At 38.1% G+C, this 71132-nt stretch overlaps 5 protein-coding genes across 11 annotated transcripts in view; 3 read left to right on the top strand and 2 right to left on the bottom strand.

Annotated features, from left to right (window-relative positions):
- Window positions 1-17459, top strand: part of LOC113117355 (grainyhead-like protein 1 homolog) — a 17638-nt gene extending 179 nt beyond the window's left edge. The window contains exons 1-15 of one of the 2 annotated variants that reach the window (XM_026285975.1): window positions 46-465; window positions 1891-2077; window positions 2651-2724; window positions 3476-3812; window positions 4247-4329; window positions 4596-4752; window positions 5314-5425; window positions 6241-6335; window positions 8450-8696; window positions 8828-8958; window positions 11146-11174; window positions 11468-11553; window positions 13697-13782; window positions 15452-15516; window positions 16037-17459. In XM_026285975.1, coding sequence (XP_026141760.1) covers window positions 2012-2077; window positions 2651-2724; window positions 3476-3812; window positions 4247-4329; window positions 4596-4752; window positions 5314-5425; window positions 6241-6335; window positions 8450-8696; window positions 8828-8958; window positions 11146-11174; window positions 11468-11553; window positions 13697-13782; window positions 15452-15516; window positions 16037-16151 — 1683 coding nt within the window. In that variant the 5' untranslated portion in view covers window positions 46-465; window positions 1891-2011 and the 3' untranslated portion in view covers window positions 16152-17459. Of the gene's footprint in view, window positions 1-45; window positions 466-1890; window positions 2078-2650; window positions 2725-3475; window positions 3813-4246; window positions 4330-4595; window positions 4753-5313; window positions 5426-6240; window positions 6336-8449; window positions 8697-8827; window positions 8959-11145; window positions 11175-11467; window positions 11554-13696; window positions 13783-15451; window positions 15517-16036 lie in introns of those variants that run through there. The other variant, XM_026285974.1, reaches the window with a different exon arrangement.
- A 6796-nt stretch (window positions 17460-24255) lies between these two features.
- Window positions 24256-29630, top strand: LOC113117358 (Krueppel-like factor 11). 3 transcript variants are annotated; one of them, XM_026285979.1, is made up of 4 exons: window positions 24256-24379; window positions 26881-27135; window positions 28032-28830; window positions 28922-29630. In XM_026285979.1, the coding sequence occupies exons 2-4, from the start codon at window positions 26890-26892 to the stop codon at window positions 29215-29217; spliced, it is 1341 nt and encodes a 446-aa protein (XP_026141764.1). In that variant the 5' UTR covers window positions 24256-24379; window positions 26881-26889; the 3' UTR covers window positions 29218-29630. The 3 variants fall into 3 exon arrangements, with proteins under 3 accessions (XP_026141764.1, XP_026141763.1, XP_026141765.1); XM_026285978.1 differs by lacking the exon at window positions 24256-24379 and adding an exon at window positions 25578-25758; XM_026285980.1 differs by lacking the exon at window positions 24256-24379 and adding an exon at window positions 26266-26795.
- Window positions 29631-33102: 3472 nt separating this feature from the next.
- LOC113117353 (putative pre-mRNA-splicing factor ATP-dependent RNA helicase DHX32) lies at window positions 33103-41628 on the bottom strand. Of its 2 annotated transcripts, XM_026285972.1 has the most exons (12): window positions 41503-41628; window positions 41115-41412; window positions 40595-40788; window positions 39734-40112; window positions 38804-39034; window positions 38587-38680; window positions 37524-37673; window positions 36010-36201; window positions 35620-35760; window positions 35122-35312; window positions 34609-34799; window positions 33103-34251 (listed from the first exon to the last, which is right to left on the bottom strand). In XM_026285972.1, exons 2-12 carry the CDS (start codon window positions 41388-41390, stop codon window positions 34071-34073), a joined length of 2220 nt encoding a protein of 739 aa, XP_026141757.1. In that variant the 5' UTR covers window positions 41391-41412; window positions 41503-41628; the 3' UTR covers window positions 33103-34070. The 2 variants fall into 2 exon arrangements, with proteins under 2 accessions (XP_026141757.1, XP_026141756.1); XM_026285971.1 differs by having other exon boundaries at window positions 41115-41628.
- Window positions 41629-42437: 809 nt separating this feature from the next.
- Window positions 42438-47048, top strand: LOC113117364 (fibronectin type 3 and ankyrin repeat domains protein 1-like). Of its 2 annotated transcripts, XM_026285986.1 has the most exons (11): window positions 42438-42577; window positions 43510-43678; window positions 43802-43926; window positions 44544-44625; window positions 44794-44868; window positions 45046-45111; window positions 45204-45369; window positions 46270-46413; window positions 46496-46573; window positions 46706-46750; window positions 46823-47048. In XM_026285986.1, the coding sequence occupies exons 1-11, from the start codon at window positions 42568-42570 to the stop codon at window positions 46910-46912; spliced, it is 1050 nt and encodes a 349-aa protein (XP_026141771.1). In that variant the 5' UTR covers window positions 42438-42567; the 3' UTR covers window positions 46913-47048. The 2 variants fall into 2 exon arrangements, with proteins under 2 accessions (XP_026141771.1, XP_026141772.1); XM_026285987.1 differs by lacking the exons at window positions 46706-46750; window positions 46823-47048 and adding an exon at window positions 46658-46681 and having other exon boundaries at window positions 42440-42577.
- Window positions 47049-50670: 3622 nt separating this feature from the next.
- Window positions 50671-67524, bottom strand: LOC113117370 (disintegrin and metalloproteinase domain-containing protein 12-like). Of its 2 annotated transcripts, none has more exons than XM_026285994.1 (9): window positions 67078-67524; window positions 66739-66937; window positions 65884-65961; window positions 60892-61000; window positions 59454-59640; window positions 58502-58610; window positions 57325-57546; window positions 51105-51274; window positions 50671-51027 (listed from the first exon to the last, which is right to left on the bottom strand). In XM_026285994.1, the coding sequence occupies exons 2-9, from the start codon at window positions 66787-66789 to the stop codon at window positions 50988-50990; spliced, it is 966 nt and encodes a 321-aa protein (XP_026141779.1). In that variant the 5' UTR covers window positions 66790-66937; window positions 67078-67524; the 3' UTR covers window positions 50671-50987. The 2 variants fall into 2 exon arrangements, with proteins under 2 accessions (XP_026141779.1, XP_026141781.1); XM_026285996.1 differs by having other exon boundaries at window positions 59454-59592; window positions 67078-67523.
- Window positions 67525-71132: the final 3608 nt, after the last annotated feature.

Genomic DNA, 71132 nt, shown 5'->3' with positions numbered 1-71132 from the left:
ACCACTGTAGGTCCATAGTCTACCGAGAGATGATCAACAGAAAAGGATCCAGTGATTGTTAAATAGAGCACTATTTACTGCTTAATCTAGGTTAATTTGCTGGAACTGACACAGATTAGCTCCTTGAGTCTGACTCGTCTCAGTAATTCCGGAAACTGTGTCTTACCAAGAGAAGTCGGACTGACAGCCGAGAGCCGATTCCGCTACACACTAGTGCTGTCTGGGCTCTTCAGTTCACCTGTCATGTTCAGACCTGCGTCGGTCACAGGTGTATCTGCACCTGCCGCGGGAGTTACGAGCGACGCACTCTATTTGTCAGACTTGCGTGTTATTTAGTTGGTTCGTTTGTATTTTTTGTGTGCACATCTTCCTTGTTTGGAGTGAAATCACATTGGAGCTTAAAGGCTCAATAAGTAAAGGCTTCTTGTAGGTACAGCTGGAAACAACATCTGTGTTTCTGGAAAGGTAATATTTGGTGAAACGTACTGGCTGAAGGTTTTTAGATAGTAAAACCATTTTTAATGGCAGTGTATGAATATTTTATGGATTAGTATGATTTATCAAGTTAAATATTGTTAATGTTTTGAAAGAAGAGTTGACTGAAACAGCACACCTGCTTTCTAGGCGTTGGCAATTCCTTCTCAAGAGCAGTGTTTAAGCCTTTTGTAGATTGTTTCAAGCATGCTTATCTAAACTGAATCTGCTGCAACCTTTTTGGAAAAGTTTGGGTTTTGTGTTCTTCTCCGAATTGGTTCGCCTGTACTTAAGAACATCAAGAACCAAAGTATACACCCAAAATATTTCCCCCGTTGGTGAGCTTTGCCCCATGCAAACAGAACTTTGTTGATGGCCATCACCATAGCGTAAGCAACATGAGATCTCGCGTCTGTGAATCCTGAAGAGAAAACCAAAACTCTCCTCTGTTAGTGTTTGGAGTTCGGCGGATGAGGCCACAAACACATCATTAGTAATTTTGCGCTTGGTCGCCTCTTTTGTTTTAGAAGTGGGATTGCGTGTCCACAAAGTTTTATTGTCCCAGGATAACGGCTCTATCAGGTTGCAAAGCTAAAATCAAATAGGGAGAAAGAATGGCACAATTAGTTATCAAATTACTCCTAATCCGTTTGCGTTAACCAACTTGGATGCAAAGTTTTGTCATAGCAACTCTTTATGGATTCATTCCATTATTAAAGGCTAGAGTGTTGTGTGACAAGAGACTGAAGAGACTAACCATCATCAGGATGAAGACTGTCACACATTAATTCGAAAAGGCATGTTCGAAGTTTACACTTTAAAATTTGATCGTAGACACAAGATTTTTTTCCCTACCTGACTTAACCTGGCCACTCCAGTTAACAGGTTTAAAAGTTGAAAAATAAACTCTACCTTGTCCGTATTTCATTGTCAGATATTTACACATAAATACATCTAATGAGCACTGAATCAGAGTATATTCAATCTCTGTAAGCCACCTTTTTCTAAATAATAGATGATGGTACTCAAGAATGAGGCCATAACCGGTTTTCTTAATGAACTTTGTCACAGTCTGTGAAAAGTCACTAGATCTCCTTCTGACACTTTACTGGCCGTCTTACTGGAAGAGCCAGTGAAACATGCTGTCAAACGGGAAGCTGCGGTCTGTGCAGAGATTTGTTGTTTGGGCCGGTTTTGTCAAAGATCCTGAGATAAAGAAGGCCTTTCACAACTTTTTTCAACTTTGACACTAGCAATAATGCCAAAATATCTTCAGATTGTTAATGCTCAACAGCCATCATATTGTTCCTTTTGACTCTATGCGTTTACAAATCACACAGCCCGCCTACCACTGCCTGATGATTCATTTAGCTGTTGCTCTAGTACTGACGGCTCTTTCTGAACTGTTCCTCACAGTAAGCGGGCAGTGCTCGTGCTACAGAATGACCCGGCTTACAACCAGCGGCGGCCTTACACAAGTGAGGATGAGGCCTGGAAGTCATTCCTGGAGAACCCCCTCACAGCCGCCACTAAGGCAATGATGAGCATCAATGGAGATGAGGACAGTGCCGCAGCTCTGGGTTTTCTGTACGAATACTACAAGGTATGACTAGTAGAGATTAACATTAATAATAATCATCATCATAATTTGAAATTAACTTTTCACAAACCCAAAATCCTGTTATAGCAATAATACACCAAACACAATAAAAATGTAATTATTAAAATTAAATATTAAATATGTGAAAGTAAAAAATTGTGACCATAGACTGTATAAAAACTGGTCGTGACATTTGTCAAGGACCCTACTCGGAATTGGTGCTCTGCATTTAACCCATTCAAGTACACACAGCAGTGAATAGGGAACACACACACACACACACACATAGCCAGTGAACATGTAATAAGTTATATCTTAAAATAGACGCATGGAAACTTCATAGAATTATCATTTTAAAGGGGATGAAAGGAGGAACTATACACAACAACAACACAACCTTATTTAACACCTATGATAATGCGTGCAAAATACGTATTATTTTAATGATATCTGACTTCCTGTTGCTTCATAAAATGTCACCTAGTATGTTAAATATGTTCATTGACAGATATAATGGGTAAAGCTGATGCTATTGGATGTGGTCAGACTTACATAGAGTTTGTTTACTTTCCCCAGGTGCCGCGGGAAAAGAGAACAATATCCCAGCAGAAGGCTGACGTCCTGGGCTCTGATGTGGATCCCAACAAAAGGTGAAGCTCTCATCAAAGATGCAATAGTGAATGCCGCTTTTCCCATGCTGAGAAGATGAGACACAACTTTATGTTATTCTTTGCTAGGGCTTCAATTAGCTTACTATCCAACAGAAATCATTAAAGAAAACTGTCAGCAACGATTTATTTGATTCATTTGTTAGGTCTGTTCGCTGAGCACGCTGAAACTACGTCATTGACAGCGATGTAAAAATTACTAAAAGTTCACCTGCACAGATATATTTTTCATAAAAAAAAATCAAGCATGCTATCGGTAATATTATACTTGCGTAGGGATGCGCGTGCGCGTCAAACAGAAGCGAAACAACAGAAAGCGAAGGGAGGCTAGGCTATAATTCATTTTTAATCACCAAACATTTATTACTATGCGTTTCATTTAGGTTACAAATTTCTACATATAGAGTAAGTAATTTGTAAACCAATATCTGTAAAAGGTGTTTACCTTTTAACATTTAGCAGCTTAATTTTTTAAAAATATGACGTATTGTTTATATTCATTTTTGTCAGTGGGTAATATGACTTGGTTTATCTTAGATATATGTTTTATACATGATAGGTTTTTAACAGCCATGCATTTATGTGTGTGTGTGTGTGAAGAAGAACAGTGTTTGTTGCAGTTAAATGTGTACCTCTTAAATTTATCAGTTGTTTGTAAGTCATGGAAAATATTTTTGAAACATTTTATACTGTATATTTTGGTTTTTACATATTCATCTACATTTTCCAACAGAATCTTGATGACCACTCTCCAAGAGCCATCGCCGGAGAACCGAAACCAGGTTCTGAAAGGAGTAAATCTCGTTCTTCCAGGGAACCAGCACACCCAGGACAAGAGAGGACTTTTCCCCTCACCCGATACTACAGTGACAGTATCCATTGCGCCTGGGCCAAACTACCCAGTGAAGACTGAGGGTCCATCACATGGATTCTCCGTCACAGTCCCCAATCCACACTGCTCAGAAACAGACAGTCACACGGTGGTATTCGACCCTCAGCTCCCCCACAACCAGTTCAGTCCGAACACACAGCCACGCACCCCAGACTCGACCTTCCCAGAGAGCTCAGATGTGAGTTCTCTCTCACACACACATGCACATATCTCCTGTCTCCCACCCTCAGACAATACTTCATTTACCTGGTGACTCTAAAGACATTGTTGTATTGAGCCCCCTCCCTATTTTTATTTGAACATGCCAAAATAGCAGCTAGCATGTCATTATGCCATTGTCTCTCTTACACAATAAAGTGCTGTATTTTCCTCTCACATAATAGCCAGGGCCTTTTCTCTCGCTCTCTCTTTTGCCCGCTCTCATTCCTGCTCCCTCTCTCTATTTTAACCTGGAGGGAGGATTTCCTTAGAAATGATAGTTCCACAAAACCTTGCACACACAGGGAGAGCCGTTTGTTTTTTCTATCAGCTTTCTCCCACTGACTGAATGAGTGGTGATGTGGTGTTTGCACTAATGCCAGGCCCTCTTGCCCCCTCTTTTGTGCGCTACAGGTGTTCGCGTTCCCAAGGGATCTCCAGTTAAGTATGGGTCCCATCCCGCAAGAGGACTACGCCACTTTTGACACAGTGTCAGGGTATGTCAAACATAACCTTATGAAAAAAAAAAAAAAAAAACTTGATTCCAATTAAGAGATACTTTCAGCTGAGTGTGTGCAAAAAGCATGGTGCATCGCTCTGACAGGTGCTCATGGCCCATGTGTAAATGACTGTCAGCCTACAACAAATATAACAAGCTGCCTCCTCTGTGTAATAGCAAACATGGAAATTGTCATGGGTGTATTTGGTCTGATGGTGCAAATATGTATTAAGTGGTGACCCCTTTTTTGTGTTTGGTCAACAGTAATAATTTTGAATACACATTAGAAGCCTCCAAGTCTCTCAGACAGAAATCTGGAGATGGCACAATGACATACCTCAACAAGGGACAGTTCTATCCCATCACCCTCAGGGAAACCGACAATGGCAAACTGCTGCATGGCCCCATCTGTAAAGTTAGGGTAAGAAGAGTATATATATATTTATTTTATTTGACCCTCTAACTCTTGCACTCTCTATTCTTATTCTATTTGAACTGTTTTCTTTTTTTATTAAAACCCTTTAAGACTTGCACTCTTTTTTTTATAACTGCTTGTTTTCTATATAAAAAAGACCTCTAACACAAGCTTTCTCAATTATTTTTCTATCTGTTTTTCTTTTTAGCTATTTTATAATAATAATAAAAAATAAAAAAACTTGAGACTGAGACTTGTCATACCAATTGCTCTTTTGTTGATTCTGTTTGCTTCCGTTTTCCTCATGTGTGTAAGTCGCTTTGGATAAAAGCATCTGCTAAATCACTAAATATATATAATCCACGGTTCCAAAACAGGACCGTCTTCCACATCCACTAATAAATACTTTTTTGCCAGTTGGTTAAAAATACTTGCAGATACTTTCCAGTGAAATTCGTATGTATTTAAGTGTGTAAATACTTCCTGTACCACTGAATAGATGAGTATTTGTTTGAGAGTGCTGGTACATTATTAGAAAACAGTACCAAACCCTGTGGTGTGTTTCAGAGTGTTGTGATGGTAGTGTTCGGAGAAGAGAAATCCAGAGATGACCAACTCAAGCACTGGAAATACTGGCACTCAAGACAGCACACAGCCAAGCAGAGATGCATTGATATCGGTGAGAAGTCTTTGTCTATCGATATCAGTAAACCATCAGTAGTACACTCACAGATATCACTCGTACTTTCATGTCTCTTTGAGTCTCTTGGTCCAGTCTAGTTCAGGGTGGAGTAACAAGTACAGATAGCAAACAGATAGCATACAGACAAAGTGGGGGGGATGTAGGTGGGGACAAGATAATAGGTCAAGGGGAGAGCCATCAATGACCTCCACAATGAACACAACAAATAAAAGATGAGCACTGTAAAACATGAAAGGGTACACAACATGATCTTGCTTTGAATGGAAGTCAACTTCTGAGGGGAAAATACCCTTTGTGACTTAAAGGGATAGTTCACCCAAAAATGAAAATTCTGTCAACATTTACTCACCTTTTAATGTTGATCCAAACCTGTAAGGGTTTCTTTCTTCTGTTGAACACAAAATAATATATTTTGAAGAATGTTTATAACTAAAGCCATTCATTTCCATGGTATGGAAAATAATAATAACAATGTGGAAGTCAGTGGCTGCCATCAACTGAGTAAATGATAACAGACATTTTTATTTTGGGGTGAACTATCTCTTTAATGTCATGATATTATATTAGTAAAGTACAACATAAGTAACAAGCCTCGATTAACTAGTTATGTTTAACTGTCTTGATTTTGACTAAAAAGCTCATTAACACTTAGTTATAGTCTATGATAGACACTTCTGCCTGTGTTATTGGTTTCAAATTATGATACTAACAAAATATTCCATTTCCCCATTTATCATTACTCCACTTTGTCCATCTATACTAATTAATCAAGCCTCTCTTTTCTCCCACAGCGGACTACAAAGAAAGTTTCAACACCATCAGCAATATTGAGGAGATTTCATATAATGCCATTTCATTCACATGGGACATCAGCGAGGAAGCAAAGGTAAAGACATTTTAGGGCATTTCTAATGAAAGCCTGTAATTATTAAACAACATTATTGCACTTTTATTTGATTTGCCTCTGGACATCTGTTAAAAAATAAGTGGCTTTCTGTTGAAAAGCTTTAGAGTGTAAAAAAAATAAAAATAGCAAACATCTTTTTTCAAATTTGTTTCCATGTGTTACATTTCTAGGTATGTATTTTTGGTATGCGGATAAAGGATCTTAAAAAAGACATGACCTTTAGGAAAAGTATGACTAACATGAAGATTTACACTCAAAATATGCATAACACTTTCTAGAGTACGTTGAAAAATGCAACAAAAACAAAGTGGGCTGTATATGCCGGAACATATTAAGAAATATCTTAAGAAAATGTGAAGAAGGGACTTTCCAAGATTAGTTTAGTTACTTGAGCTGGGCATTAGGGGTTTCTAACATTGGCCAATACCTTGACTTAATTTTTAGGTGTATGTCAGTGCTGAAATGATTAGTTCTCAGATCGTTGGGCCTGACAACCCTATTTTGTGCTGAACTGATGGGTTTACGGGGGAGACGCGCCCATCAGTGGCATTAAGAATGAGGAAACTCTGATGGGGGAGCAAGTGAGCACCGACAGCTAATGGAATCCTGTTTGGCGAGTGTGTCGAGACTAGTCGGGTAAAACCCGTCGCAAAGTGACAAACAAATTTTGGTAGACAAATCCTCTTGCCTCAGTCTGATTAGTTTTGATTTTTCTAAGTTGAAGCAGATCTATCTGAGAAATAGTCCTTGTTATGTATTCATGTAATTATAGTTCTAATTAGTCATATTAAAGTAAATAATCCAAAGTTTAAAAATTGAAATGGGGTATTTTTGCAGTGAGCAGTGTTGTCCTATAACCAGGATGCAGATCATAAGATAAGCCCGGTGCTGTAGGATACTCATCCGTGTGCACAGTCTCCCGTGTACTGACTGTTTGCAGTGTTACATGTGGGAGTGGTTTGGATTCTGTGTGCTTTGGAAAGACAGAAAGTGGAAAGAGAAAGGGCAAGACCCTGAGGACGCTTGGAATGGATTTGTGGCGCTCCCTAGCGGACTTTTGGAGAAATGACAAGCGTTGAGCGAATGCTTGAGCAAATATTTGATGATTAGTTGAAAGACCATTTGTTTCTAATTCTTATTTTGTCTCAGGCCTTTTGTTAATAATCTATTATTACATAAGATGCTGTATTGTCGTTGAATAAAGTTAAAGTATATTTTGCTTTGGTAGGAATAAACAGATGCGGTTTAAGAGTTGTACATATTCACAACCGTTCAGAAGTTTAGGGTCAGTAAGATGTTTTGAAAGAAAATAATGCTTTTGTTCAGTGAGGATGCATTAAATTTATCAAAATCTACAGTAAAGACTTTCACATTGTTTACTTTATATCCATCAAAGAATCCTGAAAAAAAAAGATCACTACTAGCTATAACAGTTTTATTTATTTTATTTTTAAAGTGTAAATTACCTATAAACATGTTGCACACTTTATATGGAGTATTTACAGAAACATTCATTTAAACGAAACAGTAAAAACTTATATTTTTTTTAATTTCACCTTTTTTATTAAATTATTTCATTATATAATATAGTAAGGTTGTTTTATAGACCATGATGGAGCAGTAATTCCATAATGCTGGATATTAACCCAAAGTCTAAAATCAATATGTGTTGTGATTCTATTCTGTTTTCAAAAGGGGGCGACAAACAACAACAGATAATGGCAACACAGTCTAGTGTTCCCAGTTCCACCTCATGCATTTACAGAATAACAGTATTCATTAGTTCAAGACAAGCAAAGCTGCCCACACAGTGAATGAAGTTTAAGACTAAAAAAGCTCTTTAAGGTTTACTCTTGCTTGTTTTTTTCTGTTCACTGCACTTTAACACTTTGCTATTTTTATTTTTTGAAACAATTCTGAAAGAAAAAATAATTTTTTTTGGACTTGTAAGAATTGATATTCAGTATGAACTTAGTTATTTTTTTTATTTTTTACTTCACACAATTGAAGAAATTTAAGTTAAGCATAACATTACTCTTTATTTCCGAGGATCAGTTTGTGGCATTTCAGTGTTCCTTCTCTTCCCTTGTTAGATCTTCATCTCAGTGAACTGTCTGAGCACAGACTTCTCCTCTCAGAAGGGAGTGAAGGGCCTACCGCTCAACATACAGATTGACACCTACAGCTACAACAACCGCAGCAATAAGCCTATCCACCGCGCTTACTGCCAGATTAAGGTCTTCTGTGACAAGGGTGCAGAGCGCAAGATCCGTGATGAGGAGAGGAAACAGTCCCGTAGGAAGGGCAAATGCCCTGATGTCAACCCTCCTTTGGGAAACTGTAAGCACAGCTTCAGGTTTTTACTTTGACATGTAGATTTAACTAACATGATGGTACTTCGTAGTAAAAACATGTGACTAGAGCTCCAGAAAGAGGTGTTTTTCACTCTGTCCATGCCCCATTTTTCCCAGTTGGGCAAGATGTCAAGGTCCCCCTTCTGCACAAGCGCAGTGACATCACCATCTTCAAGACAATGACGGACTTCGAGACGCAGCCTGTTCTTTTCATCCCCGACATCCATTTCTCCACCTTCCAGCGTCATGTGAGTACACTGTCTGCAAAACTTTAAATATTTTTTTTTATTAAAAATATCAGATATACAGTAAAAGTTTGTACATTTCAAATGACCTCTTTGAAACAGTTGGGGCCCAATAAGTGAATATCAGCTTAAAATACCCGTCCCATAAACATATCTAAAAAGATTGATATTTGCTGCTTTTTAACATTTCCATCATTGTCTTATGACTTATGAAACTCAAACGCACCGTGCTCCACAAGTATACAGCTGCTAGACATGTAGATTATGCAGTGTGTGTATGACACACTGCATGTGAGCACTGGTGATAAGATACGAGAATACACGATAATGTATTTTTGCACAATCATATAGTTTAGATAGATTTTGACCTTGGAAACTTTCCAGTTTTTGGGTTACTTCTGCATGGCAATAAACTTGCAGCTTTTGCATTAGCAATCCAGAATCTTATCTGTAAAACTTAGCCGGAGATGGTTCAGTCTGAGAGAAATTTTCTCAGAAAATGCTGGTGCAAGATTGGGTTAATGGAAAAAAAAAAAAAAGATAGAGCAACATGACTTTTATTTGTCCAGTTTATCACCTTTTCCCATTTAAATTTATTTAATTATAATTTATGAACAAATTAATGTATAAGTTATACATTTTATGAAATAAAAATATATTGTATATCTGCATTCAACTTTTATTATTCCCTTGCATATTTTTTAAATAATTTTGTCTGAATTAGTCAAAGCTCAATGAAGTTTACCTTATTTAATTAAGTATTAAGTATAAGAATATGTAATGAAGTATATTGTATTAAAACCCATTAAACATATCTAATGCTATTGGGAGTGTTAAAAAAAATTCTGTTTAAGAATATGATTTGTAGTCTCTTGAAAAAGTACAAGTACACCCCCTACAAGTGCCTCTACGTTGAAGCCTCCGAGCAGAAATGTTCCATATGATCATTAACATATAAGTGTCTGTAGGTAAAAGCATATTGACATCATCATTTCAGTGCTCTTTATTGCTTGTGTGAGTGCAGACTGCTGAAACATTTCACGGAAACAGCAGATTGTGTTTGGGTCACGGTGACCAGACTGATGCAGTCAGTTGGAAGGAATACAGTCATTTCTCACGATTATGAAATCTGCCATTTATGGCGTACGATTGGCTGTTATCAGAGGGTTCTTGGCAAGGGATCACATCTTAAGCCCACGTGCGGTTTCTTAATAAATCAAAACATGCATAATTTACCCCGCCAACTTTGTTCAGCGTACCATTTCCGGTCATAAACATCATAGTACCCATCACTGACTCGCATGTCTTAGACCTGGAAGTTATTTTTAGATCAGTTCAGTTTCTTGGTAGAGCTCTTCATTTAACTTCACTGTCCACCTTTGACTCAAAAACCTGGCCATCTATACGGCTAAAATCACATGACACACAGGAAAGCAAATGCTAGACAGTGTCCTGTCCAACATGACCTTTGATCATCACTAGTTATGTGACATTGAAACCCAGAGTATATCTAGATCCAAAAATAAACCCTCTGGCTATTTACTTTTCACTAAAATCACCCAAAAAGAACAAGAAAAGTGAACTTTGCCATACTTTCTAGTGCCACACAAACGAAGAGTGTTTAGAGTGGGAAAGATGTGCTTTTATACAATGCATCTGTGTTGATTCAAATGTTCTTGCTGTTGTTCTGAATGATCAGATTTTGTGAGGAGTTTACACTGAGGTATGCAGGACCTAGAGAGGAAAAATAAAGTTGGTCTCAGTTTACAAGCAGATAATTAATCATCACAAGTAGGTTAATCATGTTAGCATGTGTTAATGGCTTAACCCAGGGGGCTTCAACAGGGGGTCTGCGGTCATCCGGCAGGGGATCTGGAAATAGTTGTTTCATCTGAAACAGATTTTTGAAGCAGTTCAGCTGAATGTTTAATTCCCTTCCAACAATAAAATGCATAAAGTAAAATTAAAATGTAATGTTTTGAATGTAAACATTTTATGTTGACTTGCTTTGAAAAATGTCACAAATGAACTGAAACCAAATTTTCAGTGCAACACTTTTACAGTGCATGGGGCTCTTGGCCTGACAAATGACCCCTGGATTTTACAGTGCCTCCTTTTTCTGAAATATTAAAGGAATTTTGTTAATGAATGTTTTTAATGAAGCTTCTTTTGTGGCTTTTCTCATTACAGCCTTTCTCTCCGGAGGACTCAGAGGAGGGGTGAGTTTCTGTCTTTTGCTTACTTTGTGCTCTTTTATGTCAGCAATGTTTGTTCAAGACAGGGGAGGGTTTAAAATGTGCATTATTAGAGCGAAACGGCCTTTAGCTCTGCCCTGAAGTGTTGCTCCCTGTACAACGTTTCCAGGAAATGTGCCAGGTGCTGTTTGTGTCATGGGTAATGATGTACTTGTTAGCTCCTTCTTTTCCTATAGGGATGGAGGTTTTCTCAGAAATACACTCGTCTGCTGCATCTTTCTCATCATCTCCTCTCTTTTCCTTTTTTCACTGTTCAGCTCAGCTATGAAGAGATTACCTTATTCCGAGGAGGAGTTTGGATCACCTCCCAATAAGCTGGCAAGGACGGATGAGCCCAAAAGAGGTGTGTTTTAACTAGAACTGGGTTATATGTCATGTGTTTTGTCCCTGCTGTGGAAGAGACAGGGTAGTTTTGTGTTTATTTCAGTATTATTGGCACTATAAGTATCGGCACTGTTACGGTGCAATGCCATTTGGTTGCTTGTGAGTAACCACACACAAAAACATCCTAATTCAAAACACATTTGCTCTGTTCCAAAACCAAGTGAGCTGCCTATGAAGGATCACTCCGAAGATGTTGTTTTTGACTAACTCTAAGGCAATCTCCCATGTATCCTTCATGGAAAACACAATCCCATGATGCACTGCAGTATGCTCAGTAAAAATAAAAAATCAAGGTGGCAGACTTTCTGAGTGAAATGTTGGTTTTTAAATATATGCTGTGTTCAAGTCATGCTGTAATTACCGTAATTATGAGATGCCAACTAGTGTGATGTGAAATGATGTGTTTCCGTGGCAACACTAGCAATGGCAAAATGAATTTGCAGACGTCACGTGATGCAAGTCACAGCTCTCAGAAAATTCAGTTTACAACTTGCAACTACAAGTTCTGTGAGGACTTCAATGCTTTTTACAAGTCAGAGACTCATAATTACAGTAATTCTGACATGACGTTATTTTTATTTTATTGAAGATAATTTTATTTTATTGAAGATAATGAATTTTAGTATATCCAATAATTATATATAAATTGTTTTTCTATTATTTTACCCAGTATGTGTGCTATGTCATATTATGTTAATTAAACGTGGACCATGGCCACGTTTGTCTTTTTATTACATTGACACAGGCACAGATTGCTGCAGTTTTATTGCAGTGGTTCAGAATTCAAATGTGCGGTGAATTCTGCTAAAAGTTTAATGCACCACTGTGTTAGAAAAACAGCCCCTACACCAAACCCAACAATGAACCGAACCGATACTGCTAATGAATGCAAACGTGATATAAAACCATATTTGTCGATGCAACCATGCTATACTTTCTTAAACGCAGGTATCAGCTGTTTTGTCAAACTGCAGTTTCACAGGATTTGTTCCAGAGCTCTTCCACTCATAAGTGCAAACCACCGAGCAAACTTGCTGACTTAAAAAATCCATACATATGAAGCTGTATTCAAAAGTATTAGTTTTCAAATCTTGCAGCATGTTAAAATTGGTTTGAATAACATAATGTTCTGCAAGTAGGCTTTCTTAAACCCCGGCACTGCAAATCTGTATGTGTGAAAATTAGTTTAGTTTTCATTTCAACTGGAAACTGCAGTGATTTGTACACATAGGTACATTATTTTAATTTTTGCCAAAATTTACATAGATGCACATATTTCCAATGAGCCTGGAAAGGCTCATGCTCATGCATTTGCTCAACTTTAGTTTTTTACTTAATTGCTTGTGTGGTGGTGTGTGGAGTCACTCTGTCCAGTGTGAGGGTTCATGACGGTAGGATGCTGCCTTAGAAGGCAGTTGCCTTTAGTGATTCAGCTGACTAGGTTTTGGAACAAAGCTATTGTTTGTACCCAGATAGGTTCTAATTATAGACTAGTATGTCTCAACATTTGAGTGGTAATCAAATAAAGAACGGAAATGTGGAGGTCATCAAATCCTGCTAGCCCTCCCAAAACGATGTCTTGTCTCTCTGTGGCCATCCTCTGCTTGTTTATCTATCAAATAGCAGTCACGGTCAAACATGTGTGGGAGGGTGCGTGTTTGTGTGGATTTAACCAAACCTCTTGCCAAAAGCAACACGTCGGCTTTGGAGTAGAATATTATGTGTGTAATCGGTGTACTCCGGACTTTCCACATCACTGAACATCCCTTGCCGGAGCTCAGTGTTCCCAGTAATGCCTTGGGATGCTGGCCCGTCCTTCTGGGGATTTTTGGGTGAAAGGGGAGGAAAGGATGGCACCGGTGTTTATAGATAACAGCAGCAACTCCAACTACAGGGAACAGCATGTGAGGCACAAGGTTATAAAAGGCATGCATTAAAAGAGCATATCAAATCATCTGCCATATGAAAGCCTTGGCAGATGATTTGGACTTTAATTTCTAGTTTATGTTGGTTTCCAAGTCTGACCTCAGTTTAAAAAAAAAACTGGGCTTGCAGTTTGTGCATGAGTGACCATAGCTGACCACATTTCTCTGCCTTTGCAGTTTTGCTGTATGTGCGCAAGGAAGCAGAGGAAGTGTTTGATGCTCTCATGCTGAAAACTCCCACACTACAAGGCCTGGTGGAAGCGGTGAGTTCACTACTCTTTTCCCAAATGTCCTAACATTATTAGTGCTGCTTGCTAAGGCAAACATCATTTTTGATCATTTACGGTTAGGAAATGGTGAACACACATTACCATTAAGTATTGCAGTGAGCTCAGTCTATAAAATACATCCAATATAGTAGACTTTAAAAAGTATCCATAAAATAGTGTAAGTAGGTAATAAGTCCGATTTATACTCAATTATTTGGTTGTGCATTGTGTTTTAATGCTTATTATGGTATTAGATTAACAACTATTGAATTTAATTTCACCACCTAATGCATTCCCATTATGCATTGAGATGAGCTCAGTGAAAAAAAAAAAAAAAAAGTCCAATACAATTATCCATAAAATATTATTTTTATCTAACAACAATACTCATAAAATGCTAATACACTAAAATAATACTAATAATATACTAATTTAGGATTATGAAAATATTTTTGCTATTTGTGTTTGTATTTTTATGCTTAATAATAGATATTTGCATGTGCAACATCAAACTACTGAAATCAGTTGCGCACCATAAAACATTTACTAGAAAACATTTTAAAATGGTAATAAATTAAAATGCTAACATATTACAGTTCTTCAAATTATACAAATATGAACTTATTTAATAAAATATAATACATTTATAATAAATGTATAACAAATAAAATAAAATGTGTTTGTGTTTTGTAAATGTATGTTCATAGACTGTTGTTCTATTAGCTTAGCAACATGCTACCTTAAAACTCCTTATGACCTGGAATTGATTTCACTTTTTGAAACAATCATTCTTTGACTTTTTTCCCTGCCTGATTATAAAAACTAGCAAATTAACTGCATAACTGCCCACCTATAACATCAGCGTCATGTTAGCACATTTTGTTCAGACGAGAACCACTCATGTTTCTTTAGGAAATCTAATATAACTAATAGAGGTTCACTGCCTGTAGTGCGGGGTTATTTAAGGACACAGTCACAGAAAGAATGGAGAAAAACATTAATTTGATGTTCTAAACATTATAACAGTATAATTTTGTTTAGTAATGCATCGCTTGCACCACAGAAACGGACAATAACATACTCGAATGCTCCTTCCAAGAAAGCTCCCACCCAAAAATTATACATCCCATCCAAACCCACAGCTTGTTTCCACAGCTTCTAATGCAGCACACTACCTCCCAGAGAAATTCAGATGCCAGCGAAGTGCACTAACATGTGGCCAGTGCAGAAAAGTCCCTGAAATTAGAGTCTGAAGCTGGGTGATTTAATGGGAGCATTGAGTTACGTAGCAGGAGATCGACTGTCAACAGACCGTCTGCATTAAGACATTGCAGGAGGCCACAACGAGAATCACGCTGGCTCACAAACACATCCATCTAATAATCACAAAAGCTGGCAAGGGCTAAAGAGGTTCCATTTAATCAGTACATAGTGTTGCATTACTCACCGAATTACTACTTTAAATAGATAGTTCACTCAAACATGAAACAATTCTGTCACCATTTGTGGAACATAAAAAAGATACTTTGATAAATGTCTTTTATCAGATGTCTTTGATAAATAGTTGAGTTGCTTGAAATGATAAACTGCTGTCCTTACTGCTATGTGATTAAAAAATGCATGTTAATAGAGTGAACTTCCTAATGGATTTGCTCTCCACCAGATTTCAGAGAAGTATGATGTTCCTCTTGAGAAGATGGGAAAGGTCTGCAAGAAATGCAAAAAAGGGTAAGATTGTTTAAAACTAGGGCTGTCAATTGATTACATTTAGGGGCTATGACTTGCATTAAATTCATTATGTATTCATATATTTTATTCATTAAATTGTTTTTTTTTCTTTTCCTATTTTTTATTTAATTTATTTTTTTTAATTATTTTTTATTATATTTTTTATTATTTTATTTATGAATTTAACGAAACTAATGAAATATAAATAAAAAATAACACGTAAAAACAAGTTTTTTATTAAAATGAAATAAATGACAAAAATTAATTTAGTCATTTATTCTAAGATCAAAAATTTACAAATAATTGCTTTTTCTTTTTGCAAATGATTATATTATAAATATTTTTTATTTTTATAGTAAATTAATTTACATTTATTTTATGAATGTATTTTTGAAGTCATTTTACTAAATTACCATGTTAAATTGAAAGACCTTATTTACCCGTTTGATCAATCACTGAACCACAGTCAGTCAGGGGGAAAACTAAACCACGGTGTCCCTCCATCTCTGGTTCTTTTCAGGATCTTGGTAAACATGGACGACAACATCATCAAGCACTACTCCAACGAGGACACCTTCCAGATCCAGATGGAGGAAATGGGAGGAATGTTTAAGCTCACGCTGACAGAGATTTGAAGATCCTACAGACTGGTTTACACCAGGCTTCCTGCTCTATTAGGAGACATCAGATCTTTTAGTGTAGTCTAATGAACAGTTTTGGGGTGACCTAATACAGTATATGAGCCTTAAGTACTTTTTGAATTGAGAGTGAAATAATAGAATCTCTCGGATGTGTTTCTGCCAAATACCTTGAAGGTTTTGAGCCATATTTTCTATTTTACTTGAGTATAAGCAGATAGCTGTCTTTTTTTATCCCTTCTCAATTATTTTGTGATGCTGAAAGAGAGGTCACAATTACAATTTACTATTGGTTTTCCTGTTTAAAGTCATAGCACTGGAGATGCTAATCTCAAAAAAGGTTGAATGAAAAGGATGTAGTGAAAATGAGTTTGGGAAATACACATTTCTTCGCTGTATTGATATGAATAACCCTGAGCAGTATTTAGTGAGTATAATAGTATATCATCTCTTGCTCAGCAACTCTACGAGATGCAGTGTCACAAGCATTGCTTGTACAGTATGTCTAACTTGTATTCCCAAGAAAAAATGTTCAACCTTGGACTTCCCCAGAGTCTGTCATTCCTTATATGAACAAATAAGGTCCATACAACAGGCCCTCTGATGAATCCTTCAGAAGGCATTTTCAAAATGTGATCCATAGAGAATCAGTATAAACTTTCTTTATTTGAACAAAATAACACTACAGATTTATAAGCACATTATTTTGCAACTGTTATTTTGCTGAATTTGCAATCAGTGCTTATGTAATTCATAATTACTAAAGTTACAATATCAGGAAGTGCATGCAAGTATCTTTGAAGCCAATCAAATAAATAGTGTTACATTTTGTTTATTTGGTTACACAAAAAACTGTTATTTGGATTGCACTGACCTCAGTGCACATGCTAAAACTATAATTCATATTTCACTTCTGATTATGCATTCCCCTTTCTAAACAAATGTTGTTTCTGATTAAATGTACAGCTTTTGATTCGTTTTTCTAAATGCAACTGATACACTCTTCGTATCATTTCTTTTGTAAATATTTTTTTTGACAAAGGGGGTTGGGACTGTTTTTATAACCATAAAGTTTTCTATACTATTTTACAGTTTTACATCATTCTAAATGATCTATTTATGCAAATGGGTATATTTGTAGTTTGTTGTTGATGTCTGATTTGGATTTATGTGCATATTTAAGTGTTCTTATACACACAGATATTGTTTTCCTTTACTTCTTAACTGTTAGTTAGACATGTTTCCTTTTTGTATCAGATGCACAACTGAAGCTCCAATAAAAGCCACTTGGGCTCTTGTATTTTATTTGGCTGTCTGTGTGTCCTGTGGTTTTCAGCTAGCTGTATCCAAAAGAGTTGTCATGGAAACAAGCTGTGCTCCAAAAGCCCATCTGTCTGGTGGACAGGAAGTGGGCGGCTAAATAGAGAGTGTCTCAAATCAACAGTGGCCTCAAATACCCCCTCAGCTTTTAAGTTCCTTCATGGAGGGGAAAACATTCACTCTTCACCAGGGAGGAGAGAGATAGTTTTTTTATATTTTTATTCCACTTTTTTATATTTTCTTTATATATATTTATTTATACCAATATTTTTTTAATTTTCATTTATGTTCCATATATATTTTTGTATGTATTTTTGTACAAATAATAATATTAATATAATAATATTTTAATATTTTTTTATTGTTATTTTAGGAATTCACAGTATTTTTATCCATTTATTTATGTATTTTTGTAAAAAAAAAAAAAATCCTGTATTTTTGAATTACTGCATTGTGCACACACAAAAAGATTGTTTTATATATATATATATATTTATAGATGGAAAAAAGAGTCGGTGGTAAGTAAACTGTTTCTGTGCGTGACAAGCTCTAGAGGTGTAAGTGAGAGAGAAAAAATGAGTTCATCATCATCATGAGCCTCTTCATGAGTGTGCTTCACTATAACATGAGAGATATTGTTAGATTTTACTCAGGGACGTTTAGTGTCACAACAATGCGGTGAGCCGTCTGCTTTGTGTTTTACACCTCCATCTTTCTTCTACAATTTTCCATGAACCACTTCTGTCCTCATGCAACCTCGTAGTACTGGCTTCAATAACCTCCTCCTTGTTTACAGCAGCCATTACTCCAGTCTTCAGAGTAACATGAGCCTTCAGAAATCCTTCTGATATGCTGATTTGAAAACATACTGTTTAATATTTCTGTGGAAACATGATACTTTTTTTATTTTATTTTTTTAATCGCAGCATGTTCTTAGTTTGGCACAAAAACATATCATAAAGCACTAGATTTGGCTTCATCCTTACACATACTCACTAATAAATTTAAGAAGCATAAGTGCTTTTATATAAGATTATATAAACTCAAGGCTTTTTGGAACAGACAGAGCTAAAGAAATCTGTAAAGATGGTGTTTTCTACATTTGTTGTTGTAATACTTGTCATTATGTGTGTCAAACTAAGCTACTTCGACCGGTAGGAAGTTTGACACACTTAAAGTGTTAATTTATAGGTCAGGAGGTGTATTAAGTAGCCTGTTCTTCCTGTGTGTGTCTGTACACACAGACACAAAAACGAAGAACACATATGCAAAAATGTTGTTTGCTAACATCCTTGTTCTAATCCATTGTCATTCATAGCACGTGTTTGTACTCAAGTGGGTAAAATGCTGAAAGGTCTGTCATTAAAAAAAGTGGTTACTCTTTACTTGAAACCATACCTCTAAACACCTTAATTTGAGCTATAATGGCTGAACACAAAGACAGCATGTGGAGACACAATATAGGCTCATCCTGGCCCTATCCGCAGCTGTAACGGTTTAGGCCCTGAGGACTGTGCCATGGCTCTGAGTCAGCACACTCTTACTGGATTGCCTCAATACTCAGCAGAGACACCACCCTTCACTCGCTAAGACTGCTGACTGACAGGGCAACTGCCATTCTTCATCTTGGCCTATATTCTTCAAATGCATAGGAGGCAGACGTTAGGTTAGGTTATTTATAGTTCACTACGACGGTTGAAGTATGTCACGCACAAAGGCCTTGCAGGCGATTTGGTCTCCCCAACTTGGCCATCTGCCTGCTCCAGACTGACAGAAGCCTAAACTGGGCCTGACTATATATGGTCCATAACAAAACACTAAATATCTAACAGACACCTTGCGTAAAAAACAAAAGGTTAAAATAAATGTAACAAATTTACTTTACGTTATTTTTGATCCTGACACAAAATGACCAGCTAACGTTAATTAACTAATTGTGAAAGTGTAAATGAGTACTAGTCAGGTTAATCACTATCATACTAATAAGATTGTAAGATCAGACTGATTGCCATTAAAGAAGGGAAGAAGCTCTTCCAATCATTGTGTTCTTGTTAGCAATGGTTACATCCAAATAAAACACGTGCAGCCGTTTTTACTATATTTCTAATCTAATTCTAATATATTAAAAATCATACCAATTCCAAGCTTTTGAACAATATTTTATACAATACACTTATGTGTATTAATACAAGACAACAGCTTTGTATCAGTCGCATCTTAAATGCTTTATTTACCACAAATGCAGTTAATTAAGCTGAATAAAAATAAAAAAAATTCATCTTTCAGTAAGATAGTGTGTGCAATGACTGCTGGGTAAAGATATTGTATATGTCCATGTGCACTTGTTCCCTATGCCCTAAACACATGTATATGCTTCTTGTGATTTGGAATCTCACTAAAGATGCCTCATGACTTCAGAAGGTACAAAGCACTTTTTGCTTATTTGCTCATATTATACTCATGTCATAATTACAAGAAAGTTTTATTTTTTTTATTGTTTTGTTTTCAAATAGCTCGGCATCCTGATCACTCGTAGTTCTAGCACTGCTGTTTTTTGTTTAGGTTTATTCATTTTATTGTTTTCTTAGGAAACTAATTAATATACCAATGTGTAATATACCAAGTCCTTTTCAGATCATTGTTTGCACTCTGTTTGTGATATTGACAGAGTAACTTTTTCCCATAAAATATTCCTTCAAATCTAAAACAACACAAACTCTCACAGTAAAGAATCAGTGTAGCCAAAACATTTTTTTCCCTGTGTCATTCCTTTCCATCTGTTGTTTTGTTCCATCTGTTGTTTATGTGGTTATGTAGTTTTTTGTTGTTGTTTCTTTTTTCCATTGGAGGTGGATCTTGTTTGCTATTGCCTTTGATTTTTAAATACACAAAAGTTGGTTTTGACCATACTCATATGAAGCTCTTAAATACAAGAACTAGAATACTATGTGCATCTTTTTATTCAAATGTATATTTTTAAACTTTGGTGCACAAGACTACAGATTCAAACCCTTAAATGTTTAATATTCTTAGCTTCATTTGCTTTGTTTGTTCTAAATCACACACAAACTTCTGAACATGTATATTTCATCACATTTATATACATTTTATAAAGAAATATATATATAAAGAAAACCACTTTGCAAGTATCCTCAATAACATTGTTTGTGAGGTAAGTCTGTGGAACATCTGTGACAAGCTCAGGCATACCTGCATTATTTTCATAATATGACTCAGACACAAAGATGATTTAAGATGTTACTATGAATGTGATTACAGGTACATTTGAAAATGTGTCTTACAAGCTAAAATTACAGAAGATTGATTACTTACTTATTTTGGTTACATATGTCTTACATTGTCTTTATAGTTTGTATCGACTTTTTAGGACAGCATAAAGTGTCTGTTGTATAACTTCTGCACACAATGACAAAGCAGACCTGTATAATTTTGAGCTCACAAAACAAATCATAAACACATAATGAGTGGTTGATGATGCATTTAAACATCTCCATCTACCCGGAATCTTCAGAGAACACAAATAATACCAAATGTTTGGGGTTTCAAAAGATTGAAATCATAAAAAAAAGAAAAAAAACTATTCATAACTCACATATAAGGGAAACTACTGGAAAGTACAGTGACGAACCATGCGTCAGACGATCAGTATAGCCTGGAAGGCTGTGGATGAGACTTAATTTGACCAATGACAGGTTTGTCTGGTTCATCAGGACTCAATGAATTATGCTCATGGGCTTTAATCACATAGCCCCCCCCCCCCCCCAATTAATCAAAATAAAATAATGAATTAAAATTAAAAATTAAAATGTCTAATGCATCTATGCTTCATGCAATACATTTAATTTAAATTGCTTTGTCATTGTAACCATCTACAGGTCACGAACATGCGTTTACACATGACTTCAATGTCAAATGTGCCACTCATCACCTCACATACCACAGAACAGGATCTGTTTTAAATCAGAAATGACATTCTGTTCCAAATGTTGCCCTTTCACCCAGATACACACCCACTTTAGTGAAGCAAGTGAGGAGTTCCTGTTGATCAGCTTGTTATTGAAATCTACGTGCATCTGAATTGTGCTGCCAAAACACACACACAGAGAGAGAGAGAGAAACAGAAACAAACACTAATGCAGCCAATACTTTTTAATGACAGCTGCTTACAGTCTAAGAACTTCTTAGGTCTTCAGATCTAAATAATATAGTGATGGAAGCGGTGAAGTAAAGTATGTAATACTTTTCGCTATGTTGTATATGGAAAGATTCACAAATAGGAGACCAAATTGCATGCATAATACAACACCACCACAAGCACAGTAGTATTGTCAGCACCTCTTAAAATAACTGACCCACGCTCTTTTCTGGACTGAAGCCGTTATGTGAGAACTGGTGTCGGGTCCTGGGAGGTTTGGGACAGGGTGGGAAAGGGGTGATGCGAATAGCATAACCTTTCCTCTAGTTTCCTTCCTTTCACTCTCAGTCTGGCCCACTTATATCACGAACATGCCTCCTGCTCCTAACATTACTCCTACACTTCCCACACGCTGCTCGCTGTTGGCAGAACACGATCCTCACTGGAGCACAGACCCCCAAAGTTACGTGATGCACTCGACCATCCTGATGCTGCCAAAAATGATGCTTTCATAAGTGCACACCAGCAGACAAACTGACATGTGGCCTTTCATCCTAGATGGGTCGCCATGATTTTGCCAAGTATAAGACATGTTCCTGGATCAACATCTTCTGATGATCCTGGATCAACATTATTGTCCAAAATAGACTTAACCCAATCCCTAACCCTAAATCTAACCTTACCCATAATTTATTCCTAAAATCAGTGGGAAATAATAGCTGATTAACAAGGGAGTAGAAGCACCTAAATCTGATTGTAAGCCTAAAACAGATATTTTCTGAAAAGTTGTATCTCAATTCTGATTGGTTAATTGGAAAGTTGTTCCAGGATCAGCAAAGATGTTGATCCAGGAACATGTTGTACTTGGTGAAATCACGCTCGCCATCCTAGATGCCAGATAAAGAGGATTTTTACCTTTATTTTCAAAGTGCTTTATAGAGACTGTTTCAAAGCAGCTTTAAAACAGTCTTTATTGCACTATTGCAAAATGTATTGGATTTGTAGTGATTTGACAAATTTCATTGATTAAAGCAGTTATTCCCAATACGAATGACACGAAGAAACAGATCCAGAAGAACTGCTGCAATGTCTCAAAGATGCTTCAAGAAACCTACCTGCAAAGCTGCCTGAAAAACTACCAAGTGCACAGAGGGCAAAAGCTGCTTTTAACACAAAGGATGGTCACACCAAATGTTGTTTTAATTTAGTTAATAGAAGTTAATGGATAAAGAAAATCTGTTTATGACGATATTTTTGACAGCATCCTCCTTTTACACTATTTTTACACAAGTGCCTAAAACTTTTAACAGTACTGTAGCTTTTCTTGAAGCATCTTGGAGACATTGCCACAGTTCTTCTGGATTGAATCTGTCTCAGGTTGTTCTGTTTCTTCAAGTCATTCCAGACAGACTGATGATGATGATGATGATGATGATGACGATGATGATGATGAGATCGGGTCTCTGAATGTTGTCAGACTCCTTGTGCAAACAATAATCTCACTGGATTATTACAATTAATGGCAAAATGAATGTTTGGAAATGTAAACTACTGACACACTACAGCAAAAATGCAAATAATAACTGACTTAAACCTTTTTTTTTTTTTTTTTTTTTAGCTGGTGATAATACTAGTGTTCTATACTTTTTTGCCAATACTGCATTTCAGAAATGAAAATTAAATGAAAACAGTTCTCAATCCAAAGTTTCAAATAATAATGGTTGTGATTTACTTGTTTATTTAATAGGCATAACACATAACGATGCAGCACATCTGAATGTTTTTGTCCCAACAAATGTCTCATCCAAATAAACTAAATTCAAATGATTAAACTAAACAATAAACCAATAATAAGATTCTATATTTCTTGAACTGCTTCTGTCACTTACGGGGGAACACATTTTTCACCCACAGTTGGATTTTTGAAATAATTTAATAAATCAATAAAATGCTTAATGATATACAGTATAAATGTATATTTTATATTTATATTGTAAAGTCAAACATCATAACTTTTGGTTTCTCCAATTTAACCCTATATCTTTGCTTGCCAAACATTAGCCTACAGTATCTATTTTATAAGGGTGTTTTTATATTGCTGTGTTAAATAATTAATTCAATGAACTTCAGTCATACAATTCTGCCACAAAGGTTCAAAGGTTATGAGAACAATTTCCAACCACCTTCATGCTGCTTCTGTATTTGAATATAGCATTAATAGTTCACTGGCTTTAATAATTCAATTTAGGGGTGTAGAAATCATTCTAACATATTTTCACGTTCATACTGTATCTCCCATTTTTGGGAAATTCTCTTCAAAAGACTCTTTCAAACTAAAATGACTGAGATAAAATACTTGGAAGTCTGACCGTTTTTATGCTCAGTCTGTGGGTATCAGTGTGTATTCATGGCAGGGACTGGAAAAGACATTCCCTGAACAGATTTTCCTTTCAAAGAACAGCCTCATCTACAGCACTTTTTACAGCTCCGTCTGTCACCTGCAGGGACCGCGATCAGAACTTCCTGACATTTTCCAGGATAACTTCATTTAACATCGACTCACTTAAATGTCACTGCTTCTGAAGGCAGACGAACGAGTTACTGTCACCCCATCCTCACAGAGAGGGTGTGACTTAAATACTACTAAATTCAAGCAAGACAGAATGACTTTCGACACATTATCACACACAGAGATGGTTACATCCACCTAAAGGCCCTCAACTGGGCTCAAATCAGACCAGAGATTGAGGTAAGATGGTTTACATTGTACTAGCACAGTATCAGAAGAGTTGTTGCTTTTTTATGTTTCAGTGTTATAGCATAATAACTAAACTATATAGAGGGAAAACATTCAAACTCTCCTGGGCCTAAAGTGATTTGAAAACAATCTATTACATTGTAACAGGTAATGTGAATGCAGGAAAAAATAATGCTAAGTTGAAATACTTTAAATTAATAGGCTAAAATTTAAATATGAACCTTTTTTTTCTTCTTGCAGATACAATCTCTACATAAATTACATGTATGCATGTTTGTATATATTTAGGTTCAGTTAAGCATCTGGAAGGTCTTAGAAAATCATTGTTCACATTTGCACTTTCTCATCTGTGTGCAATCATGTTATAAGTGTAAATGATGTACACTATTTGGAAAGTTAAGTTGTTCAAAAAAACATTAAAAAGGCAGATAGTACAAATATTTAACAAATATAGTACAAATATTCATTAAAAAGCTAAAAGAGCAGGAAATATTTAGTTTTCATGTAACTAAAAAAAAGATGTCCCCCATTAGACTCTGCATGTACGTGTCAAACGTAAATGGGTTAACTTTTGGAGTAACCATAAAAACACATTGGTTTGAAATTAAAACCAATTAAAAAGAGTTAAAAAAATATTATTAGCATTTTTATTATTATTACTGCATGCATTTAAGGTGCAAGAAAAAAATATATTTTTAGATTATTATTCCTTGATGGTTAAACCACTAATCCACTCATTCTCGTTTGTACATCTCATTCTGCATCCATAAGCATTAATCACTATTAAAACGATACATTAAATGCATTAATAGATTGGTTGTAAGCGTGTCATTGCTTCTTCGCGTCTGCAATTGTGCTCCTCGTGCTTTGTGTATTGCCCTTCTATGTTTAAGCGGACCAGACACACAAACATGTTTCACTACTACACGGCTCCTAAAGGCTGCGACCTTTCGCCCAGATCCGGACTCTCAGTTCAGCGAGTTTACAGTGACACTGCTGACTCCCTCCACACGCCCACCGGAGCCACGCAGGGCACGCACTCCCGCTCCGCCAATCGCGCGCTTATCACGCACTGATCACGCGTCGGCCTTCACACCATTGGTCAAGGTCTCACACACGTTTGTTTTTCATTGGTGGCGTGTTGCCACCCGTCAGACTGTTGTGAATTTTGTTTTCTTTCTTTTTTTTTTCTGGGGATTGTTTTACTCAGCTGCTGGTTAAGGCGAACTGAATTCCGGTGCGAGTCGCGTCACTGAACGGGCGGAGCAGCTCCGTGTCTTTGTTCTGCTCTACTTTTCATTTAGTTATTTTTCATACGTTTTGAGCAAATGTCAACACGTCAGTTTTCTAACATGGAGGAATTATGTGGGGTAAGCCCGGAATATTTAATTATACAATATTTATATTTATGCCATATACATTACTTTATGATTTACTGACACTGGCAGGTTATTGCTGATTGTGTTTAACTGGTAATGGAACTGGGACGCATGACGTCAACTCTCTAATGTTACATTGTAACTATTTATCTCACGAAATGTTACAGTGTATCTAAACATTGTGAAGTTCTGAATACATGCATCCATCACCACCTACGTCTTGAGCTGTCTTGCCCTGAGATAATAAACAAGGCTCTTTTGTAGTATACAAACATTCAGTTTCAGTGGGCACCGTTATTCCTGTTAGCCTCATTTAACCCTCAGTTCGTAGTCTGCAAGAAGTCATTGTTTAACATTTTAATAGTGTTATTTTCCCTTTACATTTTTATGTTTATACTTGTCTGTGTAAATATACTTTTACTTTGCTTGCTTTTTTTTTTTTTATGTTTACATCAGAATTCTGGTGTAATATTCATTAAGTATTTGGTATTCAGTGCTGTCCAAATCACACTTTAAAATGTTAAAGATGCATAAGATAGGTTGTCTTTTGGATCCCACTGTATACCAGTGTATTGCATGCATTACGTAAAGAGTTGAGGCTGGTTGAGATGTCCATACTGCTCACTATATGAAGACTACAGAAGTCAATCAAGTGTACAGCACCTTGCAAACCTGCTGTAAAAAAAAAAAAAAAACATGGATGCTGCTGGCTAATGGTGTTATTTTTCTGAAGAGTAGCGAATAGGAGGGGCTTGAAGTCAGTCAAAGTTTTCCGGCCTCTGGCTGTTCCCGTGTCTGTCAGGGGGTTTCAAGTTTTGCTCACAGCCGTTTCACATGGGCAGCTTGTGAGCATGTCATTGTTTTGGCTTTATTTGGAAGTGGGAGGTGACTTCAATGTAGTGATAGAGGGTCCCCCCAGACGGGCTGTGTTAAAAAGGGCTCCTCTGTTAAACTGTCATACTGCTTCTGGATCCATGAATAGATACAGACAGAGAAAGATTCATTCAGATCCACTCAGCAGCTGAGCTGTATGTGTCAAAACAACCAGAGGGCTTACTTTCACCTGTAACTCATCACGTAACATTCGTATTGTCTTCTTGTGGTTCTTCTCAGGGAGCTCGGATGGAGGTCTGTGAGGATTTTCTGGAAGGGAAAAAGCACATTGAGCACTCTTCATGCAGTGTTCTGGAATACAATGATCTTGAGGCTGCTGAAGCTCTGGTTTATATGAGCTTCTGGAGTCAGATGTCTCCAAAGCCCAATGCCTTCAAACCTCGCCCTCTTACGCCAGCGTCAGACTCTTGCGATTCTCTCTTGCACCCTGAACCGCCGGAGACCCCGAAGGACTTTGTCTCGCTCTCTTCACTGGTAAGTCTTCTTTGGTTGGAATTATCTGCCAGAAGGTAAAATATGTACACTTCAAGCTCTGTTTAATTTGTCAACATTCACTCCGGGGAACCTCACGGTCCTCTGGCGCCACATGGTGTAGCACAAAGCTCTTATCAGAACCTGATTTGTTTGCTGAAATCTTTGGGAGGGTTTTATGACACACTGGACAGGTGGCAGTCTTGAGATAAGCTACATCTGCAACTGAACTTCAGCACTTCTGCTGAGAGATGAACAGACAAAATAGTACAGCTATGATATTACTGAAAAGAGAAGCCAGTCATCCATAAAATATTCCTCAATGAGATTTAGTTGTTTAGCAAAAGAGATTGATTTTTAGGGATTAAAATGTCTGATACCGATAAGCCGATAATTGTGGTGGATAGCCAATTTTTCTATACTTTACAAATAAAAAAGTAAATTAAGTTAAAGATAAAACATTAAAACCAAATTTATATAAATCTGACATCACAAAATCATAATGTACATTATTAAAAATGTATATCAATTCTAAATATAAACAGACAATTAGCATGCACAATTAAATATACAAATCTCAAAATTGCAATTTTTTTTTCATGCTGTAGGCCTAGATTAGAATATTTATAATTTGTGAAAATTTAAGTTTGATTTTAGTTTTTACTTTACTTACTTTCCATTTATCGGTTATTGGCCGTAACATTGCCGTAATCGGTTATTGGCTGCTAAATATTTATGAAAATGTGAAAAAAGTTAATAGTAATTAATTGCATGCACAATTAAAGTAAAATATAATATTGGTCTATATATGTCCAATATTGATACCGATATCGGCAGTTAATGATATAGTACCAAAATTGTTTGCACCACTTAACTCCAAATGTCTTCTTTCCTTGCAGTGCATGACCCCACCACACAGCCCCAGCTTTACCGACACCTCCAGCACCACATCAGTGCCAGCCCCCCCCTCTCCGCTGGCTCTGCTCTGTCCCAGCCTCCCCAGTCCGAGATCTGCATGCCCTACCATGGCCTCCATCACACAGATGCCCTCTTCTGGGCACCCCACAGAGAAGATCACACCCCCACCTTGCAGAGCAATGGCAACCAGCGTAATACGCCACACAGCCGACAGTTCTTTATATCAGAACATTCCACAAGCTGTCCACCCACAAAAGACTGAGAAGGTTCCTTCGTCCCACCAACCTGAGACCGAAACTCCTACAAGAGGCATGTGCCAAAACAGCAGCAAACTGACTTCTAAGGCTTATACGCCCTCCATTACATCATCTCCTCAGTCGCCGCCCCCAAACTCCAGTCCGCCAATCATATGCCAAATGTTCCCAGTGGCCCAACCTGGAGTCATCTCAGCCACGTTTATTCAGAAGCCCAGCCCTGGGGTGAAGTCTATCTTTCCACAGCCGCTCCTGATGGGCTCGCCAGTGCCTCAGGGGACGGTGATGTTCGTGATGCCGCAGTCATCAGTGTCTTCGGCTTCTCAATGCCAACAGACTGTTATGACCCTAGGCAACACTAAGCTCCTGCCTCTGGCTCCCGCACCTGTATACGTGCCTTCGGGACAGAGCAGCGCCACACAGGCCGACTTTTCACGCAGGCGCAACTACGTCTGCAATTTCCCCGGCTGTCGGAAGACCTATTTCAAAAGTTCTCACCTAAAGGCGCATCTCAGAACCCACACAGGTAAATAATGTTAAGCAAATATAAGACTATGTGATGTAATTTTCTAATGTCTAGGTTAAGTAGGTCATCTAACAAGTCTTCTGTCTTCTAGGAGAGAAACCTTTTAGCTGCAACTGGGAAGGATGCGATAAGAAATTTGCTCGATCCGACGAGCTCTCCAGGCATCGGCGAACACACACGGGTGAGAAGAAGTTTGTCTGTCCGGTGTGTGACAGACGGTTTATGCGCAGCGACCACCTCACCAAGCATGCACGGCGACACATGACCACCAAGAAGATCCCATCTTGGCAAACAGAGGTGCGGAACCTCAACAAGATCAGCGCAGCCAAGGCCTTGCCCACTGGCACAGCACTACCGGTCAGCATGTTGCTGCCAGCCTCCAACTGACTCTCTTTGAGACTGAACTCTGGACTCTCACTGATGTTATGCAGGGACTCACTTTATGAGGGCATTGCTGCTGATTCTCTCATGGGCAAAACCTGATTATGCACTGGACTCCTTTCTTCTTTGCTGCACATATTTCGCACTCTGCAGTGGAACATTTCGTTTACTATTGTTTAAGATTTATGCACTCTTTTGCCAAAGTCTTTGTACTATGTTCGTCTTAAAATTTCTTTCTTTTTCTTTGTTTTTGTATACATTTATATGTACATATCTAGTGGAAATGTATGCTAAACTCCACAAAATTAGAGAAAGGAAAATATGTAAAAATGTATATGTGGATAATTATCTACACTGCGATTATCATATAATACTTTTATTTAATACCCTCCCTTTTTTAATTAAACTACGACAATGAAGTGTTTTGTTTTGTGTCATTTTCTTAAGTTACTAAAGAGCTGAAATCTGTAGCAATAGAAAAATTCAACAACTCCTATGTGGTTTTGGGATGGTGTGTTCTGGCTGTACTTCAGTTTTGCTTCTTCTTGGCAGTAAGTGAACTTCCACTCTCACATTGCTGACACACCCATGATGCATCCTCTTCTTGTCAGATTCGAGAGGTCCATGTAATAGATCTTTTGTCTCATGCATCACCACTAATTCATATTTAAGCAGCAAGTTGATACAAGTTGAAGTTGAAGTCATTTTGTTTACCGTCAGCAACATTAAGGTCAGTACAAATGTGCCAAATGAATTGAAGAAAAAATCCCTTAAATATAAACTAGAGACATAGACTTTTATCATTTTGTAAAGAGGCATACTAAGAAATAATAGTTACATTTTTTAAGATGTAACTATTGTTTATTCCTTCAATCACAAGATTTTATTTATGGAAAATATGCAGTGCGCACTCGACTACTGCGTTTAAATGAGGACCAATCGGATTACAAGACAAACTGTGGATGTGGGAGGCGCGACCAATCAGCTTCCTGAACCGTGCCCCACCTCCTGCCTTACTGACCGACTTTCTCCAATCAATCAACTGTCCAGTAATGCAGCAACAGCGACACCGTGTGGTGAATAGCTTAATGTATAGCTTTATCTCGAATGCGTGTGAAGGCGATTTACTGTACAGATAGTGATAGCCCATATTATTAAATTAAATTATAGGCCATATTTACCGCACCCCCCCCCCCTTTTTTACCCTGTTGGGTAAATTTGTTTATCACTCAATCTAAGATTAAGATTAAATATTTTTTTACATAGTAACAAGTCTAGTAAGGAGACATGCCGATTTTGTCTACACCTTACTAAAATGTCAGAAAGAAAGAAGATTATAGACAGCTTTCGGTGTTGACAAAACTAAACTACTTCTAACAGACATTAATTAAATTTAGGAGCCATTTAGTTTTTATGTTGGTTTTACTCTTACTTACAGGGTCTATCTAAAATAAAATAAATTATTTTAAAGAATCGCCAGATTATTTCCAAAGGTAAAATACATAACAGTAGGCTATCTGCACGACTTTCCTTGTGTGCAGCAGTTTGGAGACTATTCAGTCTAGTGAACATACATCAGGGTAGTTTAGGGCAGTTAGGGGGCCTCCATGGAGACACTAAACTGCTGATGTGCATTCCTGTCTTAGACGGCTGGAGGATTTTGCATGGAAATGTGGTCAGGAAATGGAACTAAATTATCCACGCCATATGTTTTTCTCTCTGGCAAGCTGCTTTACAGAATATTATTCTTTAAAAAATGTCAGATGCAAAATATATTTTTATTCCTTTCCTTTTTTATTAGAATAACGACTTAATAAACTGAATAAACTCCATCCTGAACTAGGCATATGCAAACTCTCAGAGAATTACATGCTTCTAAAGCAGTCTTCCTGATAGCATGGACTCAGCTGTAAATGAAATCACTTTAGACAGGCCTGTGTACATGATCAAACATTTCATGCCAAAACATCAGTGGTTAATATAAAAATTATCCATAATACTTTTTGGTGATTTATCAATATTCCTTCTCATGCATATTTTCTCTTTTTCTTAGTCGTCTCAGAAGATTATTCTGGTTGTTAACCAAACTCCCTCTCGATTGTGTTCATGAGGTCCTCTTCTGAAGCATCATACATGATAGGCAAGGCCACAGATGAACCACTAATTCCAGAACCTCTAAATAACAAAAAGAGGATTTTTATGGTTAATAAAGGGGTTTTGCTATTCATTAGACATCTCAAATCAAATGTTAAAAAAATATTATAAAATATACAAGTAAAATACATCAATAGTGCTTTTTCATTATTAATAGAGATCTAAAGTCATCAAATTATACAATGTGTAAAATATACTTTACAGTAATAATACATTTGTTCATTTTAGTTAACATTTACTAACTATAAAAAATACTCCTATAGCATTTCTTAATTTAATGTTAATTCCAAGATTTACTAACGCATTATTAAAATTAGAAGTTGTGTCTGTTTATATTATTTAATAGAGCTAACATGAACTAACAGTGACATTCTGTGTTTTTAGCAACTAACGTTAACAAAGATGCTTTATGCATTAACCATCATTAACTAATGGGACCTTTTCTGAAGTGTTTCCACATCATCAGTATTTATTTTTATTTTAGTTAACCCCTATAATAATAAAAAGAGAGGATTTCACAGTTAATACAGGGATTTTCGTTTTCAGTAGAAATCTAAAGTCAGTCATCAAATGATCAAATGTAGTGTAAAAGTGAAATGCATAAATATTTATTTTTCTTTTTAATTTACATTCCAGACCAGTACTCTCTACCAAGCATGGCACTGGTCTGGACTCAAGCTAACTTTATTGAGTGGAAATGATGTGTGTCACTAAGATCAGATCAATAATTGATGGAATACACTTACGGAGCTGTTGCTGTGCTCTCTGTGTTGTCTTGTTGAGGCCCTACCTGTTCAGAAAGCCATACATAGGTAGCTATTCCTTACTTAATAGCTGTAATAGTTTCTATTAATAATTTATTGCCATTGTCATTGTCAAAAGAAGAAGCCATATCATTTGAATGGGAAAACTAAAAATGAACAGTAGTCCTACCTTTTTATGAATGGAAGTTGGTATGTTCACTGTGTTCATTTCATTGTTGTCACGTGTGCTGAAACTGTAAACGTTGTTGCAGTCTTGGCCTTTGGCGTAGTAGTAAAGCCCTAAAGACTTGGATCCAAACATTGGCATCTTATAAGAAGTCCTGTTCAGTGATATATCAATGTTGTCACACTCAGCGAGGATTCTGCTCACTTCCTCAGCGAGATCCTCGGCTGAGTCCTGTCCCTCACTCTTCCAGTCTGCCTGGACTCTCCTTCTGACGGACACACGCAGATCTGAAGCTTTGCTGTTTGAGGGACCAAACAAATGACTTTCATCCCGGTGAATGCCGCTGTTACTGACGGTTTCCTCTGCCACTGACACAGGTGCGACTTTTTTCATTCTGCTTTTTGAAATGCCCATCTTTCAGATTAAACATTTTCACGCCATCGTTGAGAAATATGCAGATTTCCACATCCCTAGAAGCGCTGACAGACTATTTGAATAGCTGATAAAATAAAATAACAAGGAAAATATACATCTTAAATCCGTAAAGTCATCTATTTGTATTATTATATATAATATTGAATTTGTTGCAAACAGCGATGCAACGAAAAACTACACGCGACACGTCTACCAGTGTTGTGGGTGACGTCGGCATTCATTTGACCAATCAAAACCTTTGTTTACAAGATGTGAGCGTCGCGTCCACCTCTGCCATCTGTCATATGAGTGAACTGGGTATTTAGTTATTTAGAAAGAACAGCTGCGTGACGATACATTTCAAGAATTAAAACATTTTAAAAAAGTCCGTGGATTTTATTGAATCAAACGTATATCTACACCATACATCAATTTTCAAAAATATCATAAAACCTTAACCTTGTGACTTTAACATATTCACCACAGGAAGCGTCTAAAACATAATTGTCATAAGATGTTTTAAAATGACACCCTTGATTTACGTCTAGTGTTCAATGTGATGTGATGTGAAACATGAATGAAAATTATCAGAATCTAAAGCTGCAGTGAAATTTGGCAAGTGTACACTACAACATAATAGATATGATGAATTAAGTTCTAGATAATTTGAGAACACTTTTTGGACTTTGTTCAGTATAAGAAGTTTGGAAGAAGAAGAAAAAATTCAAATACATTTGTAAACTACTTATTTTACGCAAATTATCACAGTGAATTTGAGATTAATTATATATAAAAATATTATATTAGCTGAACAAATACCTTGCAAATAAATACACATACAAACAACAACAACAACAAAAAAATTCAGTAACCAATGGGAAGCACAATCAATGCAATAAGAAATGAATGTCCAATGATACTATAATGCACATGGCTGAATTACATTCTATTTTTATATATTATTTAAAATGCTAACTAGTAGCTACAGTTTAAAAAGTACATTGTAGACACTATAAAGTCAACGACAGTTTATTCATTAACTACTGCACAGCAGTAGGTTATTTAAATTGCTATTAATTCAGCAGAGAGAAGACAAACTGTACAAACTACTATTACTTAGAAGCATCGTCCCGGACGCTTTGAAAAGGGGGGCATAATAAATGCAACACCCCATCCCCCACCCCCGGCCTTTGAATTTAAGCAATAGCAAATACATCATTTCTTTTCACCATTATTGATTAATCATTTAAACTAATTTGGATTCCTTGTTGTGCCTCAGAAATTCCATGGTTACTGTGTAATAGACCAGCAGGTTGTTTGTTGTCATGGTAAGAACGTGGCGAGGCATTCTATTTCCTCAGTCACTGTATGGTACAGCGCTCATGGCTCTGCTCTTCACTGGCAGGGCTGCTGGGGGTCTGGGGTTTTCTTTTGCCTTTACATGGGGCAGCTGAACCGTGATCGATAATGTGCTGCAGTAGGTCTTTACTCTCACTAGGTGGCAGGTTGTAGAAGAAGTACTGCGGCGCCATCTGAATGAACCTGTTACAAGCAAACAGCAAAAGAAACCACATGATTACAAAGCACAGAAATGGTTGAATTGTTTAAATGGTTGAAAGAAAAAGAGTAAATAGCTTGCTAGCCTTAAAGCTTCAGAAAGACATTTTTAATGAAACAAAATAATTTAATTGTAAAATTATAAAACAATAAATAGATAAAAATAATTGATAGGTGGTAAAAGAGGAAAGGAGAGAAGGAAGATATAAAAATATTTTATATAAACAAAGTATAATAGTGGAATGGTGGAATGAACTAAGTCACTTTCTGAAACAAATACAGCTGGAGATGTATTCATTGTGAGTAATAAGTTCTAGACAAAGCAGATGGTCCAGTACGTACTCATGTGCTGAGATCTGAGAGACCGTTCTGATGCAGTTGTTCTCTGACAGCGTGTGCTCATGGTACAGAACCCATTCTGGCAGGTTCTTCTTGTGCATCTCGGTTCCATAGCCAGACAGCGGGTGGATCTGAGCCACATGTTTATGGGTCAGCATGAAGTAATTCCCTGACCCGTCAATGTCCCTCGCCACCTGGAAAACCCCACAGAGATTAAATAATGGAAAATGCATTAGAGCACTAAACACTAAATTTGTAACACCACTGTGCCATTTACTAATCTGCCTTCATCACAGACGTTTACTGCGCCAATGCAATGATTTGAGACAGAATTAGTGCTCCCATTTCCACTATTGTGCATTAACAAAGTGCATTTTGTAAAGAGATTAATCCTCTTTCTAGTTCAGTTTTAGAGAGACTCTGACCTTTGTACATTAGAGAGTTGCTTTAGTACAAAGCACACCAATATCTTACAATTTTCAAAAGTGTTTTCTTTGGTATATGATATAGCCATACCTGCATGAAGAAGCCAGCTAGTAGGGCATGTCTGATGTTCAGGCTGTTGCTTTTAGAGCCAAAGGCAGGTAAAGACACTGGCAGCTCTAGTCGTTTGAGGATTTCTGTTAGCTCAGAGCGTATCGCATCCGCTGTCTGAAGAGCAGACAGACTGAGGAAATGGTCTTCACACCATCCTTCCACATTAGAGTCTGAAATACACATGTGAATGTGATTTCAACACTTTATATATTATAATTGATAGATCTTGTAAGTCAGATCGTGGCATGCACAGCATTGGTTCAGTGTTCGGTAATAGTGCTCGGTAAGTATGCTCAAACTGCTCGTACCCTCCCTCCATACCGCCAAAGATAAATTGTGTTTCAATAAACTCCAGTTACTTGCCAAAGTGGTCCTGTCTGAACTACTGTCTACTGTCTTGTTTCATTCATAGTATGCTCGTGGATTATAGACTTAGGTGGCTTCAATTAATTGCGTTAATGCACAAAAATCACTCACATGGCCCTTCCTTAGCATATTGGTAAGCATTAAAGATGTTAATAAGGGTGAAGTGGTCTCCCTCTGCATGCTGGAACCTCTGATGACACAGTAAGGCCTTCTGTCTCACTTCCACTGGGGGTGTAAGGAAACTGCTTGGAGCTAAATAAAAAAGAGAAAAGGCATTATTATCAATCATTATCAATCATGAATGTACTGTATTTGTAAATGCATTTTTAATAAAGATAATAATTTGGTGTTTTTAATTTTATTTTTATATTTAATATTTCAGTTGAAGGTCACTGTGAGTTGACACAGTTCCAAATATATCTGAGCGGAGCACAGACTTTATGGAAAACGCAGACACATGGTGGTACAGCTGTTGAGTGGATTGTACTGAGACAGGATTACCTGTTAGCATGGCAGCGATGGTCAGCACTTCGCTCACACAGTCAAATTCGCAAGACGCAAGCAAAGTCTTAGCCATCTGTGGCTCCAGGGGAAACTCTGACATGATAATTCCAATCTCGGACAGATTTCCGTCATCATCCAAAGCAGCCAGATAGTCAAGTTCCTCTAAAGCTTGCATCAGGCCTTCTGGATCTATCGTAAGAGTGAATAAATATTTAATATGTATTTGAAAATATGAATAACAGTTTTCCAAGTTTGCTAGTCATCTATTATAGAAAAATAGTACAATTTAATAAAATAATAATAATTTTAAAATAATAATAATGTTTGTACACACACACACACACACACATATATTGATTGGCTAATAAAAAAATCTGACAGTAATAAAATAATAAGTAATAAAATAATTGGTTATAGCTGAAATACTACACTAAAACTGAAATTAATAAATAAATAAAGATAAATAGAAATAAAAAAACAAAAGAAGTTACAAAAGCACATAACAAACTAAAACTTAAACAAAAAATTGAATGAAACCTGAAAATACAAAAAAAATTTAATTTAATATACTATACAATTATATAAATAATACTAAAACAATACTCAACTGACATAAATAAAGTTAATAAACTACATTAAAAATTAACTGTGTGATTTAAAAATAAAAATTGCAGTAAAATAAGAACAAAACATTATTATGAGTTCGTTAAAGCTATAGGTGATTGTAAAAACACCAACTCGTTTTATTACTGGAATAAGTCAACCGAGTATAAATTGTGATCTGCAATGCATTTTTCCTGACAGTGCAGAAAGTAAACAGACAACAAACTCTCACTAATTTGCGGCAGAACAAAAGCACCTCACATATTTGTATAATGAGATAAACAAGTTCATCTAGTTCATCCCACCATGTTGTTTTGAGAGAAATGCTGTTGTCGTAGCTCCACTAATGAAGCTGCCCATCTGACTGGTGTGTGTTATGGAAGCAGGTTATCTCTGGAACAATGAACCCAGTCAGAGTGCTGTCGGCTCAGCTAACATACGGCTCACCACCTCTTAATACCAGCAGTGAGCAGGACAGGCCCATCTGCACCCTTACCGGGAGCCAAGAGAACCTGGCTGATCCCAGCTTTGCTTGCTTATTGTAAACAGCGGACAGTGAATAACCTGTTTGTGTTTAGCTGGTCTGCTCAGATTCGTGTGAGAAATTCTAGGAATAATTTAATGTTATTATCTTCAATATGTGAAAAAATATGCATACAGTACATTCACTGTTTAGAATCAGTGTAGCAACATAGATTACAAAATATTTTATTAGTGGTGCAATAAATCAACTACATTTACACTGAATGTGGATACCAAGCCGTATCTAGAGACTTACTTCTAAATGGATCCTCTTTATTTGGAAGTAAGCACATAGCAACTGTATGTGTGCCTTATAGTGCTGTGTTTTAAGAGACTTGATTGAAATTTAAAGAGAATAGGTATATCATATAAGAATTGTATCTTACCTGGTCTGTCAATAAAGTCACAGTGGCTCAGGCCAGCAATTTCCATGCGCTTCAGGAAGAGCACAGTGGAAGTGATGTCAGACTCAAGAATATGAGGGACGCTCTCAGCAGGAAGTGATGTGTCCTCTTGATACAAACAGAAACACTTGCCTGCCGAAATAAAACATTTCAGGAATATGATTCAGGGCATGCAAACAAATTTAAGAAGCTTTACATTTGTTTATGTTAATCCAGACTGCATTTATTTGGTCAAAATTTCTATAAAATGAATAATATTGTGAAATATTATTACAATTGAAGATTTCTATTTTAAAACATGGTAAAATGAAGATGCACCAAACTTGACCATTTTCGTCTGATACCGATAACTCTTTATATATGAAAGCCGATAAATGATATGTTGTCTGATAAATCTAAATCCAAGTTTGTATATAATTTTTGAGAGCCTGATACAAAAAAGTCATTAAAAACCATTAATGAACATTAATGAAAAAAACATTAAACCACTTCAACATAAATCAAACATAAGGCAGCCTTAAAAATGAAATAAAATAAAGCAAACAAGTCCCAAGGCAACATGACTTACGTAATGTTCAAAATATCATCAAAAATCATGTACCATAGATCAATTAAACTGAATAGACTCCGCACCCACAATAATTCAATTATTTTAATTAAACCATATTGCAATATATACAGTATTTCAAGCAATGAAAAACCATGTTGGCGAACAGTGTGCATCTGAAGTGTCTCTGCAGGAAAAATGCGTTATTTATCGGCTTTAATATATCAGCGAAATGTTCTTATTGGTCCGATAACGATAACATTAAAATTAACATTTATCGGCCGATATCCATATGGTGGGTATCCTGTGATGGGAAAGCTGATTTTTCAGCATCAGTTTGTGTCTTCGCTGAATAAAATATTAAATTTCTTTCAAGAAAAAAAAAAAGAATTCTGATCCCAAACCTTCGAATGTTAATGTGTGTAGAAAAAAAAAAATATATATATTCTTTATAAAAAATAAAAAATATTTTTTTTTTAGAAAACACAAAGTGCTCACCTGTTGGGCCTGCAAGTTGTTTGCGGCTCTCAGCTTGGCTCTTGCTGATAGGACGAATAACAATGGAATTGGCTCTGATTCTAGGATTGTACACCTGTCACAATAAAACATCAATGTTTCATATCCACCAATCAAAATGTATACAGTATATAACACAGAGCTCATAATAAGGACAAGTATCTATGAAGTTCAAAATAAAAACAAAATCACTACATACATATCTTTTTTGCACTCCAGCATCAATCACAAAGCGAATGCTGTGAACGGCCCAGAACAAATCTTCACTGGGGCTGCAGGTGAGGAAGACTCTCCTACTCTTGCTCTCCTCAGAGATCACTGAGGGACTGTCTCCTTGCTCAGGGCACAGAGACACAGGCACCAGCTCGCCATGAGATACTGCAAGATTGGCACCCTCTCTCCGCAAAATGGCATGGGCACATTCAATCTCCTTGAAAAAAAGAAGAGAAAAATATGTTTTTATTACCATGGAAATGGGACCATCTTCTGTTCTATGCAAGACATTTATGTTATGTTACGTTATGTTATGTTATTGAATTTATAAATATAAAAACAGACATAAAGTACTTTTACTTTCTAGCATTTTATGTATTTTATATCTATATCTATCTATCTATCTATCTATCTATCTATCTATCTATCTATCTATCTATCTATCTATCTATCTATCTATCTATCTATATATATAATTACATTATAATTAGCATATTAAAATGCAAATCAGAATCTATTTAATACATCAAATAATATATATATGTAAAGTACTTATGTCTGTTTAACCACATAAACCACAGGAAATTATATATTTTATTAGTATTAGTATTTTATTAGTATTAACAGTATTTATATTATTATTATTATTATATTATATTATATTATATTATATTATATTATATAAGAGGGAAAAAAATTAAATCAACAGGAGCATTGTTAACTCTTTTTGTATGTAATAATACGTCACTGTTCTTCCTTCAATAAAAATAAAACTAATTAAAGAAATTATATTATATTATATAAAGAATGTGATTTATTTGTTCACTTAAAATTATTTTTAAATAATACTTTTAAAATGTCAACAAAATGTAAACAATTACAGAAGTTCACCTATTAATGTTTAAGTGTCTCTTACTTGCTCAGTTGCCAGAAATGTCACAATGTCTCCATGCTTTTGATTCTGATGTATCTCCAGAGCCAGTCTAAGAGCAGAGCAGAGGTAATCCTTCACACCTCCTCTCCCGCTACCGTACACCACCTCGCACGGCTGCGGCCCATCCAGCCGGATCTGAGGAGTGCTTCCATAGTGACGTAGCAGTTTCTCAGCGGAGTGAGGGGCGCTGAGGATGACCAGCCTGAGCTCTGGCCGTGCGAGGAGCACATCTTTGAGCAGCCCGAGGAGCAGGTCTGTGCTGACGGTGCGTTCCTGGGCCTGATCAATGACCACCACGCCACACTGCTCCAAGAGGGGGTCCGACATCATTTCCCGGAGCAACACATCATCAGTGCAGTATCTGCAAAGCAACAGATGTCACTGCAGACTTCTTCAGTCAGCGTCGATTTAATACAAACAAAAATAACGAGCTAAGCGAAGACAAGCAGACATGGTTGGATGGTAATTTACTCTGGGAATAGTCAGTGATTTCCTTAAGGTCAGTGTTTTCATTAAGTCAGACCCTCTCAGCTGTTTTAATCACTGTTCTGGCTCTTTTGTTTGTTCGCCAGACTGACTTACGGCTGCTCTAAAAGCTCTGATGAAGCATATGGGCAGTAAGGAAACACGGCAGCTGCCGTGGAGACCCCCAGACCGAGTCCCCTCAGCCTTTTGTTAGCTTTTATATTGTTTAGATGGACAGGCGCCCCTGAAAAGGGGATGCACGTGTGGTGGTAATGAAGGGGGGAGGGGAAGACTGCAGAATTGAATGGAAAAAAGGTCCAGAAAAAATGACCAAATAATGCTGTGAAGGCTTTACATGCCTAGGGATCATCTACACACCTCAGTACAGTGTCAGGGGAGCAGCAGGTTTGAAGTGGGATGCTGTATCCAACCTCATTGCCGATGTTGACGTCCATCTCATCAGCCACACGCAGGGCCAGTTCCACCGTGCTCTGTTGATGAATCTGAGTGCACACTACCATGCCGTTCTGATACTGCGCAGACAGGCAAAACTCTGCACACCACTGAGGGATCTTAATGAAGATTAACACAGAAAACCACATGCTGTAAGGCTATTCAGAAATAAAATACACACATATAAGACAGTTTCGCTTTCAGTGATAAATTAACCATGAATAGGTTTCATCTGCCCTATACTAGGTGATCTTTTGCATAAAACAATGAGATTAATGATAAAAGATTCAACAAATTCACTATAAAAGTAACTGAAAATCTGTTCAAAACTCAGCCCTAATTCATCCTGAACATGGAATGAGGTTCAAATAAAATATGAATATAGCCTACTTATTTACACCTGATTTTATGATAAACACACTAGGCATATAACATATAAACTCACCTGAGTGCTTTGTCCTGTTTTAGCTGTGCCAGTAACTATCACAATCTGGCTGCTCATCAAACTGGCCATAAACTCGCATTTCGCTCCCCACACAGGCAGAGCTTTTCTTTCTCTTAATAGTTTGTAATATCTTGAAGAAAACGGGAGCCCGTCGAACTGATTTAACTCTAGCAGATCATCCGTATCAATATCTTGAGTTTCGCTGGTTTCAGACGTAGAGTGTAGAAAAGAGGCTTCAGATAGTTTCTCCACATCTGTTGATAGCTCCATCTCCATCGGTACCCTAATGCGCTTCTCTCTTCCGTTGCACAAATAAATCAAAGTGAACAAATCGACCGAAACACGTTCTGTTAGTTTTGTGACATATTTATGGTCGTAAACAGGTTACCTCCTCCAGAAGAGTTTTAGGAACCCGCGCTCAGGAGATACAGACCCTTTGTGTCATCAGTTGTCCCGCTCAGTGAGTGTGCGCTTGTGAGGTCCGATTTGTGGACGAATCATTCTTTTGAATCGGATCTTTTTACTGAATCGAGAACCGGCCGTGGTAGTTAAAAAGCAGATGGTGAATAGCAGAAATGTTGATTGAATTGACAGTTTTATCAAGATATGAAACTGAGTTGATTTTAATAAATTGTTAAGACATGCAAATGTTTTAAACAAGGAATGCAAATTAATTAGTAGAATTGTTTGTTGTAGATTTTTAGGTTTTACAGGTTCAGGTTTAATCAGATGAATCAAAACCGCAACAAACTGAATGTGGAAAAAAATAAAAAAAAGAAGAAAAAAAGGAACAGCCTTTATTTAATAATCTACATTCGAAGGATCTCAACCAGAGGGTCATAAGTGAATGTCCAGGGGGCCTCAAGATGACTTAAAATTATTTACATTTTAAAAATTAAAGTTATTTCTAGAGCTGAAACAGGTTTTAACTAATAAATTCTTAAAACAACAGGATATTTTTTTGATGGTATGCGTACATTTTCTTTCTGGTTATGCAAGTTCTAAAATAATTTAGAAACTGTGACGAGGTAAAACAATCGCTTTCGATCCGGTTCTTTGAGTGAATTGTTCGAAAGAACCGATTCGCACGTCTCGTCATTAGCGCACTGAATCACCGCTCAGACTCGCAGGCAGAGATTCCGAGCGGTCATGTGGTCATTTAATCCCATCACAAAAGAGCCCAAGCTGATGAAAGTGACTAAAGGGTAAAACAAGGATTATGTCTCAATCACCATACATCGCTCTCATGTTAAAACAAGACTAATATAAATATATTTAGGAAACTCGTGTTTTATGTAACTAAAATTAAATGGTCCAAAGATTGTGCGCAATTCTGCACCAGTGCTGTCACCATGACAACGTTAATGCTCGCACGGTCAGATGTGCGCGCGAGAGAAGAGTGAGGCAACAAACTAACATTTCTCTACAGTACACTACAAGGAGACTGACCGAGATGAACCCAGGTAGATATTTGATTTGTGTTAACTAGTAGGCAGCCTGTTTGATGTTTGATAGAAAGGTTTTTAAAAATGTAAGAAAAACGTTATTCAAAACAATACCACTATTGCAACATAGTTTTATAATGCAGTCTTCGATTAACATGGTAACACAGTCAGCAAAAACTTTTTTTATGTTTCGGTGACTCTTTAATTTGAGGACCATGTCTGATAATTAACTAAAAACTACGACTTTTGCCTCAATAAACTCTCAGTTTGCCGCGTCGTAGTTAAGTTTTGGTATGGGGTAGAATTAAGGGATATAAAAATATGATCTTGCAGGATAAGGCATTATTATATAGGCTTTATTAGTTCTAATAAACAGACAATATGCTTGTAGTAATGCTAATATACAAATATAAATAAGTATAATATTTTATTACCTTATAAAGAGCTGCATTTTATTCATTATTTAACAAATCAATATAGCCTATTTATTTTTGAAAATAATGTTATGTTTCCAGCCCGTTTTAGGAGAAAAGAAAAAAAGTCTAAAAGTTTTCTTCAGCAACAGAGATTAAAAAGTAATGGGTAAACTTTTAACTTAATCATTAATCCAGAAACAATCTTTTGTGGTTAGTTATTCTGGGTGTATTGTTATGTGATATTCATGACCTTTATTAAGATGAAACCAATAGGCTGCAGTTTACCCATAAGTCACACCTGAATAGCAAGATCATACCATGGACGCTGCTGTATCAGATAACTGCATATTAACCATAGATTGGTTTAGGTTTCAACCCTTGTCAAAAACACGCATACAAAAAATAATATAACTGTGTTGCATATTACTGCAAGGCGAAATACTGTATATAAAAAAATTCACATTAATCCTACAACTTTATTAACAATGTGCATGATATTAAGAATCTGCCATGTATTTTTCTCAATCTCTCCAGGAAAATATCCAGAGCTTACTCTTGTGATTAAGAAGGTCACTCACCACAGTATTGAGCTGAGTTGGATGAATGAAGAGAATAAACCTCGAAATGGCCCTCCTGAACGCTGGACACGCTTCTCTGTGGAGCAGATGGACCCCAAAACACACACATACAGCACCGTATACATGTCAGTTTTCTCTGTTTGACGGTGAAGATCATTTCTGTGAATATAAAAGTTATTACAACATGTTCAAAACTGGCCTTTTAGCAACAGTGCATGTAATAATAATGTATTGGTGTTTTATCACAGAGGGTACAGCACTCATCATCTTGTAGAGGGCTTGGAGTCCAGCACCTCCTATAATTTTAGGCTGAGGGTCACCAGAGCCTCAGGGGAGTGCATCCTCAGCCCCGTGGTCTCTGTCTTCACCGCCCGTAGGATATTTTACTGTACCTCCAGTCAAAGCCTTGGTCTAAAAAACCTAGAAAATCTCATGCTTCTCTCTGCTGTTATTGGTAGAAACACAAACCTTTAGGAATTCATTCACACAAAATGTACACAGTAGTTCAAAAGTTTTTTTCAGCATAGATGCATGTAAATGATCAAAAGTGACAGTAAAGACTTCTAGATTTTGAGTTCTAGTAAATTGTGTACTTTGAAATTTACATTCATCAAAGAATACTAAAAAATTATCACAGTTTCCAGAAACCTATAAAGCACCACAACTGTTTTCAACATCGATAAAAATAAGAAATGTTTATTGAGCAAATCAGCAAATTAAAATGATTTCTGAACGATCATGTGACACTGGAGACTGTAGTAATAGCTTCTTTGCCATCACAGGAATATATTACATATTTTAAATAGAAAATTATTATTTTAAATTGTAATAACATTTCACAATTTTAAAGTTTTTACTGTTTTATGATCAATTAAATACAACCTAGCTAAGTGGGACTTTCAAAGGTGTTAAAATCCTTACTGACCCTAAACATTTGGATAGTAGTGCATTTGTTTCATGTTTTATAACGTTTTGATGGTTTGTCCACAGGAGAGCCGTTCAGTGGGAAGAACCTCCACCAGGCCGTGAACAGGGAGGATGAGGATGAGCTGACCACAGTTCTGCAGTCAGGGTAAGACCACACACACACTTCACCGTCACTTCAATCTTCTCCAGCCTTTCTTCATTCTGTGGTACAGGGTGATTCATGATGACAATATTTTAACCTTTATGTGAAATATCCTCTTAAATGCCAGTTCACACATTATTCATAACCCCTCTCATGTAATTCCTCTTCTAGAATGGTCGACGTGGATGTTTATGACAAAATGGGGTTCACCCCTCTCATGGTGGCAGCACAGAAAGGTTTCACCAGGTAAACATATTCTGATGTTATTCATTTAAACCCAAAGCTGGTGTACAGAGAGATGAATTCACAGCAAGCTACTGAATCCCACATCAGTCTATGTTTAGTTATTGCCATGTGATAAAGAGTAAACTCGTTGAAATATAGTAATGTATTTTTAATAATGATCAGCATCGTTTTTTGTAGCTTAGTGGACATTTTAATGAAGCATGGAGCTGATATTAACAAGAGAGACAGCACTGGAAAAGACTGGTAAGCCTGCATATGCATTTTCAATGCAGTTTAATTTTATAATGATTCATGTTTTCAAATATGTATTTTCATCTATGCACGTGTTTTATCAGTCTAATGCAGGCTTGTTTCGCTGGTCACCTGAACACAGTGAAGTATCTGCGTAACTGCGGCTCCACATGGCAGTCCCGAGACACGGATGGCTGCACGCCGCTCCACTGGGCTGTGGATGGAGGACACCTGCCTGTCATTAAATATATGATCCAAGATGGTTGTGAGGTCCGAGGTCCATTTTTCAACCATTTAAATGTGTGCAAATGAATATTTGTTGACAATTTACTCCACCACAGGCCCTCAAGGTGAGATTGTTTCTAAAGAACAGATTTGGAGAAATTTAGAATCACTTGCTCACCAGTGGATCCTCTGCAATGAATTTGAATGGCTGCCTTTAGAATGAGTCCAAACAGCCGATAAAACATCACAATAATCCACAAGTAACCCGGACGACTCCAGTCCATCAATTAACATCTTGTGAGGCAAAAATCTGTGCGTTTGTTAGAAACAAATCTGTCATTAAGGCATTTTAACTTTAAACTGATGCCCCATCATAATGCTTCATCCAGTGAAAAATTCTTTACCCTGTTGTCTTTTCACATCAAAATCCATTGTTTTTACTTGTAAAAAGTGCTTGATCTGTGCACATTTCTCTCCTGATTTAGATAAGATCACTTTCTCCTTGGAGAAAATAATATTATGGATAGCGGACTCATATTTCAGCTGGAAGCAATTTGAAGTTGTTTTTATCACGGGGTGTTGATGGTGCAGTGGATAAGACACATGCCTTCGGTGTGAGAGACACGGGTTCGAATCCACTGTGAGACACCAATGTGTCCCTGAGCAAGACACTTAACCCCTAGTTGCTTCAGAGGCATGTGACCTCTGACATATATAGCAATTGTAAGTCGCTTTGGATAAAAAGCATCAGCTAAATGAATAATTTAATATTACAAAGACGCAATTTTTCAATTTTGGGTGAATTATTCCTATGAAGGTATTTCATATGATCAGAAATATGAAGTAACCGAACTTCATAATACCGTTTGTGGCCCATTACTTTGTCAAATGGTGTGCTTGACCCTGTATTGTCAGTTTAAAGCATGTGTTCTTGTACTCTGACAGGTGGATGTGATAGATAAAGTGTCTCTCTGGACTCCTCTCATGCGTGTGTCAGCCATTGGTGGAAACGCTGCGGTCGCCTCCATCCTCCTCCAGGCTGGAGCTGATGTAAACGTCCGTGACAAAGCTGGCAAGACACCACTAATGGTATTCATCATCAAAACATCCACTAAAATTGTCGGGGACAAGATGGATGGCACCATTGGAGTTCTTGGTTATCATTTTTCAGGTCGCTGTGCTGAATAACCATGTAGAGCTGGTGAAACTTCTGCTTGACAGTGGGGCAGATCACCACATGAAGAATGAGGTAACAGATTATGGTCATGATGATATTCATAATGCATAAATGATTAAACAATACGAGTAGTGTAATCCATTTTTTTTGCCACAGGGAAACTAATAACACTTCTCATAAAATGATATTTACACCCTAATGTAGTATGGAGCAGGTGCCGCGGATATGGCAAAAGCATTTGGGAGACAGGTAACCTGACAAACTATACATGAGCAAATTAATATTTTGTAGCTTGGAACAAAAAGACAATTTCTGTTTCAGAGCATCATAAACTTGCTGGATAATATAAGCTTGGAAGATTCAAATCGACTGACATCAGCAGGACAGTTCTGTTATGGAGACAAGAAATGATCTTTCATATTTTACACATTACATTAAAGCCTTAAGTTATTAAAAACAACTTTTATGTCTCTGTAGTGTAAAATAAAATGATCTTGAATTCACGATAGTAAAATCCTCGTTTATTGATCTTGTTCAAGTCCTTACATTATCAGTATCCAGTTATATTTTTTGAAGGCATTCACAGTTCCCTTTTAATATCCTAATTCATAGAAATGAAAATGGACTTTGTTGATTATAAAATTGTTACATAATGAATTCAACACCCAGTGCAAAAACTGAGCAATCATCTTTGACCACAGATAAAAAAAAAAGAAAAAAAAAGAAGTGAGTATTTAACACATCCACATGAGTGCATATAAAAAGGTGAAATGTACATACATTGTTGTAAATAGGTAAACAAGAACATAAAGAAAACACACAGGCTTGGCTTGAATGAAACACTGTGACAGCTGGGTTTGTTATACTCCCAAAGCAACAACGCTGGAATATTATGTGGAAACACTGAAGTGTAATTTCCCTCAGGGTGAAGTACCAAGCAGAACAACAATCTCATAAGTTTATGAATAACAGTGAGCCCAGCTGTGCATAAAGGAAGGATCCATTTATTTTCTGTTATGGGCAAGAAGGAACCACTTGTGTAAAATTGCCATAGTTGTGGCGACACACACCAGCAGTAATATTTACTACATCCTGTGTACTTTACATCATCTTGATGTTTAACACTTTTGTGAAAAGGTTATGAAAAATTACTATTTGCCTAAAGATTTTTTTCTGAAAGTATCTTATAAAGTTAGTGTTCCTGTAGCTAAATTGGTAGCTCAAGGTTGGGGGTTCGATTCCCCGGGAACACATGATAGGTAAAAATTGATAGCCTGAATGCACTGTATGTCGCTTTGGATGAAAGCATCTGCTGAATGCATACATTTAATTTAATTTAATTTAAATTTATAAAGCTGCATTTATTTGATCAAAAATACAGTAAAAATGTGTAATATCATGGAATATTATTACAATCTAAAATAACCATCTTCTGTTTTAATATATTTTAAATGTAAAGCTGAATTTTCAGCATCATTATTCCAGTCTTCAGTGTTTGTGTATTTTTTGATGAAGAAAAAGTTCAAAAGGACAGCATTTACAGTATTGTTCAAAATAATAGCAGTACAATGTGACTAACCAGAATAATCAAGGTTTTTCGTATATTTTTTTATTGCTACGTGGCAAACAAGTTACCAGTAGGTTCAGTAGATTCTCAGAAAACAAATGAGACCCAGCATTCATGATATGCACGCTCTTAAGGCTGTGCAATTGGGCAATTAGTTGAATTAGTTGAAAGGGGTGTGTTCAAAAAAATAGCAGTGTGGCATTCAATCACTGAGGTCATCAATTTTGTGAAGAAACAGGTGTGAATCAGGTGGCCCCTATTTAAGGATGAAGCCAACACTTGTTGAACATGCATTTGAAAGCCGAGGAAAATGGGTCGTTCAAGACATTGTTCAGAAGAACAGCGTACTTTGATTAAAAAGTTGATTAGAGAGGGGAAAACCTATAAAGAGGTGCAAAAAATGATAGGCTGTTCAGCTAAAATGATCTCCAATGCCTTAAAATGGAGAGCAAAACCAGAGAGACGTGGAAGAAAACGGAAGACAACCATCAAAATGGATAGAAGAATAACCAGAATGGCAAAGGCTCAGCCAATGATCACCTCCAGGATGATCAAAGACAGTCTGGAGTTACCTGTAAGTACTGTGACAGTTAGAAGACGTCTGTGTGAAGCTAATCTATTTTCAAGAATCCCCCGCAAAGTCCCTCTGTTAAAAAAAAGGCATGTGCAGAAGAGGTTACAATTTGCCAAAGAACACATCAACTGGCCTAAAGAGAAATGGAGGAACATTTTGTGGACTGATGAGAGTAAAATTGTTCTTTTTGGGTCCAAGGGCCACAGGCAGTTTGTGAGACGACCCCCAAACTCTGAATTCAAGCCACAGTACACAGTGAAGACAGTGAAGCATGGAGGTGCCAGCATCATGATATGGGCATGTTTCTCCTACTATGGTGTTGGGCCTATTTATCGCATACCAGGGATCATGGATCAGTTTGCATATGTTAAAATACTTGAAGAGGTCATGTTGTCCTATGCTGAAGAGGACATGCCCTTGAAATGGTTGTTTCAACAAGACAATGACCCAAAACACACTAGTAAACGGGCAAAGTCTTGGTTCCAAACCAACAAAATTAATGTTATGGAGTGGCCAGCCCAATCTCCAGACCTTAATCCAATTGAGAACTTGTGGGGTGATATCAAAAATGCTGTTTCTGAAGCAAAACCAAGAAATGTGAATGAATTGTGGAATGTTGTTAAAGAATCATGGAGTGGAATAACAGCTGAGAGGTGCCACAAGTTGGTCGACTCCATGCCACACAGATGTCAAGCAGTTTTAAAAAACTGTGGTCATACAACTAAATATTAGTTTAGTGATTCACAGGATTGCTAAATCCCAGAAAAAAAAAAATGTTTGTACAAAATAGTTTTGAGTTTGTACAGTCAAAGGTAGACACTGCTATTTTTTTGAACACACCCCTTTCAACTAATTGCCCAATTGCACAGCCTTAAGAGCGTGCATATCATGAATGCTGGGTCTTGTTTGTTTTCTGACAATCTACTGAACCTACTGGTAACTTGTTTGCCACGTAGCAATAGAAAATATACTAAAAACCTTGATTATTCTGGTTAGTCACATTGTACTGCTATTATTTTGAACAATACTGTATTTGAAACAGAAATTTTTACTGATAAGTCTTTACTGTCACTTTTGATCAATTGAATGCATCCTTGCTGAATAAAAGTGTTCATTTCTTTGAAAGAGAATTCCATTGACACTAAACTTTTGACTGGTTGTGTACACTGTCAAAAATGATACAAGAAATACAGTACAGAAAATTCAACATCTATAGCCTCAAGTATTGGAAGATATTTCACAGAACGGGTGTATACAGCACAACAAGGCCATAATGACAGACATGACAGCTGCTGGATGCTGATGGCTCAGTGGGAATGCTGATCTGCTATTCCGACATATTTTAAGGTCTGTGGTGTCACTACATATTTTGTGTTGCCGCTGGTATTTCTCTGAATGCTTCAAAGCATGTTGGAAAAATGAACATCACAACCTCTCAAGTGTTTGAACTATAAATACTGCCTGGATTTTTTTCATTTTCTGTAGACAAACTGGACAAGCTGTTGCTATGCAGCTGCAATGCATATTCTCTTCTCTAGACGACTCAGCCCTAATTGATGTAACTCCGTTTTGGCTGATTAATTTTTATATAGCACATCTCTCCTCGCATAATTTGAGGTATCATTACAAACAAAGCTGAATGCTTAGGGCTAAATTTGTAGCAATAGTAATAGCGATTCTTGCTTTGTCAGATACTGTAGCACTGCACTTGCTCAAGCACATGTGATTTTAAGGTACTGTAGTTCCCGAAAAGTTGGTTTGTCAACTGGTTTGTCTCACATCACTTCCTCCTTCATGACATCATCATTTATCATCATGCATCAATCCAGTAATTATTACAGATTTTTTTGCACTCAGTGGCACTGATTCCAGCGCTCTGTGTTTAAACATTTAGACTTCATGTTGCTTGTACTCCAGTATCCCAGACATGCCGCGTCGTTTTAAAGCAGGCCTTTTTTGATCTTCACAACACCAATCTAAGTCTTACCATAATATAAACTGAATAAAAACACTTAAAAAAGGAAAACATGATTGGTCGGCTTATTTTCAACATGTAAAACCAAACAAAAAACTGTCAGACAGTAAAAAAGGTGTCAAGCACAGCACGTAGTTTCCTCCTCACAATAAATATACATCTTAAATAGTTCTGCAGTACCTGAGCGAGGACAAACTAACACCTTTTCTGAGGAGGCGGAGCACCAAGGTGTCGGGGGCAGCCCTCTTCTCTGTGAGACCCTCCGTGGAGTTTCTGCAGGGGTGGTCACTTGGTCCAACAGAGTTTTCATAGTGCAAACAAGTGTGTTCAGATGCTGGTGAAATTCACCCAGTGCTGTGGTGTCCATGTGTCAGTGATCATAAAAGGGCTGTGGTAATCTGGGAAGAGGCCTACGATGTAGCAAAAAAGCAGTTAGTTTTCATCCATAAATATGTGATTTTGCCCGCAGTATCACAGTGGGACTGACCTGTTTGGCAGTGGTATGGCAGGAGGCGGTCGTGGTACAGTTGGAATCGGGATGGCTAGAGGTCCAGGTATCCGCACTCCCGCTGCAGATGTGCTTCGACCCACCCCGTGCCCTCTGATTAAGGGGTCTGCGGGAAGTGGTTTCTGTGGGGGACTGGGCTTGTCGTGGTCCTACAGATAGAAGACAAATTTCCTGGTTTATCACACATATTTAAACTATTGTATAGACCAGGGGGTCCCAGCAACCTTTATGACCTTTATGACCACATTATGACTTAAAGTACTGAAGTATTTAAATTATGAATTATATATTAAAGCAATCTAACTGTAATCTTACCTCAATAATATCTATTTAAATTACACAAAACATAAAACTTTATGTGATGCACATTTGTGAGTCATGCATAAATAAACTGAATATGTTTAATAACACACACACACACACACACACACACACACACACACACACACACACACACACACACACACACACACACACACACATAGTTTTGAGTCAAAAGAATTTAGAACCCCTGTCATAGATATATATATATATATATATATATATATATATATATATATTAGTGCTGTCAATCGATTAAAAAAAATTAACTAATTAATCGCACAATTTTTTAAAATTAATCGCGATTAATCGCGATTAATCGCAATTGAAAGACTGAAACTTTTTGGATATGTAAATGTAAAATGTAAATAATTAATGTAAACTCAAGACAAAGAAACTATTTAAATTCAAAATATGATTGTTTATTGGAATTTTTGTTTAACTTGTAACACAGATTTTCTCATGTAAACAACATACCTGCAATAAACCATCAATATCCTCCAAATTAACTGTTGGCTTGAAAGCCATATTTATTAAAGAAATAAAAACACAGGCATGTAAGTACCATTTGAATTTCAAAACAATCAATGCCAATAAAAAACAAAAATGATTTCCATGTTGAATTCTAAGTGGACTGCAAAAAAATTCCAAAGTATAGTCATTGCCAGTGCTTTAAGTGGGCCAGTACACACCGGTACTTCCAAATATAGCTCTTGAGCGTACCGCCACCTCTCTGTGCGCCCAGAACGTGCTTGTAGCGTACCGGTACGCTCATTTGGACATCTGTTTTAATGGAGGTTTTAATCTTTTACCTGCACTGCCGATTTTCAGAGCGCCCTTCACAATGCAAGCTTGCTAATTCATCCCACCCAGAGCAGAAACTACATTACCCATTCACCCTTAAGTTATACAAGTGAATAGCGCATGTGTCGCTTTTCCCACTGTTAAGTGTCAACAACTCAACGTGGCCGGAGAAGGTGTGTGAAACTCGTTGTGAGTTATACTAAAGCAAAATATTGAGTATTTATTGTCTGATAAACATTAAAAACTGTCTGCGGAGGTTGAGTCGTCCTGCAGCCCCCGCTGGCTGTTCATTGGCTGCAGCATCTTTTTTCTAAGTTCTAAAAAAATACCGTAGACGGCAAGGCACAAATTTAGATATTCATTTATCTAATTAATCTATAGCCTATGCACAAAGACAATATGATCTTTTTGTTCCCTTTTTGTTTTAAAGCTTGATGAAGAGAGAGAGCGCAAGTTGCTGCAGCTGAGGAGGACAGTGATGCACGCGCACAGGAGTGATTGACAGTTCGCGGCACTGTTTACAAAAAATACTCCGCTACACAATTATTTCTTTATTTTCGTTTAAGCTTATTAACGTAAGCGTTACAGAAAGGTCTGATTTACGCACTGTTACAGTCATTGTTTTTTTTTTTTATTTAAACAATGACATTTGAGTTCATGATTTTAATGTTGCTGTTTCTTGTGGCAGACTAAATGAAGAGTAATGTTTCTTGTGGCAGACTGAAGAGTAATCCGGCAGAGTTTTATACTGAAACTTTCCGTCTAAAAGTCCTTCCTTGGTCTTATCCATATTTCTTTGCACGTTGAACACACATAGGCCACAACTGGAAATAAAAAAAACTGCAACCGCGTTAATTGCGTTATTTTTTTTTAACGCGTTAAATATTTCAAATTAATCGAATGCGTTAACGCGCTAATTTTGACAGCACTAATATATATATATACTATATATTATACTAATGCCACTAGATGGAGCTGTGATTACACTCCTCGTCCTGGTGAACCCTGCTGGCAACAATGCAGAATAACAAAACAAAATGTGCAGCACTCCCATCCCCAACACCCAATTCACCCCATGTTAAGTCAAGAGGTCATTGTGTGTTACCAATTTACTCAGAGGATGAGGTCATGGCATACAGCTGTTACCTTTTCACAGCTGTTCAGCCTTGTTTTGTGGAAAACACTGGAGAAACTGACTAATCCAAAATGCTGAGACAACAAAATCAATCCATTTTTGTGTCTTTCTGGAACAGCCATTGTACAGAAAAGTGACACGTTCCTGCAAAACCCTCATCCTAGAGAAAGCAATGTCATTACGGCAATACAAGACCTTTTAATCATGAGTGCACGGCGGTGTGTCGAGCCATGAGGCCAATTTGCGAGAACACCGTAAGAGGTGAAAGTGTTTCATGGCTCCCCAAATTAATGTGAACTCAGTCAAGTAGAAAAGGGCACTCAGAGAGCACTAAACAAACCACGGTGATTTCATATGTTAAAGGGTTTAATGTGAATACTTTCAATGAGGTCATTATATAAGCCAAGCTAACTTCAATGTATCAGTAGCCTGTATTGTGTGGCACAGCTACAGAATGTGAGCTCTGAAAGGCTTTTTGACGAAAGGCAACTGATGGGGAGCAAAAAACGTCTTCAAGACAGAATCCGTGGCATAATCTATATGCAGCTTCTGTAGCAAAATACAGTAATGAATTTACAATGCACGTCTATGGGGCAAGGAATTCACTTTTGGTACAAAAATGCATAGCTGTATTGTAAAAAGTAGGATCTTGTTATGTGTTTTCTAATGTAATTCCTATGTGTGGAGCTCCATGTCAACAGTATTTTACAAGTCACATCCTTTGTGGTATCCTTGCACATACTGTGACATTTAACAGGTTTATGAGCTTTAGAATATGATTGTAGACTGCGCAGACAAGGTTCGTAAATGATTTAATCAATGCTAGCATGTTCGTTTTGTTTATAGTTTACATTTATTCAAGTATAATGTCTCGGCTTATATTGTAATTGAAAAAAACAAAAAAACAAAACAGCATGTCACAGATGGTTGTATATTTAGGATATTATCTTTCCTCTGGAGTAACATGTTTACCCTACGGGCAAAAACCAAACAGCCTCCTACCTCAAAATTTCAACCTTAATAGTACTTTATAAAGAGAATCTAGTAAACCTATCTCATGGATCAACCTTTGGGTTTCATATTTTAGAATACAATGTGTTATCATATGTGTTATAATCCAAATACCCATCTTGCACTTTTATAGCATGTATATAGAGTCGCGTTGGGGTGAGCCTTTCACAGTGTGCTGGATGTAACCACAGCTAGTTGACTGCAGTGCCGTGAAGTCGAGCTGAGATTTAAAGCAACAGATGTTCTTCTTCATGCTGTCTGATAGCATATCCTGCCAACGTCCCCGAGCAGCACTTATCGTCTAAACCACATACCTTCACACACGGGCGTCTCTCATCCCATCTCACAGGAAAGCTCTCATGCACCCGTCCAATCTCATTCTCGCTGTATCACTTTCACTCCTCCGCCCGCTCTGTCTACCCCACTTTAATATTTTTTGTCTTTGTTTATCTTCAAATGGAAACTTCATATTAGAAATGTATGTGCTGTGTGCGGCTATGGAAAGTGCAGAAACCTCCACTTGGTTTCTGCATCTGTCAGTCTCTTTCAACCAATGAAGTTGTATCAGCTGCAGTCTTAGGGGTCATTTACACAGAACACGTTTTTTCATTATAAAACTTGGAATGGGATAAAAGGACTCAAGACGGGTCTTAATTTATTTTAACTTTGAGTGCCGTGTTTTTAGAAGGACATGCAAGAGACGCTGGAAAAGATGTGTGACGTGAGCGAGACATCAGTCTATTAAGTTACTTTTCTGGGTAAACAGGCACTTATGGTAAAACCTCCTGACCCACAAGCCTTTTTCTGCTATATTTTTTGTGATTACAGGCTAACAATTCTAATGCCAATTCATAAAAAATGAATATGTGATTCTATTTGGTACATAATGTTCATACTCACATTGTGTACTAATCAGGAACTACATGACAAAGCATTGATTCTACATGACACTGTTTTTAAGTTGATCCGATAATATTCATATATATTTTTAATGTCAGTATATATGTTGATAATGGATATTTAATTGTGCATTTTTTTATTGTATTGCATTATATTATATTAAAACTTTTTGCACCAGACATTTTTTTTTCTATTTAGTGTATTATTTAAATTATTTAAAGAGCCAGTAAGATGAAAATTCTAAGCTTCCTATCACTGTTTATAAGTCCTGTACAATAGGTTTAAATCCATCCAAGGTTAAAAAACATTGTCATTTTGTCAAAATATCATTTTAAAATTACCTCAATTCTCAGAGATCCCCAAACGTTTCGCGCAAAGCTGTTCAAAAGATTCAGTTTCCTTAAACCCCACTTTTCGGTAGCATACTGTGTTCTGATTGGTCAACTAACATAGTCAGTTTTGATTGGTTGTTCCGCACAAAACTTCATGGTAAACAATGCGTTAGCATCTTTTTGGGTGAATTATGTCTTATTCCTCTCACCGCGAAGCAAACAGTAAAATAAAAAACTTGAACAGTCTCGCTGCTTTTTCTTCTGTGTGGGTGTATTCAAGCCGCGCGCTTCAGTTTGAATCTGAATAGCGTGTTCAGCGCGGGGAGTGGACACATATAATGAAGGGAGACGTGAAAAAGGGACATCGTGTTGTTTTCATATGGATTACTTTATCACAGAATATCTGTTTTCAGCAGTACTTGTTTCGTTTTAAATAAGACATGTCAAGCTTTCTATAGATATCTCTCTCATGTCTCTTCGTTGAGTATTCACGGAGTTACACTTCATTTTAATGACATGTTTGTACATGACGATCAGCGCAGACAGGCTGCAGACAGCACACATACTGATAAGACGCTCGGGAGAAAACAGACACATAACTTCATAATCATACTTCGCGTTGTGATTCGGAGATGCTCGTTGGTCTAAATAAAGTTGGTAATGAACCCTCTTTTATGACCAAACGCTTTGAAAATCCCGCTGTACTCACCGAGATTAGAAAAGCAGTCATCAGTGAAATGTTGTGAACACAACAAAAGGGATTTGTTGTATTGCTCTGGTATTGTGGTAAAAATGAATTTTAGCCATTGGTTCTTCTGATCTTCATTCGTTGGCAGTGAAAATAAAACAAACTTGCCTTTACAATTAAAAACACACTGTCTCCTCGACATGATGCTATCACACCAACCAGAGCGTCTGTGTGTTGGGGGGGGGGGGGGTTGTTGGGGGGGGGGCAGGTCAGAGTTCTGTTTCTCTCAAGACGGTAGGCGGAGATTATTATGCAAAGTGTCCCTAGTGACGTACATAGAGATGGGCAAAATATTTGAAATCTATAACGACTCGTTTCAGCAATTCAGAGTCGACTCCTTACTTTAGAAGCCATTAACTTTATAAATTGTGTACTTTTTGGTTTAATTACTTTGCACATTGTTTACACTGATGGACAGCTACATCATACACGGTAATACAGGTAAATTTCCCATCTGTGTGGCTCTTCAAATAAAAAACACTTGTGTTGCTCCTACATCAGATATCCTAGCTCTTACAAAAGTACCAGCAGTCTCACGCATATTATTAACAGCTCTCTGACACCCACATCCTTATTTCCAGGGTATTAAAGTACATTTTTGAAAATTCAATCACAGGTTGCCAGCTGAGATGCATTTACAGTTATCACCTGGTAATAAATATGTTTTGAATCTGTCTCTTTTGACCACTTCTATTCAAATTTTGTCAAACTCTACATCACTTTTGCAGGATTGAATTAACCTGTGTATGTTGGTTTTGAACGAGTGGGAAATTAAGCAAAAGCAAATGATAAGGGAAAGCAGCTGTGGTGCCAATGTTCCTTACATTAAGGAGTTACTTGATTGATGTACTACTACATGTTGAGGCCAGCTCAATTGGGGTAGAAATGCTACTTCATGAAGTGAGTTTTTGCAGGGTTGGATGTCTGGTACATGGTGAAAGTACTTACCTGGATGTTAGCGTAGGGCAGCTGGCGTGGGAGTGTGTGGAAGCCTGCCGCTCTGCCTGGCGAGTGTGTGTGTGACACCAGAGTCCTGTGAAGCTGCAGACCTGTGATGGGCATGGGGTGGCTAATGTGGACGGGCTGGCAGCGCGTGGGACATTCAGGCAGCCGACGCAAACTGTGGAAGTTGTGCGGAGGAAGGAGAGGCTCCGAGCTGTGATGAGACATCTGTGGAAAACAGACAGCTCTTGAAAATAAAGATACAAGAATGCAATACGAGCTCTACCGCTTTTCTTACTGCTAACCTGAGCAAACAATCTAAACATCTTATTGCATATGCTGCCTCACAATTCAATACTGTTTTAGGTCCTCTTTTATAATAAAGGTATTCATGCATGCTGTTGTGGCATGGCACACAGACTTAAAATACCCAGATGGAGCAATCAGTCAGTGCTTTACTTTACCAACACCCTTCACTGGCAGCTGCCCAATCACATTGAGGTCTGAGCAAACAAAGGCTTCAAAATCCAACAAACAGTTTCAATCATGACATTGTTATGCTACTCAAGTACATTAGACTGAATTAAAACAGAAACCCTTCAAAATTAATCTTTGAGGTTTTAGATGAAGATCTGGACTTCATTAATATTCTTTGATGGTCGATACTGGAGACTAAATCAATTATGCACCTAAGTCTCATGCCGTGTACACAGAAAGCAAGGGATGGATTGGCTTGGACAGGCATAGTAATTCTGCGAGTGAGCTGACCTCATCTGCTCCTCACTGGGCAGGACAGACACCGAAGTGATGAATTATGGAATTTGAGGTTTAATAAAATATCTTGTAAGTGCTTGTTGATAATAAGGGTTTAAATATTCATTTAAATAAATAAATATTCATTACCATTCTTCACAAAATCATACCATATATAATAAAATCTGTTTTTTGGTCACAAACAGTCTGCTTTGATTCAGTTCAGTATGATTATTAAAAAAAAAACATTTAGACAAATGCAGCTGTAAGGAAATTGTACTAATGAAAACAGGCAAATCATTTTGGATAAGACATATTGAAAATATATAATCCACTACCTACTATTATTTAAAATATTATTACATATTTTGGACGTTCTAATCATGTTGTGTGCCTGAGTCCGTGATGATGAGTAGAGTATCACTCTTACCTTGTCACAGCGGGAGTGTAAAGGTAAAGAGGCGGGCTTGTGCTGAGGCGAGACCCTGAACACTGACTGTGTCTGCGGGGGGCTGGGAGTCTGCTTTCGCCCTACTGATCTGTAAAATTAAGAAACAGTTTTCAAAAACTTTCATGTTTTAGGTTATGGTGAATATAATTACTACAGTAGGGATGACTCCTTTTTATTAAACTCTAATGCGAATAGAGCACACATTTTACTTGCTCATAATTATTTTTAAAAAGCAAAAATCATGTTCAAAATAAGGCAAGTACAACGTAAGTAAACAAAGTTTAGGCAGTAAATATTAAAAAACAATTAATACAATCAAATATATGCGGTGAGTATAAGAGACTTCCATAAACAAATGTTCTCGACCTCAAACTCCATCAAATACTGACCTAACGCTCCCTGTTTAAGCATCAAATGTCATCATGTTAACCCACTAACCCCCATAACTTTCGCACAAAACACTCAATAATACTAGAAAAGGACTTTTTGGAGATAACATACTCCACCCAGAGGAATGACATAAGTAACGCAGAAGTTCATCCACAAAGAAAACTATTCTCACCTCAAAAGGGTGATTTAGACAGCTTTATCGGGGTTTTACTGAATAATTCAAGTGCTTTAACAAAAATACAAGCTTCACAATTTAGACTGTTAAACCCTCTGGAATGCTGGCCCAGTTTACTTCTATTGAAAGTGTGTGACCATGAATTTTACTTTTTCAAGGAACAAGTCAAAATGATTTTCTGTGCAAAACTACATTATGCCCCGAATTCCTGTTGATATGAACTTAAACTGAACCTGAAACTTAATTCCCTTAAGCTTCAATAAAACTCAAGGGACTTTTGTTGTCCCTGGATGGAAACCAGCAGGAATCCAGGATCAAACATATTTTGGAAACTATCGCTGGGGGAAACTGCACCATTTTCAGTACCTGAGCTTTTGGATGGCGCTCTTCTTATTGATGCAGAGCATCCGAACCAACGCTTTCCTCTTCAGGCACACAATCAGTCCCGCCGACAGCAAACAGAGGAGGGTGACCAGCGCGCCCACGGCCACAGCGCTGCTGTCAGCTGTTGTCACATAGGACAGCACGCACATTAATACACACACTCGCACATCTGTTGTACAGCACGGCACAGAATGGCACAGAGAGGGAAAACACAAGAAGTCAGAGTCAGGTTAGAAAGAAAAAGAATGGATCAACGTCCCTCAGTGTCTCCACCTGCATTGCTTTTACAAGATGTCTCAAAGTTCTTGAATGTCTGCTGAGTGACATCTAAACGCAGTGCTTCAGGTTTCCACCAGTAAATCAATGACGTGTCCTGTCAATGCTGTTATGCTCTTCCACTGGAAAATCGTTTAATGGGTTTGTAAGTACATTGTACTTTCAGGCTGCACTGTTCTACCTGCGGTGCGGCTGTCACAGAGGGGATGAAAGTGGTTAGAGCTAGTGCACTTCCTCAAGAGGTACTGTCGGAACATCTGAATGCATGAGGACAAGGAGGTCCAAACATACTCTATGCATGTTGGCAAACAGAAACGCTACTACAGTAGGTATGCAAAATGTAATGTATGCATCTTTGCATCCATTCTCAATAGACATTATATCAGGCATTTGTGTAAGCTTCTTTAATAGTCAGTTTTTTTTTATGTTTGTTTGATATATAAATAATAAAAAAATGATAACAGTTGTCTAATAAACCTGTCTTTGTGTATATAAATTGCTTTGTTCCTCTTTTGTAATTTGCTTTAGATGTGGAAAGTGTCTGCTAAATGCATAGATGTAAATACATTTGTAAATTTGTCATTTATTTGTAATTACGGATGGTCGTTTTCATCATTTTGTTTAATTTATTTGGGTAGAGTTGTTTTCTGAAATAAATAACTTTTAAAAAATAATAATAATGACCTTATAAACCCTGCCATTGTGCATACAAATCATTTTGTTCCTCTTTTGTAATTTGCTTTAGATGAAAGTGTCTGCTAAATGCAGAAATGTAAATCGGTTTGTAAATTTTTACACTTTTTTTAAAGTAAAGCATGGTCATTTCCATCATTTTGCTTAATTTCTTTTTCAGTTGTTTCTGAAAGAAAGAAAGAAAAAAAGAAAAAAAGAATGAAAGGTTTAAGAAAACTGCTGTTTTGTTTCATTTTTTTTGTGTAGAGTTGTTTGTGAAATTTTGTTTGATTTCAAATTATTTCTGAAAAAAAAATTAAAATAATAATAATTTTGTGTTTGCATACTTGCTTGGAAGAGTATGTTTCTGACTGGAAAGGAGCATATAAGCACTGCATTAAGTCATGCTATGTTAGTGTAATGCATACTGCTGTAGCAGTTAATTCAAAAGTGCAGTTGTCCATCACTGTACCGGCTTGTCTCATTGGTCCACTGTCGACGCTGCCGCCAAACCCCGCCCTATCACAGAAAGGAGGTGCCCAGTGAGCTTCACAGTGGCAGTTCTTCTTGTTGTTGCATTCCTGTAAACATAAAGCAACTGGCATTAATTCCACACACAGCTCAATGCCCCTGATCAAATTTCTTGCCGGACATTATCAACAACATCCCGTTGTTCAATGCTTAAGGAATTCTGGGGGATAATGGTATGAAATCTCCTCATGAGCATTCAGTTCATGGATGCTCTGCTCAGTGTTGCATTCAAGGGCAACATTTTTCCAATTGCACAAAAATGCATCAAATTTTTCCATCAGGATATGTGTCAGGGGTCGCTGCATAAGTTGATTGATGTCACTTGATGCTTAAATCAGTCTGAATATTAGATGTCTGCCTTCTAAAAAGGAAAGATGCAGCTATGTCTTTCCCGCCATAAAAAAACATGAGGAAACTTTTCAGACTCTCAAACTCTTGACACTTCATCCAACTTTCTTGGATGCTTGATGGTTTAAAAAAACAAAAAAACAGACCCTCTCCGCAGACAGACTCTTAAATTTCAAGGATTAATGAGATTGAGTCTTGATTTTGTGGACATGATCTTAAGACCTCTCAAAACTAGAAACCAATAGCCTTAGTGGTCTAGTATTAATTAAGATCTTGAGGGGTTTGTTGTGGGGCTTAAGGGGTCTAGTATTGGTCTCAGTATTTAGTGGTCTTCTATTGTTCTAGGTCTGGTTCTTTAAGGCTTCGATCTGGCCTAAAAACAACTAGCAGTTGGAGCATCCAGGATGCTGACAGTGCTACTAACATCTTTATTAACAATGATCAGTTCATCTTGCAGCACAGCTCCAGTAAGGAAATAGACATTGGAGAAAAAATGGATGCAATTGCATAGCCTACAGACGATATAAAAATTCCAATTTAGGAAGCGTATAACAAGAGAAAATAATATAAACATTACACGCTTGCACACGTGCCCTCCAGAGCTGACAGTGGGTGCAAATGCAAAAGACAGCGTGGGGATGTTCTTGTCCACAGCGTTTGGCAATTGCATTTTAGTAGTCCTCTGGCAAAAGAGTGCATGTGCATGATAAATGGCTCTTTTAATGGTACACAAATGAATTAAATATGACTCATATAACCTTATTGGAGTGACAGAGATTGATTGTGAAGTACTTCAACAGCTGAGACAAGCCTCAAGTCACCCAGCATGTTGGGAAAACAATATTGTGGCCGCAAAGGTGAACCACGGTATGATTGAGTGAAAAAATTGTTTCTCCAAAATCTGAACTCACTCGAATGTTCTTTCAAATCTTTATAACCTTTTTCCTTGAAACATAAAAAGTGAAGTTTTGAAGACTACCCAAGCTGCAATATTCTATAATATGGAAGGGACATAAAAGTGGACATATGACATGTAAGCTGTGTGTCACACACCTGGACTCATTTAATGTGTTTTTGCCCGTGACCCAGTTTCTGTCTTTCCGTGTTTGATTAGTTCCCAGGTGTGTCCATTCTCTTCCTCATGTGTTCCATGTCCCTGCTAATTTATGATTCCATCCACCTGTGTTTCCCCAATTATCCTTTGTACTTAAGCCTTGTCCTTTCAGTTCTGTTTTGTCGGGTCTTCGTTTGCACTTGCTACTTACGTGTGTCTACCTCTGTGCTCCATGTTGGATATCCCCTGTGTTGGATATATTAAAAGCCTTATTCCGTTTATCCTCGACTCCGTATTCCTTCAGGCAGCGTAAAACCGTGACAGAAGACCCGACCTCAAAAGAGAAAATAGAAAACTGCGTGTTCTTCCCTCCGTTTTGCTTTTGTTTTTTCACAGTCTTTTCTTTTCTTAGTGTCTATGGATCCCCTCTATCGTCCCGAATTCCTCATCCTCCTGCTGAAGCAGGAAGGACGTTCTCTCGAGGACCATACCAGACAGTTTGTCCTATTAGCTAATGCCACCAGCTACCCGGACGGCGCGCTCTGCACCTTCTACAACACCAGCCTGAACTCCAAGTGCAGAGCGTTGTCGTCCGAAGATGGTCCTCGAGAGGATTTCGCCGCATTCGTGGAGTGGACTCTGGCGAGAAATGGCTCATCTCTCACCGTCTGCCCCATAGAGGACCTCGCCAGCCCCACTCCCAACCCGGAGACCAGCCAGCCACCATCACGACGCACGGAGCCAGAGCCCACCGCAGCCGCAGAGCCCGAGCCATCCACTGACAGGGAGCCGGAACTCGAGAGCGCGACTGACCAGGTGTGTGAGCCGGCAACACCGTGCATCGTGGGAGTCCTCGTGGAGATCGAGGGCGTGGAGGAAAGCCCTGCCCACACTCCTGCGACTGAGGGTGAGCCGGATACAGTCTCTGAAAGTCATATGGAGCAAGTTCTGGATCTGATGGACTGGTCTATGGAGGTAATCCCTAATTTTCCTGTTTCCCCGCTGGTTCCGTCCAGCCCTGATTCCCCTGTATACCCTCTCAGTCTCCCACTCCTACCTCCTCCAGTCATTTCCTCTGCTCCATCTCCGCTGGTTACGCCCAGCCCTGAGTTTTCTGTTTCTCCGCTGGTTCCGCCCAGCCCTGAGTTTTCTGTTTCTCCGCTGGTTCCGCCCAGCCCTGAGTTTTCTGTTTCTCCGCTGGTTACGCCCAGCCCTGAGTTTTCTGTTTCTCCGCTGGTTACGCCCAGCCCTGAGTTTTCTGTTTCTCCGCTGGTTACGCCCAGCCCTGAGTTTTCTGTTTCTCCACTGGTTACGCCCAGCCCTGAGTTTTCTGTTTCTCCGCTGGTTACGCCCAGCCCTGAGTTTTCTGTTTCTCCGCTGGTTCCGCCCAGCCCTGAGTTTCCTGTATCTCCGCTGGCTCCGCCCAGCTCTGAATCTTCTGTTTCTCCGCTGGTTCCGCCCAGCCCTGAGTTTTCTGTTTCTCCGCTGGTTCCGCCCAGCTCTGAATCTTCTGTGTCTCCGCTGGTTCCGCCCAGCTCTGAATCTTCTGTTTCACCACTGGTTCCGCCCAGCCCTGAATCTTCTGTGTCTCCTGTATTCCCTCCCAGCCTCCCTCTCCCGCCTCCTCTCAAACCTGCTGGTCCCTCTACTCCTCTTTCGCTGGTTCCGTCCAGTCCTGATCCTCCTGTCCTTCCTCCCATCCTTCTCCTCTCTCCTCCTCCTAGACCAGCCAGTTCCTCGCCATCCCTGCTGGTGCCAGTCAGTCCCGCAGCTCACCCTCAGTCCGCGCCATCGGGGCGCGGTGGTTCGCCGCTGGACTGCCAGTCTCCAGCTCCGCCTTGGCGTGTTAAGGCCCTGTCTCCGCCTCCAGCCTCCGAGCCCTGGACTCCTCCTCGGTCCTTCGACCCAGCGGCTCCGCCTTGGCTCTTAGCTCCCTCGTCTCCACCGTGGCCTGTCATCCCACCTGCTCCACCGGGCTCCCTCATCCCTCCGGCTCCACCTTGGTCAGTCGTCGACCATCCGCCGCCTCGGGACTCCACTCCTCTGGTTCCACCTCGTCACTCCATCCCTCCGGCTCTGTCAGGCTCCTCCTTCCCTCCGGTTCCACCTCCATCCTCGGTCGCTCCGGCTCCACATCGGTCTGCCAGGACCCTGCCTCCGCCTTGGTCGCCTGAGCCTTCTGCTTCACCTAGGCCCTCCGGAACCTCGACGTCCCCCTGGCTCTGCGGCTGTGCTGCTCCATCTTGGGCTCCTCACCCACCGGTGCAGTCTCCGCCTGTCGGCCCCCTGGTGTCGTCGACCCTTCCTTCACCATGGCTCCTCCCGCCGTCGACTCCACCTTGGATCTCCGTCCTGGCTGGTCTCTGGTGGACCATCTGGCTCTTCCTGCTCCTGTCTCCTCCCTGGCTCCTTCCTCCGTCGTCTCCTCCTTGGCTCCTCCTTCTGTGGTCCCTGTCTGCTGGCCCCCTCCTGGAAGTCCGTCCTCCACCGGAACCTCCTCCCAAGTTCCCACCTACGCCTCCCCCTGTTGTTTCTACGGTGCGAGGACGCACCTACCGGGAGGGGGAGTACTGTCACACACCTGGACTCATTTAATGTGTTTTTGCCCGTGACCCAGTTTCTGTCTTTCCGTGTTTGATTAGTTCCCAGGTGTGTCCATTCTCTTCCTCCTGTGTTCCATGTCCCTGCTAATTTATGATTCCATCCACCTGTGTTTCCCCAATTATCCTTTGTACTTAAGCCTTGTCCTTTCAGTTCTGTTTTGTCGGGTCTTCGTTTGCACTTGCTACTTACGTGTGTCTACCTCTGTGCTCCATGTTGGATATCCCCTGTGTTGGATATATTAAAAGCCTTATTCCGTTTATCCTCGACTCCGTATTCCTTCAGGCAGCGTAAAACCGTGACACTGTGTGAGGAACAGTAATTTACAAGAATCTTGCCCTGGAAATGTTGCTTAACAGCTCTGATCTCCATTCACTTTCAATGCAAAGAGAAGAGCAGCTTGGACATTCTGCTACATTCTTCTTTTGTTTTGTTTTTTCAGAATAAAAGAAAGTCATGCGGGTCAAACAACAAAACAACAAGATTAGTAAATGATGACAGATTTTAATTTGGGTGAACTATCATATATATTTAATGTATCAAACTTTCAGGAAAGACCATGACTGACACAAGGTTACACTGTGATCTAATTTAGTCCAGAATCAGTGTCTTAACTGTGCTTTTAACTGTTATTTCATCCATAGCAGTAAACTAGTTCAAGTAAAGTTATAGTATGTGGGCCTAGTTGGTGAAGTGCTATTATGGGCACATGCTGTCCCCTTTGCAGACAGCTATAATGTAATGAAACTGACATTTTTATAAAAGGCAAGACTTTCAGCACAGGGCAATAATTTGTGCTGACTTACTATCAGCATTCCCGACTCAAATCTGAGCCTAATGCCTGATAATTAATGTCAGAGAAATTAAAGAGGTTAAACTTTTCCTGCAGATTTGAGGAAATATCAACTGACAGAGTGGAAGCGACCTTACCCCTCTTCCATTACACTTCCCAGAGCACTTGTGCACTCCGAAGACACTGACATTCTGACACTGCCTGTTCAAACACATCTGTTATGATGAGAGAGAGACAGAGAGAACTGCAGGTTAAGAAAAAAACAAGACTTAATGGACTTAACTCCTTTTTTTTTTTTTTTTGTAAGGGCCAGGGTGGCAAATTAATGCCAATAGCCAGTATTATATATATATATATATATATATATATATATTACTGTTACAGTTTTAATTATGTAATAACTCTAAACATACCTTTAAACCTAACCTTAACCCATATAGTCAAAATATATTATCATTACTTCTTTATGTAAGTACACTGTAAGTACATGTAAATGCAATACTGTAAAATAAAGTGCAAATGAATTATTATTATTTTTGTTTATATGCAGATATGGATTTTATTTCTCACTGTTAAAAACTAGGGTTATCAAAAGAACAAAACAATCCTAATTAATTTACTTTATCTAAACAACTGATACATTTCTTTAGAATAAAATAATTTATATAATAATTTAGTGATTTTCTTTTTGTTTAAAGTAATCATGAAAGTCTGTTTAATTATCCAAATTAGTCTTTTTAATGATCTTTTAAGTTTTTTTTCTCAAATAATATAGTGCTTGTATATATAATATAATATAATATAATTATACACCGATATAGCCTAAATTAATATGTGGATGTTAAAATGGATACATTGGGGAGGTTTTTTTTAACAAAACAAACACCATATGGAAAATAAAATGGCCAAATATCATCTCAGCCTGCTGATAAACCACTAGCATAATTTCTTGATGACACAACTAATATCTACCAGATGATTTATTCTCGTACCATTCCTTCAGCACACTTAGTGCCTGCCAATACCAGTCCTGGATCAGGCATATCGTCACCCAGGTACACATGTGTTCCACGGCACAGAATACGCCCACCCGCTTGCAGAGGTATGTTTGTGTCTATGGAGACCGCATTGGTTCCGATCACAGGCCTGTTGGCACCTCCTTGGCACTGAATTTTCCCACACCTAGCATCCCTGTTTAAATCACACAGACAAAATACAATGAGTGAGCATGCAACAACAGTGCTAAATGTTTTTACACTGAATAAATGGGAAAAGATGAAAAAACGCCTGAAAACCAGAAAGCAGATTGTGTTGTCTTGAGGTAATCTCACCTTTCACACCCTCTCACTCATCTGTGAGGAGCAGAGAGTGTAATTAATAGTGACAAAAGATTACATGCAAAACCATGGGGATGCCACTGTCGCAGAATAATAATGTCATGGCAAAAAATAAATTAATAAAATTACATTCATTACAACATTTGATGGGCCATCTTTTAATAATCAGACAGCAAGCAATATGAATGAATCAGGACAACCTTAAGCAATACTATTCTTCATTTCACACTTATCATTCTTTATTTTATTATTCTTTTGTTTGAAAATTGTTATTTCCGTGTCAGTCACTGTTTCTACAGTTTAATTATGTATGCTGTATTGGCACTATAACAGCAAGTAGAAAAAAGTTACAAAGCAGCAAAGGAATAGTTTAACAAACAAAACAGAACAATGTTGTGTCAAACAAGGAGAACAAGCAAAACAAAAAGTAAAGCAAAGACAAACAAAAACATGATCAAAAATTTAGTTAAGTTAAACAAAGCAGAACAAAACAAAACTGAAAAAGAAAACTAAACAAAAAGCAAAGCATAAGAAGCAAAACAAAATAAACAAAATTAAGTGAACTGAAACAAAAAGAAAAAAAAAGAAATACTATAATAAAATGCAAAACTGAAGCAAATTTGAAAAATGAATGTAATTGTAAGTAGTTATTATAATACAGCTTCTGTCATGATGATTTATGACTTTGACCTTTGACCTTTTGACAGGTTGAACTTCCGGTAACCTTATGATGGATGGGCGGAACTTTCCGACTTCAAGGGTTAACCTATGACCTTCCCACGCATCGATCATGCGGTTTTGACAGAAAGTTTTACCCTATTGACCTAGTTAGTTCTAAATCATGGTTTTGACGGCTAGTTTAAACGTAAGATGAAAGACTCCCCACACATCGATCATGCGGTTTTGACAGAAAGTTTTACCCTATTGACCTGTTAGTTCTAAATTAAAATGGTATATGAAAGACTCCTCACGCATAGATCATGTGGTTTTGACAGAAAGTTTTACCCTATTGACCTAGTTAGTTCTAAATCATGGTTTTGACGGCTAGTTTAAACGGAAGATGAAAGACTCTCACACATCGATCATGCGTTTTTGACAGAAAGTTTTACCCTATTGACCTGTTAGTTTTAAATTAAAACGGTATATGAAAGACTCCCCAATCATCGATCATGCGGTTTTGACAGAAAGTTTTACCCTATTGACCGTTAGTTTGTTTGAAGTCTGTGCCAGTTGTTTGAACTCTGTGTCAGTTAGCTTGTTTGAAGTTTATCACAGTTATAAGGTTATGTGTGTGTGGTTATAAGGCTTCTCCCCCTCCCATTACATTTATGAGCGGTGTATAAATGGGGTCGGTGTGTTCTACACCCATCACCGGAAAGGGAAACATGAGCTACATGAGCATGGATGGTTTATCCTCCCCTCAATCGGCAGATTTGGGGCCGAGCAACAGGATGTTGAATAGCCTGACTATGGCGCCGAGAAAACCTTTCGGACACATCCGTTTGACAAGTTTTCTCCATGAAATTTCAGAATGGACTAAAGGTGAATTTATGATGCGTAGTAACCGCGTATTTGGATACAAATTTCACAAACCAACTCGAGTCGTTACGCTCTACACCACCGACGGCCTCGGTGAGTTTCAGGCTGGGGAAGACGAGTGTCTGGTATTTCCTGAAAAAGACTGGTCTCTATTTTACAAACGTGTCTGGAATGATCTGAATGACGGCGGCGAGGAGCCTTTGTACGTGGCGGAGTGGGACGGGACGACCCCGAATGTCCGGTACCGTGTGGTGGGTGACCATACTCAAAAGAGACCGAATGATTCTGTTTACATATTCTGCTGTAAAGACAAGACAAAGCTCAACAACACACGGTTTGGACGCATCCTGCCTAACGAGCATCACGATCTGTATGAAATGCAGTTTTTGTTCAAGTGGTGCGATCTGGATCTACTGAATAGGCTTTTTTCAACCATCAACAAAATGTTCAAATGGTGTGACATGCATGACGGATACAACAAAATTAAAGTGCAACTGTTCCACCCCGAGAGATGTGCTCGGAGCAGCACATACTCTCTGCCGTCCCCGCCCATTCACTACAACCATTCTAAAGCTCCACGGTCGGACCTCGTCAAGCGCCGTGTATAAATCAAGGCTGAAGCGCTCCAACGCCCCCCTCCCCTTTTCCACAGCGATCATAAAATACCGCGACTCGACCCTCCCGAGCATCATTTATAAACCATGGCCGAAGACCACGTATGCAGCTGCGGTATCTCTTTCGACAGCATTCTCGACCCTCCCGACGACGCAACCCTACATACTCCGACTGACGCCGGCGGTCCATCGGGCCTCCACAACGACTGGGTCTCGGCTAAAACGGTCAGACGGCGCATAGAGTTAGAATCGTGCCTTGAAAATGATTGGGCTCCCAACAACATCGTCGCCGCTGAAGCCTCGGACCTCCAAAACTACTTCAGACCACCTATCAAACGTAGCTTAGACTCAGATCTGATGATCGGGAGTCCCAGCCCCCGCAGAGGGGACAAAAGTTTAGGGGTCCAATCGCAAGACTCCTCTACATTCGACCGAACCCTTCCTCATTCTAATCCTGACTTCGACGTCGTAGACGGATGTTTCACCGACGTCGGATTCAAAATCGTGAAAGCCGCGACCGTGGTTTTACTGCAACATCTCATCAACGATAAGCAGAAGGACGAGTGCGAGGGTTGCGCGATTGACCATCCTAGTCAGCTACAACATTCCTGTCTGTTTGACCCTCCCAACTACTACTTCGACACACACTTTGACGAACTTTCGGGCAAGCTGTTTAAACCCTCTTTTCATTCCATCATCACTACCCTCCTGGAGCGGTGCGGGTTAAAATCTCAACCCCATCGTATTCAAGGAACAGTCGGAACTATTCTGCGCGAATTAAAAGACGAACCATTCATCGTCTCCAAGGTGGAAGAAATCAGGGCGAGACTTCTGGACAAACCCTGCAAGGAAATAGTCGGCGACGTCGTTGATCTCTGGGAAAATCTCCCAAACGCGAATGGCCAGTGACCAAACCGCCTCCAACATGGGTGCAGCCTGTAGCCTAAAGTACTGTATGGAATTATTGTTTAAAGACCATTACAGAGAGCAGATGACGAATCTCGTGAGCAAGATTATTATGGACGCATCCCACCCTGATACTCCGTGTCACGATACCGTGCGCGAGGCAAATCTAAAGAAAAATATGACGTATATAAGAGGACTGGTTAGCTCGTGGGACTATTTGACGGACAAATGTGTTGACGGTAACGATCCACCCATCGTAATGATAAAACAGGTTCTAGATATGTTGTGTGAATCACGATCCCCGCTCGAGATCACCGATCTGCTGAGTACCTGTACCTACGTGGCAGATGTCTGCACCGAGCTAATGAAGAAATCAAAAGAATATGACTCCGATGATCAGGACGACGTTGTCAAAATCGTCGAAGTGATTACAAACGTGGACAAAATTGTCGTAATGTACGTCGATTACATCCTTGACAAAAACATGATGGCCTGCCGCGATTTTCTTTTCTGGTTAGATTACCACTGACGGTATTATTAATCCATTTTGTATCCTGTAACACCCCTGTTATAACCGTTGTACATTTTAGTCTGTATATGTAACATCATTATATCCATTTTTGCATGTTGAATCGTATTAACCCCATTCTTTTTTTTTAAACAGAGAGTATGTATTATTTTTACATGTTGTATTAATACCATTTTACTTATAGTATCTTTTCTATCCTCTATTATATCCTTTTTACTTAATAGTATTTCTATTATATCCATGTTTACTATCTTTTATTATATCCATGTTTACTATCTTTTATTATATCCTGTAACATTTTTTTTTTAATAAAAGATTGATTCAAACCGCTTGTACGCGTCATTCTTTTTGACGGTTGCGACGGCACCATGTCGGAGCTCATGAAAGAGGCTTATTACACCCCCTCCAACCCTGGCTCTTTAGGCGGTAAAAAACGATTAAAAGACGCCGTCTTGAAAGAC

This window comes from Carassius auratus, chromosome 17, assembly GCF_003368295.1.
Source record: "Carassius auratus strain Wakin chromosome 17, ASM336829v1, whole genome shotgun sequence".
NCBI lineage: Eukaryota > Metazoa > Chordata > Actinopteri > Cypriniformes > Cyprinidae > Carassius > Carassius auratus.
The sequence above is the reverse complement of the archived record's forward strand: the minus strand, read 5'-3'. Positions and strand labels throughout refer to the sequence as shown.

Coding starts and splice junctions, on each gene's coding strand:
- LOC113117358 (XM_026285978.1), top strand. CDS start 25,717: ATGTCAACACGTCAGTTTTCTAACATGGAGGAATTATGTGGG. Junction 25,759..26,880: donor ACATGGAGGAATTATGTGGG/GTAAGCCCGGAA, acceptor GGTTCTTCTCAG/GGAGCTCGGATGGAGGTCTG. Junction 27,136..28,031: donor TTGTCTCGCTCTCTTCACTG/GTAAGTCTTCTT, acceptor CTTTCCTTGCAG/TGCATGACCCCACCACACAG.
- LOC113117353 (XM_026285971.1), bottom strand. CDS start 41,390: ATGGAGATGGAGCTATCAACAGATGTGGAGAAACTATCTGAAGCCTCT. Junction 36,202..37,523: donor TGACTTTATTGACAGACCAG/GTAAGATACAAT, acceptor CTCTTACGATAG/ATCCAGAAGGCCTGATGCAA. Junction 34,252..34,608: donor TCTCAGATCTCAGCACATGA/GTACGTACTGGA, acceptor TGCTTGTAACAG/GTTCATTCAGATGGCGCCGC.
- LOC113117364 (XM_026285986.1), top strand. Junction 44,869..45,045: donor GCACAGAAAGGTTTCACCAG/GTAAACATATTC, acceptor CGTTTTTTGTAG/CTTAGTGGACATTTTAATGA. Junction 45,112..45,203: donor GACAGCACTGGAAAAGACTG/GTAAGCCTGCAT, acceptor GTGTTTTATCAG/TCTAATGCAGGCTTGTTTCG.
- LOC113117370 (XM_026285994.1), bottom strand. CDS start 66,789: ATGCCTGATCCAGGACTGGTATTGGCAGGCACTAAGTGTGCTGAAGGA. Junction 65,962..66,738: donor CTAAGTGTGCTGAAGGAATG/GTACGAGAATAA, acceptor TCATCATAACAG/ATGTGTTTGAACAGGCAGTG. Junction 51,275..57,324: donor TGCCCTACGCTAACATCCAG/GTAAGTACTTTC, acceptor TTCTATCTGTAG/GACCACGACAAGCCCAGTCC.